General features: G+C 42.0%; 1 protein-coding gene across 1 annotated transcript; it reads left to right on the top strand.

The window, feature by feature from the left end:
- The first annotated feature begins 31,155 nt into the window (after positions 1 to 31,155).
- Positions 31,156 to 44,187, top strand: LOC117490981 (calcium-activated potassium channel subunit beta-2-like). Its single transcript, XM_034140779.1, has 4 exons — positions 31,156 to 31,212; positions 31,793 to 31,954; positions 43,598 to 43,793; positions 43,903 to 44,187. The coding sequence occupies exons 1-4, from the start codon at positions 31,166 to 31,168 to the stop codon at positions 44,185 to 44,187; spliced, it is 690 nt and encodes a 229-aa protein (XP_033996670.1). The 5' UTR covers positions 31,156 to 31,165.
- The last annotated feature ends 27,902 nt before the right edge of the window (positions 44,188 to 72,089 follow it).

Consider the following 72,089-nt stretch of genomic DNA (forward strand, 5'->3'; position numbering starts at 1 on the left):
TTTTGTTAAAGCTTCTTTATTTAAACTCAGCTGGTGAAGGCAGTGCTCTCGCTCCCGCTCCCTGTAACGTATTGCTCTGATTGTTAGCAGCGGCCACTTGGCTAACATCTGGCGTGTTCTGTTGAGCTTCATTGTTTAACTCATCCAGTGAAGGCAGTGTTTTTCGCCCCGCTCCTGGTAGACGTGCTGCTTGATTCTTAGAAGCAGCCGCCTGGCTAAACTGCCCCGTTAAGCTTCTTTATTTAATCCAGCTAGGTGAAGGCAGTGCTCTCGCTCCCGCTCCCTCTGCTAGTAACGTGGGTGTAGGTCATTCACATCCCTCTCTGTGTTCGGCGAGTAGGAGCATTGCTCTACTCTTTCAGTTCAGCAGGTAGCTGGGGAAGGCTGTGTTCTCGCACCCGCTCCCGGCTACGCTGCATCCGGCTACCTACAGAATGGCTCATTCATGTAGCGCCTGTATGGCTTCTCTTGAGCCCGAGGACGGCCATGACCGCTGCCCCCCTCTGCCTTGGCCTCGAGCATTTGAGGGAGGGTCTCACGCAAAGTGCCTGCATGAGCTGTAGCTTCATGCGTCGTGCGCTCCGAGTGGCTAGAGTCGCAGAGGTGGCACCTCTCCTCGTCACAACTTCCTCCAGCTCAGTCTGGCCGTTCCCGGCGACTTGATGGAGTGATGGCTATGGGTTCACCCCCCAGGTAGAGTACTAAAAACAGGCTGTCCTTTAAGGTGGATCGGTTAGTTGCTGTCATGGAGCAGACGAAGTCGCTCCTGTTGGCCCTTCAGCCAGGTGTGGGGGCTACTAGCTTGCCGCCTGGCCCTCCTTCGGTTGCCACACCTCTGCTTGAGGATGCCATGTCGCTAGCGGCTTCGGCTAAACCTCTTCTATGGAGGGGGGGGGGGGACGGGGCCCCGCTCACCCCCGGGGAGGCTTCCCACTCCTCTGCTCAGAGCTCTCTGCAGGGCACGGAGGACGCCTCCATGACGACCATTATTCGTGCGGCCCTGGTACACTTGCAGCTTCAGGTTCCGTAGGCCGACTAGGCTCAGGCTAGCGCCTTCATTGTGAAAAACACAAAACCATTGTACACAATTTAAACCAATCAATGTTGTCTAATTAACAAGGATAATCTGGTGTTTTTGAGTTGATGAGTAGTGCAGATATCACTGTAAAATCAATCGACAGTAAGGAGAATACTTATTTCCGGGTGTAAAATTCTCCGTTATCCAATGGGAATGGACGCTCACATTGCCTTTAACTGACGCCGACATAGAGTGCCACAGTGACGCGTCCTAAAACCCAGAAGTAAGTTAGCATTTGACCACTTCCGGTTCCTTCGACAAAAAAGCAATGCAATTTCTCCATAGGATTTTGGAAAATAGCTCGAAAAAAGGTCTGTGGTTGACACACATTTAACCTGTTAAGCCAGAGAGACCCCGGTACCGGGGCACTGTCGCAGAAAACAGTGTCTGAGGGCATGTTCATTTAATAAACTATGAATGTTTTATATCCATGTAACGGGAAGAAACTCATCTAACTGATCATTTTTATAATTTTTTCAAAAGAAAACCCACAATGCTAACACTGAGCCTCTGAATTAGCAACGAGCGAAAAATGCTAACACCTTACTGCACCGAAAATCACTCACAAAACCTTATTATTTATCTCTTCTCCACATCCATGACATCGATTCACATCGTGAGGTGACACAGAATCGATGGGTACCCACATTATCACTGAATTATACGAATTTGCGATCAAAACAGGTGACGCTAGGTAGCTAAAAATGCTAACATTTTTACCTTGGCTCTGTAGTCTCTCCAAAATGGTCTTCAATGGCATTAAAACGATAAAAACGCTGCTGAAGTTAATCAATAGGTTAATCCAATGTGTCTGTGTCCCTTTGAAATGATTTCTGATAATCCATAAGCAATAAAACTGCTTTTCCGTTTCCAGATGTCAAAGCTAGAGATAGGTTCACTCTGATGCAAAACTGCATGCGCGAAGCCCCCACCTTTTCTTTTCACAATGAGTGTGTGTGGGGGACTCCCCTCTTCGATTCTATTGGCTCTAACGGTCAGAAAGAGGTGTCAACCATCAAAATCGAGCGAGGGGGGCCAGAGATATGGAAAATCCACCCAAATGACCCCAGAAGTGGTTTCTTTTTGCTAAATCTCTTTAAAAAGGTCAAATGTCACTTGTTTTGCATCAATCTTGATACAGGGTACTTATTATATGTTGTACTTTGGATTCCTAAAGCTTTTAGTCTACCTTACCATCATCCAAGGGTAGTTTTCACTATAAGTAAAAAAGAATCTTTGGACGGACACTATAATTTACAGTTTTTTACTATGTAAAATCTGAATTTTCTTTAAAATAAAAACATCTATATTGATTCTGACTTTTCTACATCCAACTCACAGGTTTATCATTACTTTGAGAAAAAAGATTATTAATTTAAAGGACACCTATCATGCTATATTTAAATGATATATTGTAGGGCCATACCTATATAAGGTATATTTATACGTTTCTGTTTTCAAAATACCAAACAGATCATGCATTTTAGCCATGCCTCATTTCGCTCTATGTGCTGTTTGCTGTCTACGGGGCTGATTCTGTGAGCTGCAGCTGACCACGCCCCCCTGCAGGAGAGGGGAGCCGTGCTCTGATCAAGTCAGGAGGGGGAGAAAAAAAGATCTCCGTCCTCCGTGTTTTATTATATTATTATAGGCCTATAGAGTCGTTATTCATTTGTTTTAAAGCTCAATAAATAACAAAGAAGACCTTTGACCGGCACTTTTCTAATTTTGTCCGGAAGATTTAAACTTTAACGGACATCTTGACCGGCGAAAGAAACTGAAACTGAAACTCTGCCGCACGGTCCCCTCGTTCCTTGGAAGAGGCGGAGAGGTGGGTGTTTGTCATCTGCTGGTGGACTAACCGGAGAGAATTACAGTGCTTGCCTCGACGGGGAGGGATTGCATTGAATTAAAGCAGCGGGAGCAAACGCTTGCCTCGGGGAGGGAGAAAAAAAAGCCACAGCGGAGAATAAACAGAAGGGTAACCATGGAAAGTATGGGCGGGAAGTCTTCTTCGCTGCTTTTGTGGCAGACTACAGCGCCACTTACAGGCCTGGCATATGTACTACAGCGTCTCCAGCGCTTTCGAGCGGCAATGGCTGGCTGTGGCCCAACCCCACATTCCCCTGATAGGTGGAGAGTTGGCCCAATAGCCGTAGCGCCACTTTACTGACGTCAGTAAAGTGTTCAAATCTGGATCAGTTTTGATCAGATCCGTTGCAGCCCCTTTTTTAGAGATTTGGGTATGGAGGAAAATCGAGAGGGTTGTGTTTTCTGACACTTGGTGAGTTCCCTGGAACACCGGGGACACATATTCATGTATAAAAGACGTACAAAAGTGCATTTTGCATGATAGGTCCCCTTTAACCCTTTTAGAAGGGAAGATATGGTAATTTGTTCTGGGAATGTCATTTTCGAGCCTGAGACCTGAAAAACAGACTCAGGGCTTAACAGGTTAAGAGACGGATCACGTTTTATTCTACGACATTAAATACATCAGCAGTGACCCCACTGGTGATTTTTGAAGAGTTTACGTGTCTGAAAAACGATGGTTCTTAACAAGTGGCTGAATAGGACTACAGAAGTTGTCGAGGCCGTTTTACGTCATTACACCGAACACGTAAACACTCCGCTAAGTTTGTTTTTCCCCGTGTTCTGCTTGAAAGCAAGTACTTGCCTCCTGCAAACTGTTAAAACAAACGGTTCAACTTGTACAATTTTTAATCTGTAGTTTTGAATATGGATCTTAAGTTCGTTTATAGCATAACGTTAGCATTTTGCTTCTGGTGACTAGATTTATGATTAGAAAATTATAAAAGTAGGGTAAATATGTGGATATTATCCGGCTGAACAAAACGTGATCCGTCTCTTAATTGTGTGCCAACCACAGACCTTATTTCGAGCTATTTTCCAAAATCCTATGGAGAAATTGCATTGCGTTTTTGTCGAAGGAACCGGAAGGAGTTTACTTCCAGGTTTTAGGACGCGTCACTGTGGCACTCTATTGACCGATGCAGTGCTTCCATGAGCGTCAAATACCGCCGCCGATGGGAATACATTGCAATCAGTTGAAAGCTCTTTGCGTCCGTTCATGAAGCTGAAGGAGACTCGGTGCGTCACAACTGCACGCCAAAGGACCCTGACCAAGCATCGCTATTGGACTATCAGGGAGTGAGACTGTGTTGTTTCTGAAGCCTCCAGTCTCCCGCTATTGGCTTATTCTAATGAATGGAGAGGAGAAATAACTCTGGATTCAGCTTTAAGCACATTTTACAACTTTTAGACCCCTAATGATTTAAATAAGGGCTATTGAAGTGTTCGTACTGAGTAGCAGATTTAGTTATCAATAATTAGTAATTATACGCTGTAAATCAATGGGAAAAAGTCTTTCTGGGCCCAAATGACGTCACGGATTAGAGCGTAGTAGTACCACCATTTGGCCACTACAGAGACTTGCTTCAACAGTTTACGGCGTGCATCCTGGGGGCTTGGAATTCCCTCTATTAAATAAAAGTTTCAACTTGAGCCGAAAACTCTTTACAGGTTCAAATCAAATCAAATCAAATCAAGGTTTATTTATAGAGCACATTTAAAAGCGATTTTTGGTCGGGCCAAAGTGCTGTCCATGTAATAACTACAATCACATAAAAACACATTTCTATAATCACAATAAAAGACAATAAATTACAACAGATATTTAAAAAGAAAACACAGGGAAAAGTCAGGAGTCGTGCTCCGCTCTGACTAAAAGGCCAGGGAGAAGAAGTGTGTCTTAAGAGTAGATTTAAAAACCCCTAGGGTCTGGGCCGACCTCACATGGAGGGGTGTTCCAGAGCCTCGGGCCAGCTGCTGCGAAGGCTCGGTGCCCTCGGGTTTTGAGCCTGGTCTTGGGCACTATCAGCAACAGCTGGTCAGCAGACCTTAAAGCTCTGGCTGGGGTGTAGCGCTGGAGGAGTTCAGCTATATAGGCCGGAGCCAGCCCATTTAGTGCTTTAAAAACAAATAAAAGGAGTTTAAAATCAATTCGGAACCGAATTGGAAGCCAGTGCAGTGAGGCCAGAATTGGGGTGATGTGGTCACGCTTTTTGTGGCCAGTGAGTAGACGTGCAGCTGCGTTCTGGACTAGCTGCAGGCGTTTAATTGACGCCTGGTCCATACCCACGTACAGAGCGTTGCAGTAGTCCAACCTCGAGGTAACAAAGGCATTAATAACCCTTTCCAGGTCCTCAAACGATAAAAACGACTTGGTCTTGGCCAATAGTCGTATTTAAAAAAAGCAGGTTTTGACTACGCTGCTGACCTGCTTATCGAATTTAAAAGCGCTATTGAAGGTCACTCCAAGGTTCGTGACAGAGGGGAGGATATTATTTTTGAGGGAGCCCAGAATATCAACCTGGGAGGCTAGAGGTTGGGGTCCAAAAAAGATAACCTCAGTCTTGCTCTCATTGAGGTTGAGGAAATTTTGGCTCAGCCAGGATTTGATCTCTGCTAAGCAGTCCATCAATAGCTGTAATGAGTTAACATTTGAATTGAGTGGCAGATAGATCTGTACATCGTCGGCGTAGCAGTGGAAGGGGATGTTGTGTTTTGTGAGAATTGAACCTAGTGGCAGTATGTACAGTAGAAAAAGGATGGGGCCCAAAATCGAGCCTTGGGGAACCCCACAGGTAAGAGGGGCTATGGCTGAGGAGAAGGCACCTAGCTGCACTGAGAAGCTACGGTCTGTCAGGTAGGACCTGAACCATGCAAGGGCAGAGCCTGTGGTTAGTTATATATAACAGCTACATCAATATGGCTGTCCCAAACAAACTCAGCAATAACACGATGAAATGTTTGTGGCGCAAAGAGTCAGTAGCAGTATCTAGTTTGTGTGTCCAGGGTGATTTTACAGTGAGTTCATTTAGCTGGTGTTACATTTTATCAATCAATCAATGTTTATTTATATAGCCCAATATCACAAATGTTACATTTGTCTCAGTGGACTTCACAGTTTGTACAGAATATCAGTATGACAATATGACTCCCTCTGTCCTTAGACCCTCGCATCGTACAAGGAAAAACTTCCAGAGAAAAACCCACAGTTTAAAGGGGAGAATGGGAGAAACCTCAGGGAGAGCAACAGAGGAGGGATCCCTCTCCCAGGACGGACAGACGTGCAATAGATGCCGTGTGTAAATCGAAGAGATAATACATTTTTCAGCGTAGGTAGACCAAATGTTTGGAAATGCATGTGTCTATAAAAAGAAGATGAATCCACGAGGATGTCAACAATCCTGTGGGAGCCATCAGGGAAGTAGTATGATGAGAGTCAGGCAGGACCACAGTGATAGGTTCAGCCACGACTCAGGATCCCGGCGTAGATATAGACACCAAAAAGAAATTTGGGGGAAGCTGGGTTATACGGAACATGAGAGTACACAGGTACAGACAGAAGGAATAAGTAAGGTGTCCCCCGACAGTCTAAGCCTATAGCAGTTAAACTAACGTGTCTACGTACATGCACTCCCTTAGGATAGGTTGAGGGATAAGGGGTAGCAAGTAAGAAGTAAGGAACAGAGGTGGAGAGGCACAACGTGTCTACGTACATGCACTCCCTTAGGATAGGTTGAGGGGAAAGGGTAGCAAGTAAGAAGTAAGAAACAGAGGTGGAGAGGCAGAACGTGACTACGTACATGCACTCCCTTAGGATAGGGTGAGGGAAAAGAGTAGGAATTAAGATGTATGCGCCACATCTATACCATGAGCGCATTGCTCCTAAAAGGTTTTTTGGCACTGACACCAATCAACAGTTGTGCGTCGACTCGGCAGGGATCAAGGCACGTATATGACTCTCCCTGCTTCCACCGTCTACACACACAACCAAATTACATCTACTGTATACCAACGTGTCTACGTCAATGCACTCTTATTAGATTATTTTATCAACTATAAGCTTTATCAAAAAGGAAGGTCTTAAGCGTACTCTTAAAAACGGATAGGCTGTCAATCGCCTGAACACAAACTGGAAGCTGATTCCACAAAAGTGGAGCTTGATAAGAAAAGGCTCTGGCTCCCATTGTACTTTTAGAGACTCTAGGAACAACCAACAACCCTGCATTCTTGGAACGCAATGCCCTAGTTGGACAGTAGGGTATAATGAGTTCTTTAAGGTAAGATGGCGCCTGCCCATTAAGGGCTTTGTAAGCAAGAAGAAGATTTTTTAATTCTATCCTGTGTTCTATAGGGAGCCAGTGTAAGGCAGCCAAAACAGGAGTAATGTGGTCACTTTTCCGAACTCTAGTTAGTGCACATGTTACAGATCTTTGACTGATTGAACGGCTGGTCACACTCTCACTGTTTGCCCTGCAGTCCATCAGGTGGCAAAAGACAACTGCAGGCTAGAAACACATGCCCTCTAGATAACCTTCCAGAAACAGAACCATGACATCACTGCTGAGACACAGTGTTTGTATGTGTGTGTGTGTGTGGGTGTGTCAGGCATGCATATGAGTCTAACCCTGTCACACAGAGCAGCAGCACCTGTGCCTTCACCATGCCTCCGGACCATCGCGCCTTCCAAGAAATCTGTGAGGTTTATGTGTCAGAGAGACAAAAGTTCTAGTCACTCTAGTGTATAAACTGCTTGATATGAAGCCTGTGTATGTGTGTGTGTGTGTGTGTGTGTGTGTGTGTGTGTGTGTGTGTGTGTGTGTGTGTGTGTGTGTGTGTGTGTGTGTGTGTGTGTGTGTGTGTGTGTGTGTGTGTCAGTGTTGATGTCTGAGTATGCAGTAGGGCACAGTATGTGCGTACGTGTATACGGCAGAGCATGTATGACCACATCTGAAACATTCCTCTTGTGGTTCAAACAGCGCAAGACATGCTGCCCATGACCTTTAAACAGTTGTAAGAAAAGAAAAGAAATAGCTCTAGAGATGTTCCTTTGCCATTTTATAGGTCTTTAATTACACACACAGTAGTTACACATCATGTCAAAGTAATTGTCACTTCTCTGTTAGTTTCTTTCTAAATGCTTGTACAATCACCTTTTATGCTGTTTTTATAACTGTTGGTACAATAAGACATCCCCATAAATGCAGACAAAGCTAATCATTTAGATATCCATCATCCATTGACAGGTCAAAGGCCCTGTGTCTCAGACTTCTGACACCACAGTAGCATGGGGTCGGACGTTAGGTAATGACTGACAATGTAATCTGGATCCTGGCCCATCTACTCAAAAAAGTACAAACGTTTTATGTATCATTCTATTTATAATTAGTAAGTGAGGGTTTGAATACCCATGCGTTCAACATTTCAACATGTACCATCATTTAAAAGTTTTCCTAAAAATAAATACCCAATAATAAATAAACAATATTAAAGAAACAGAAAAAGATAAATCCAAAAAACAGCTGATGAAAAACAGTTGTCATCACATAATATTGTGCATGCCCTCCCCATACTTTTTCATATTTATCATCTGGCAATTGTGCTAATCCCAATCCATTGCCTTTGAATTTGGAATACACCATATTTGGTGACACATGGTCATAAGAATTCCCCCCAAAAAGACACCCTGTCTCCCTACCAAAATATGTTCACATACAATTAAAATGCATTGGAATTAAACATATGTTTTCCTGGTCACAGTTTAAAGATAAGCTTGCAAATTGAAAGAAAACAACATCACTAAATGTCTTGATAAAGATCATGGTTCTGGTCGAATTAAGTATGTTTGTTTGTTTTTTTAAGTTATGGACATACATTTTAAAAGTCAGCAATGACAGGTCATTTCTCAGGTGTCTGTTTGATTTAAATATCCACCGCAACCTCCTAATCGACTTCACTCGACTGAATGGAAAAGTATGTGTGGTACAGAATCTTCTACAAAATATCTTCCCCTTTAAAACGACTTTGCCAATGCGTTTAAGTTGTCTAGGCACTACAGTTTTAGGAAACCAGACTGGACAAACACCGATTCCCATAATGAACTTTATGGCTAAAAAATATAGTTGCTTATGTAGATGTCCTGATGACACACAGCAACATTATTATCCCATGAGAGTTTATTTTCTACATTATGGTTATAATCTTTCCCGTACCTTAAAGGAATAGTTTGGCATTTTGGGCATTTTTCACTTCTTGAAATGAGTTACCTGAGCAGATTATTACCACGGTCATGTCTGAACATTAGGTTTAGGGCTCAAATGTTCTCCTCCCTGCCAACCACACCCCCTTCCACACAGCGGCTCCCTCCCACCTCCTGACAGATGCTAACGAGGCTGACCTGGAGTCAGTGACGCTGCTGTTATAGATACCTCACACAGAGCAGTCAAATACAGAGCCTCAAGGCTTCTTCCAAGACATCCAAGGTTTATTATTTACAAGTTTTCCTTATTTTGCTTTTTGCTCCCAAGTTACTTCGGAATATAACTTTTTTTAATAGATTTTGTCTTTTAAAGTGCACCATTTACTAGATTTCTATCCTCAATAATGAAGGTTAAGCAGCTTGAAGTCTCAGGCAGAAGTCAGAACCAACGTAGTAGCATTACATATAAATAATAGATTGGAGAAGGATGGATCGTCCATGGTGGAGGTGCAGTGGAGTGCAAGGTGCCATGTTAGGGGACAACTGCTCCAACAGTCTGACCGTTGACACCAGTCCGACACCTCCGTCAGAAATCAGGTGAGCTCCATTTCATCATCACTGTGCTCATACAGGAGTAAAGCTGTAACAACAGTTGTAGTACATTTGTTAGATATTTATTTTCTAAACTATACTATTCTATACTGCACAATTCATACAAAGCGTTTGTTATTCATGCATTATGTTGACACTGCTCTGAGGTCAAAGGTGTAAACCAGCATCCACACAGAGCTGAATAATCTGTGGAAAATTATTAATTAAAAATAAATTACAATTAAAATGGCTGTCATTTTCTAGATATTAACCTCCAAACCTGGATTTGTCTATTACACAATCACAAAATTGTTTCTTTAGATAACATAATGCAGTTGCCCTACGATACTAATGGAATACTTGACGTTCATCAATAATATTTAAAGTGGACCTATTATGCTATATTAGAAAAATATATTGTAGGGCCATACCTATACAACACATGTCTGTGAAGTTTTTTGCTTAAAATACCAAACAGATCACCCATTATAGCCATGCCTCATACTGCTCATACCACTCTTTTGCAGCCCTGTTAGAGAAACGCGAATTTTGGGTCCTTATCTTGAAAAAAAGATGAGGCGGAGCTAATGCCTGATCAGAATTCTACCGGAGATAAAGTTCAATTCTGCTGTGATAAAACGCCATCATGTTCTAAACCACATCAAGGATTATTTCTGAAACAGTATGGAGCTCAAATGCTTTTTCTCTTGCGGGTTTATCACAAGGTCAGTTCCTTTTTTTATTTTCATGCTTTTTAAACACATGTGCTCTACACAGTACAGGTTAGCTCTGAGTGTTAGCGAGGCTTGCTAATGTAAACTAAGACGAGATTACGTCCAAAACACGTCAGGCATTGTTTCTGATAGTGTAGATCGTGTTCGTTGTTCCCGAGTCCAGGAGGAAGTTAAAAAGAGACAATGGAGTCTCGGAAAAGTTCAAATGAGCAATTTAATTAAGTAACGTGGTTTTGGAACAAACAAAACAGGTCTTCACAGCATGTGCTGCGTGTGTACATGTGATTCCTGGCTCCTCTTCTCATTGGCTGCTACGTCTTCCTCCCGGCTTCGTTTCTCTGGATTCATTTCGCATAAAATAAGAAGATTTAGACGTTGTGTGTTTAATGTGTAACACCACAAGCCTTTCCTCCTCATATTCTCATTCATTACTTTTTATTCTATACATTCTGACGGCTGTAAACATAGATAACGTGAAGCCGGAAGTGACGTCATGCAAACAACTGGATTTTCCTTTTAAATAAAGCTTTATTTTGAAATAAAACGGTACATTCATTTAATATTCAGCAATAATAACATCTCAGCGTCAATAAGTGTAATGTTAAAGTCGTGTCATTTTCACCTTACATTCACTTTTTCTTAAAAACGTAACATTAACCACATGCTAATGCTAACCGGAAATGACGTATTTTACTGCCGGAAACCGGAAGTCATGTTCTGAACATTCGGTTTTCAGAATATAACAGCTTTAATTAAAACAGTGTATTTAATTTAAATTACACCATATAAACATTGATTTGAATTTCTTACAATAGCAACTTTATGTGGGTCCGCCACCGATTTGACGTCATATCGGCAGCAAATCTGTATCCGCTCGTTGTACCCCCTTTTTTAAAAGATGTGGGTACGGAGGAAAAGAGAAAGAGTTTTATTTTCTTACGCTGTGTGAGTTCCCCGACACACCGGGGACACATATTTATGTATAAAAGACATCAAAAATTGCATTTTGCATGATAGGGCCCCTTTAAATTTGATCATGACATATAAATGTTGTATACCAATGCAGTTTTTGTAATAATGATGACATGATAATAATGTTTCACAATGTTTGGATATTGGACTCACAAATCCAAATGCAGACAGTTAGGCACTCAGCTACTGTAACTCAGTAGTGTTTGTAGAAGTGAGATAAAATACTTTAACGGCCCCGGAAGTGGCTGTCAATACTTTTAGTCTTTTAAGGCTTATATGTTCTTTAGGTTTATTTGGGACAATCTAAAACTCCTTCTATACATTTTTGTTCAAAGAATTAGCTGGCAATCATTTTTTATTGCAGCCGGTATAAAAATAATATTTTCACTTGCTACTAACTACAAAATAGCAACTATTTGAAACTTGCACTATTTCAAATTTCAATATAAAAGCAGTTCAACGTTCAGTCCTTATCTAAGAGAGGAATATAACTTTTGTTCAATACAAAAATGCTCAAATATTACCTTTTAAAACAACCTGTTCTAAATAATTATTTACCAAACTAAGCTATGGATGAAGCAACTGGGTCAAACAACATGTAAAGCTAAGCGAGACGTCAGGCTATTGGCTGGCTCATACGAGGCTGAGGCTCCATCTACTCTAATATGTTTTTCTTCTAAAAAGGTAAATCTTGCTAAATTTATGTCTAACGTCCACTATACTTCAGCCATTTTGGACCCCTTTAACAGTGACTTTTAAAAACGAAGCTAACCCGAAGTTTAAAGTGTCCACAAATGCATTTTCTTCTGTTTAATATCTTGTTGTCAACTTTTGATCCTTTGGGGCACCTTGACCTCCCTGTGGGAACTAATGGAACCAATTCAGGAAAGAGTGTTGATTTAAATCTGAAGTTTTGATTCTTTGCTGTCAATGTTGACATTTCCCACCGCTGATCTTATCACCAGTGTTGATTTCAATGTATTTTTGAGCTAAGAGGGCGCTGCTACTGAAAACCCTGTCTCAAACAACAACCAGCCAGACAGCGTACATATACAGCAGAAGCAAATATTGACTCAGGGCCGGTTCACTTTTATAGACCGAGTTGGCAGTGAAGCGTGCCTCAGTCAATATTTAGTCCTGCCATGTTGGCTGCTCCTGTTTCAGTTGCCAGGTGCCAACGGCTTCCTCATGTTTTGCTCTTCGGTACGTGATCTTGTTCATGTTATTCCCAGACTGACTGCAAGAGATCACATGCATTTCATGTTGTATTAGTACTTTTAATGGCAGAGATTTCTGCTCAGTGTGCAGATTATTTATTGAAATACTTTATGTTGGATGAGTGCCAATGTGTCAAGCTGTGGCTTTATGTCCTTATATAAAAAGTGACTGTGAAGATACAATATTTGTCTGGTTGTTGGATGTCGCTTCAGACTATATTGGCTACTGAGTTAGATAATGTTGCTTATGATTGTTTTTAATGATGTCAATTTTTTTTTTTTTATATTGCTTTTGACTGTCAATGACTCACCTTACGCTCTTGGCAAAATATAAGAAATAAATCATTATTAAGAAATAAAATACTAAAACGCAAGTTTTGCTTCCAAATGAACACAGAAATCATTAAGAAAACATACACCTCTGTAAAGTCAATGACTATCACTTGAACCCTAAACTCTTTTTTTTAAACTTTCACATTAGCAGTGTATACCTGCATGTGTACCCAGTGTTCGAATTACCCATTTGCTTTCGGGGGAGCCCTATTTTTCAGTGCATATCCTGCTACTAAATATGTCACACGCACGCTCTGTTGACTGGCGCAGCAGCGCGGATTCGATCAATTGCTATAAAAACACTCTGCTACTACTACAGACGGTGTCACTACACCGGCGGGTGTGGCCGTTGTTGAAGCCTCTTCAGGCTCCGCATCGGCAGGCCTCTCCCTCGGTTTGGAGTTGTCAAACTCGACCCGCTTACAGCCGGCCAACTAAAAGTTGTTCCGTTCACGTTGTCATTTTAGACTCCTTCGCTTCTTTGCTTGTGAATCCAAAAGCTGCGACGCTTGGCTGTTTTCTTTTTGTCATATTTTTTATTACAAAGCCAGAGTTAAAAAAATATCAATATGAACATTTCAAATACCGCGCCGGCATCGCCATCGTAACCATAGCAACGTAAGTAGCGTAAAGAATGCAGCGCCGCCACGTACAGATGGCAACACCCAGAAATATTCACAAATATAAAACAAATATTCTGAAACTGTAATGAACAATAACTATTATTTATTTCAAGAACTGTTATTTACAGAAACTCAACATTTCTAATCTGTGTGACACAAATATGCACGATTGTTTTGGGCTCCCCCTATTTATCTCAAAGTCGGCCTTCAGGGGAGCTCCCTCCCTCTTCGGGGGAGCCAAGCTCCCCCTGGCTCCCCCCCATTTCGAACAGTGTGTGTACCTGCATGTTTCCCGAACTCACTATGTATTATTACTAGGGTTGTCAGTCGATTAAAATATTTAATCGCGATTAATCGCATGATTGTCCATAGTTAATCGCGATTAATCGCAAATTAATCGCACATTTTTTATCTGTTCTAAATGTACCTTAGAGGGATATATTTCAAGTTTTTAATACTCTTATCAACATATGAGTGGACAAATATGCTTTATATGTTTGTTTATTATCATTTGAACAATGACAAATATACTCATGAATATTAAACACAACAACCTCTGAACATTACAAATATTCGCCTCAATTCAACCTGGAACCTCCCTCATACAATAATACTGTGTGTGTGTGTGTGTGTGTGTGTGTGTGTGTGTGTGTGTGTGTGTGTGTGTGTGTGTGTGTGTGTGTGTGTGTGTGTGTGTGTGTGTGTGTGTGTGTGTGTGTGTGTGTGTGTGTGTGTGTGTGTGTGTGTGTGTGTGTGTGTGTGAATGTGGAGACACTGTGATGGATCGTTGGAGCTATGTGCAGCTCAAGGCATATGCTCGAACGGGAGCTGCCTGGACGCTGCAATCATGTTGCGCGCACTATCCGTGCTGAGTGTGCTGACTTTTCGTACAATGTCCCACTGTCTGGCTACCTGCATAAAGTCAAGTGCTCGGCGCAGTTGTCGGCGAAATGTCGCTCCTCTGTTTTCATTGAAACAGCTCCTTATATCCGTTAGCGCAGCTAGCTAGCACCAGATGCTAACAACAACAACAACACGTAAGGTGTGCCTCGCTCGCACCACACATACACACACCCTCCCGGTCCTCCCGATGGCCAGTCCGGGCCTGCCGGTGAGCGTGGAAGTGTGGTCTGCCACAAGCGGGCGGCAGGAGCGGGGCTGTCAGCATCAGCTTGTAGATGGTATTTTAAACTTGATGCGCTCTGAAACTACGGGGCGGCCGAGGACAAAAAATACACATGCGTTAATCGCGTTAAAATAATTAATTTTTTTTTGCGTTAACGCGTTATTAACTTGACAGCCCTAATTATTACATATATATTATTATTATTATTATTATTATCATTATTATATATGTATATATACAAATATTTTTTTTTTGGGGGGCAGTATAATCCAACAACGCATTGTTGAAGATTCTAGAAGAAGATCCTAAATAGAATCGGAGGGATGAAACCCTCTTTAATGGTCACACATGCAGAGCACACAGCACACACAGTGACATTTGTTCTCTGCTTTTAACCCATCCTCATCCATCATACCCTTGCTTAGGTCTGAGTTGTATGTAGTGCCATCATTATACAGGGTTGTCGCACGCATCTCTGCTTGTCTAGCAGACATCTCTCAGTGGATGTCTGCTCACCACCTCAAGCTCAACCTTGACAAGACTGAACTGCTTTTTCTTCCGGGAAAAGATTCTCCCACTCTTGACCTAACAATCAATCACGGCCCCTCTGTTGTTTCCCCGACTCAGACTGCAAGGAATCTGTGTGTGACCCTGGATAACAAACTGTCCTTCACTGCAAACATCGATGCAACAACCCGCTGCTGCAGATACACTCTTTACAACATCAGGAAGATACGTCCCCTCCTGACCCAGAAAGCGACGCAGCTTTTGGTCCAGGCTCTCGTCATCTCACGCCTATGTAACGGGTCACAACCGTAAGCGACTCGTTATCGATCAGGAAACGGACAGCGAAGCATCTGAATGTGTTTTCTGGCATTTATTCTGAGAACAAACACAAAATGTCCTTTACATCCGCGTTGCACATCCTCAGCAGTGCTCACTTCAGTGTCTGTAGTATATATTTATACATACTAGCTTATTTATACAAATAGAGAAATTATGAAATGACCAAGAAAATCTTATTTTTGACCTGTTAAGCCCGAGAGACCCCGGTACCGGGGCACTGCCGCAACATCTTGCAGGAAACAGTGTCTGAGGGCATGTTCATTTAATAAACTATGAATGTTTTATGTCCATGTAACGGGAAGAAACTCATCTAACTGATCATTTTTATTTATTTTTCAAAAGAAAACCCACAATGCTAACACTGAGCCTCTGAATTAGCAACGAGCGAAAAATGCTAACAGATTACTGCACCGAAAATCACTCACAAAACCTTATTATTTATCTTTTCTCCACATCCATGACATCGATTCACATCGTGAGGTGACACAGAATCGATGGGCACCCTCATTATCACTGAATTATACGGATTTGCGATGTTATAAACAAAAACAGACATCAAAACAGGTGATGCTAGGTAGCTAAAAATGCTAACATTTTTACCTTGGCTCTGTAGTCTCTCCAAAGTGGTCTTCAATGGCATTAAAACGATAAAAACGCTGCTGAAGTTAATCCATAGGTTAATCCAATGTGTCTGTGTCCCTTTGAAATGATTTCTGATAATCCATGATCAATAAAACGGATAATCCATGCTATTCCGTTTCTAGATGTCAGAGCTAGAATGTAGCTTCACTCTAATGCAAAATGACATGTGCAAAGCCCCCACCTTTTTGTTTCACAATGAGTGTGTGTGGGGGACTCCCCCTTCGATTCTATTGGCTCTAACGGTCAGAAAGAGGTGTCAACCATCAAAATCGACCAATGGGTTCCAGAGATATGAAAAAAAAAACATTTACACCCAAATCACCTCAGAGGTGGAGTGTTTTTGGCTAAACCTCTCTAAAAAGGTCAAATGTCACTTGTTTTGCATCAATCTTGATACAGGGTACTTATTATATGTTGTACTTTGGATTCCTACAGCTTTTAGTCTACCTTACCATCATCCAAGGGTAGTTTTCACTATAAGTAAAAAAGAATTTTTGGACGGACACTATAATTTACAGTTTTTTACTATGTAAAATCTGAATTTTCTTTAAAATAAAAAACATCTATATTGATTCTGACTTTTCTACATCCAACTCACAGGTTTATCATTACTTTGAGAAAAAAGATTATTAATTTAACCCTTTTAGAAGGGAAGATATGGTCATTTGTTCTGGGAATGTCATTTTCGAGCCTGAGACCTGAAAAACAGGCTCAGGGCTTAACAGGTTAACCTGTTACGCACCGCCCCCCCGGTACCGGGCGGATAAACGCGTCATTTGCAGGAAACGTCTAAGGAATCTTAATATTTAATAAACTATGAATGTTTTATATCCATATAACGGGAAGAAACTCAGCTAACTGATCTTTTTAAAAAAAAAATCCAAAAAACCCCCCACAATTGCTAACACTCAGCCTCTGAATTTGCCACGAGCGAAAAAATGTAACCTATCTCTGCACCTAAACTCACTCCTAACTCCCTTATTACTTATCCTAGATGCACAGCCAACCCCTCGTTTTGCATCTCCTGGAGACACAGAATCTGGGGGTGCCCACCTCAACACTCAGTGATAAACATTTGCGACGCTATAAACGAAAGCGTACATCATAACATGTGGAGCTAGGTAGCTAGAAACGCTAACATGGCTTACCTTGGTCAAAACTGGTCTTCAATGGCATTAAAACGATAAAAAAAACGATGCTGCAGTTAATCCATAGGTTAATCCAATGTGTCTGTGTCCTCTTTGAAATGATTTCTGATAATCCATAAGCAATAAAACTGCTTTTTCGTTTCCAAATGTCAGAGTGAGAGATCGGTCCACTTTGCTGCAAAATTACATGCGCGAAGCCTCCACCTCTTCTCTTCACAACGTGTGTGTGGGGGCCTCCCCCTTCGATTCTATTGGCTCTAACAGTCAGAAAGAGGTGTCAACCATCCAAATCGACCAAGGGGGGCCAGAGATATGGAAAAAAAACAATTTTCTCCCAAATCACCTCAGAGGTGGGGTGGTTTTGGCTAAACCTCTCTAAAAAGGTCAAATGTCACTTGTTTTGCATCAATCTTGATACAGGGTACTTATTATATGTTGTACTTTGGATTCCTAAAGCTTTTAGTCTACTAACCCATCATCCAAGGGTAGTTTTCACTATCTGTAAAAAATAATATTTGGACGGATACTATAATTTACAGTTTTTTACTATGTAAAATCTGAATTTTCTTTAAAATAAAAAACATCTATATTGATTCTGACACTTCTACATCCAACTCACAGATGTAACCTTGCTTTGATAAAAGAAATTATTCATATAACCCTTTTAGAAGTTAAGTTGTAGTCATTTGTTTTGGGCATGTCATTTTCGAGCCTGAAACATGAAAAACAGGCTTGGTGCTTAACAGGTTAAGTAATCACACAAAATACAAACACAAATATACCTGAGAACAAACACAACATGTCCTTTACATCCGCGTTGCACATCTTTACAAAAGAAAAGAAAGAAAAGTCAGAAAGTGTTGCCATGTAAACAAACAAAATGACGCAGATCGCGTCTATTTCCCGCCAAAACCACACCGTAAATATCACTCAAAATACAATTTCTTACGTGGAAACTTAACAAAAACGGGTTAATAATGTACCCAAATTGACACTTAACAACATACTTTCATCAACTTAAATAGCCGGTTTACCACACAGTTGTAATAAACTGTAACACAATTCCTAGCACAACCTACCCTCAGCAGTGCTCACTTCTGTGTGAGGGGAAAGCGGAAATGACATACAGCAAGTAGAAAATGATGTGCAACGGGAAAGTGTTCCCACTAGAAACATTACTCAAAAATATTAAAGGAAACAATCTCATAAAGATAAAATTCACAACCTATTGTAAATCGTAATTTATAAACTAATAATTATGTATACACATTTTTAACTCCGTTACACCCACCCCCACTGAATTTGACTGAATATGAGCATAGACTACATAAGAGTCACCTGGCATTACACCACATCACAGAATAAACAACACCGTGGGGTTTTACATAAAACAAACCAACATTAAATGTATCCCTTAAGGATGAAGTGGTACTGTATGAGAGCAGCGCTTATCTCTCAACCCAGCAACTGGTAACAGGGTGCCTTATACACCCCCACTAAAACCCCTACACACAGTGTAGTACAGCTCATCACAAAAACATAAATAAAATAAAAATCAGCAGAGTGTAACATCAAAGTCAATATCTCAGAAAAACAAACAAAAATTAAAATAAACACATATTACTGTCCAAGACCCTTAAACAGTAAAAGCTCGAAATGCAGACCTACAAACAGACTTAACATTAAACCTGACCGGAATAGCGTCCTGTCGGGACATGGTCTGTATCAGTCTGTCCACGGGTTTGACCAGCCGGCCAAGTCGTGTTCTAACCTGAGTCTGCACAGTGGAAAGGTCAGAGCGTGCTTGTTAAGTCTGGTCAACGGAATGTAACACATCTGAGTCAGTACCCCGAGTCACGGTGTCAGAGTCCGACAGTCCCACTTGTGATCGAGAGTCCACAGCAGTCACAGGCCCAGAAACACAGGATACAGTGTCATCCGGCAAAACTGAGGTGCCTCGGGGGTTAGAGGACATACTCTGCAGGTCAGAAACATCAACTTCTGACAGACTTGGTGTGGACAGCTCTGTGATCTATGCTATGGTTTTCCTTTCAGAATCCACAGAGTTCGGACCAGTCAACAGGCTCTGACTTTCACCATCAGGCACAGATGAGTTCATGTCATATTCAGCATCAAGACTCCCACCGGCTGCACTAGGAGACACTCCACCACTCTGAGATTTGGACTCTTCATTTACTCTCACGAGGACAGCCTCTGAAGTCGATGAATCTGTAACAGGCTCGGATGAAGCAGGTTCAGATGTTTCACTAACGTCTGATCCGTCTCCTACAGGGAGCAAACTAACCAGCATCAACAGATTCCTGTGGATTACTTTCTCTTGACCACTGACTGTGTCACGGATCCTGAATGTATGTGTCCCTTTGTTCATGTCCATGACAGTGTAGACCAGGGGTATTCAACTAAAATTCAACGAGGTCCAGTTAGAGAAAATCTCCCCATGCAAAGGTCCGGAACATCAAAATGTCTAAGTTGCTTTATGAATTAGTGTGATATATATTGAAGCCTGTAGCTTTATCAACGTCTGCATGTAATCAACAACTGACTGCCAATCAAATAAAGAAAGTACAATTCAAAAACAACAATATTTATTGTCAATTAACATTGAACTATACAGATATACAGTAAAATACTGTGGATATGTGTAATGTTCTTCTCTGGCTGCATTTAAAAATAAAATAGGAGAAAATAAATAAAATAGCTTTTGAAAATATGTGCATCTTAAAAGTACTTAATTTTAGATAAATAAAATAAAGTGTAGCAGCAGCTTGAGTTTCCCTTTTTCTTTGTTAACCGTTTCACATCATGACTTTTCAGTTTCAGCCGATTATAGAACATTATCAGTCTTTACACATCATAACAATTGAACAGTTTTAAAGTTTCTCTTTCTTTCCCTCTTATATTGCAGTCCCTCACTCACTTTTTTTTAATTCAGTGCGAGAATTGAGCTCAAGCTTGTCCTGCCAGTAGTTTAAATCTGGGCTGAAATGGTGTCAGGGCCATTCTCATGCACACATGCACAAATGCAGGTGCTCATTGGTTAGCCTGCCCTGGAACGATATTTAGTTTTAATTTTGATCCTGGTGGACTGATCATATCGGGCTCTGAGACTGCTTATTTTTTGTGACCTCAGTTCTGACTTGAGAGGGAATGTTTGGTCAAACACTTTGTGTTTTGTCTCTTAGTGGCATTTTGGCACTTTTAATGAGCGCCACGGTCTCTGAACAAATGAGACACATTGGCTCTGTGCTCCCAGTGGGCAGGATGAACATGAATGAGTCCACTCAGGGTTAAAAGCTCTGTTCTCACTGTCCACTTTCCTCTTCTTGGAGAGCGCCATGTGTAATTATTTGTCTCTCCCTGTCTGCCGCTAACACGCCTGTTCACTCTCCTCTCCGCTTCTCTCCCTGTATCGCTAATTATTCTCTTTACTCACTTTCCTCTCCGCTTCTCTCTGCCGCTCTCTCATCTCTTCTTCTGTGTTTCTCTCCCTGTCGCTCACTCGTCTCTTTCGCCCCTGTCGGCAGCGGTTAAAATAGAATCGCCCCGTCAAAATTGAAATCCCCTATTAATGTATTGATTATAGATCCGGGTCCGTATAGGTCGGCGTCTGGGTCCGGATCCGGACCGCGGTCCGCCTGTTGCCGACCCCTGGTGTAGACAGTAGAGTCCCATCTGTCAGCAAGCTTCTTCTTGCCTCTGTCTCTCCTGTTGGCCCTTAACACCCTGTCACCAACGTCAATGGTGGAGCCTTTCACTTTCCTGTTGTATGTGCATGTCTGCGCTGCTTCTTTCCAGCATGAGCTTGAGCAACCTCCATTGCCTCCTTCAGGTCATCGGCAAGACAGGCTACGCATTTGTCGTAACTCATCACAGCAGAGTCATGGAAGACTGTACTAAAAAGCAGGTAGGCGAGGGACACGGCCAAACATGAGATAGAAAGGCGCATATCCCGTTGTCTTGTGGGCTGTACAGTTGTACATGAATGTTAGGGTCTGTAACCTTCTTGGCCAGTCACTTTTCTCCTCAGGCGGCAATGCACAAATCATACCACCTAGGGTGCGGTTGAAACGTTCCACACACCCATTCCCCATGGGGTGGTAGAGGGTTGTGTGTGACTTTCTGATGACACTCTGAGAAGCTCACTTATAAGATGACTCTCAAAGTTAGCACCTTGATCACTATGGATCCTCTCGGGAAATCCATACACACAGAAGTACCGATCCCACAGCACTTTCGCGACTTGCTTAGCTGTTTGGTCCCTACAGGGAAATGCCTGAGCCATCTTTGTGAAATGGTCTGTTATTACTAGAACATCGATGGACTTGTTCTTGGAGTCTTCAGCTGACCAAAAGTCTATACAGACTAGTTCCAGCGGCCTTGTAGATGTTATACTCTCCAGAGGGGCTCTCCCATCAGGCTCAGCTGTCTTACTCACTATGCATCTCTGACAATGACGCACATAGTCTCTCACATCTTTGTCCAAACTTGGCCAAAAGAACCTCTGTCGTGTTAAACTAAGAGTTCTGGACTGGGCTTGGTGTCCGGCTCGGTCATGGACCCCTTGCAAAACGATTGTCTTGAGTGAATCAGGAGCAACATACTGGAAACGTTTGGCTTTCGTCTTGTGGTCTCTCGAAACTCTGTACAAAACACCATTATTGACAACGAATTTGTCCCAGTGTTTGAGGCACTTTGTGACAGTAACAGGCTCTCTGAACTTCTCTCTCCTTGAAGGTCTCCGACGCCTCTCCACATAGAACAAGACACGAGAGAGGATTCTATCATCGAGTTGCTTGTCTCGAAGGTCCTTTTCTGTATAGGATGGCAGGGTACCTGAGCAAGGTGGAACAAACTGAGGTAAGTGCTGCAACACCTCAACAGCACGGACTCTCGGACCAGAATCCCATTCAATATGCGACTGCAACACAGCTGCAACATCCTCCATCACAACAGACTGAGCCTGCACCTGAACTGGTGTGCACGTGGACTGAGGACTGCAACTCCCTGGACGGTGTGAATCGTGACCACTAGATGACTTGAATGCATCTTGGACCCAAACACATGATACTTTAGAGACTTCGTTGAGAAGACCATCGTAAGCATCCACAAGTAGTCTGTGACCAACACTCTCTCTGACAAAGGGCACACGGCGAAGAGCATCAGCTACAACATTTTGCGGACCGGGAATATACTTGATGTAAATCATAACTGGCCAGCGTGGCCAGCCAGCGTTGCTCACAACAGTCCAGTTTTGGCTTTGTCAGGATATGAGTCAGCGGGTTATTGTCCGTCCAAACCGTGAACTTGTGGCCCTTTATCCAATGACTAAACTTATCACACATGGACCACTTCAGAGCCAGAAACTCTAACCGGTGCGCTGGATAGTTCTTCTGGGATTGAAAGAGTGACTTGCTGGCAAAAGCAATGGGTCTGGCACGAGTATCACCTTCCTGGACTTGAGACAGAACAGCCCCTAATCCATCCAGAGATGCATCAGTTGACAACAGGAATGGATGGGTGAAGTCAGGGTGAGCCAGGACAGCACTGCAGATTAGTGAAGCCTTCAGGTCGCCAAAAGACTGCTCCTGCTCATGAGTCCAATCAGACTCACACAACCTCCTGCTCGACACTTTGACGTTAGGCTGTTTACTCTTTCTTTTCACACCTTTCAACAGGTCAAACAGCGGCTTGGCAACAGCGGCTTGGCAACAGCAGCGAACCTTGGCACGAAATGCTGATAATAATTTACCATCCCAAGGAAAGATCTTATCCTCTTCTGAGATGGTGTCTTGCCATCCGGCTCCATGAGGTCTGCACTTGTCATGTTCGCGATGCTCTCCACCTTAGATGGATCAGTTGAAACACCATTCTCACCAACGATATGGCCGAGAAACTTCACTGTTCTCCGCAGGAAGAAGCACTTCTTGGGGGACAGCTTCAAGTTGTGACTGCGTAGCCTGCTAAACACAGGAAAACGTTCAGTCTCTGGGTTAACGGTTGGACAAGGACCAGACACAGTCTTCCAATAGGACTCACACAGCTTAGATTGACGCAGAATGTGTTTTTATTACATTTGTTCCTAATATCAACTCATCGTGCTTCCCTGGGACTACAAGTGTGGGAACCAGAATCGTACAGTCATACACTTCAATTTCCACATCAAATGCACATTTAGGCTTAACACTTAGTCCGCCACATCCATTGAGAACCACATCTACATCAATGCGTCTTTGGTCAGTTATTACTCCAGCTTCTCTCAGTCTCACTTCAGCATTTTCACTAATGCTGCAGGCCATCGAACCACTATCCAACATGACACCAATCACAGTGTCATTCATCATAACAGGTGTGTAGAAAAGACTGTCACTATTACCAACCATGTGGATATTCTGATAGACAACAACAGAGCCATCACAAGAGTTTTTTACTGAATTGTTAACAGTCTCAGCATCTGACATATCATCAGTGTGGGAGCTAGTGACATGACCTATACTTCCTCCCTCAGAATACGGGTCAGCTAGTTTCCCTGAGACTGGGAACCTTTTGCGGGGCAGTTTGGTCTTGTGTGGCCAGGAGCAAAACAGCCAAAGCATAGTCTTTCAGACATACAATGTGAAGTGGTTGTGTGGCTAGCATTATTACAGACCTTGCAGGCAGGCCACTTGAGCTGGGGTGAAACCTCCCACCTTGGGTCGGACGGGCTGTATCACGCTGCTGTACTTTGTCCATCATTCCCTGAAAAATGTCCACCATCCTAGAGAGCAGCCTCTCCTCTGACTGTTGGAGATGTTGTGCCAGAGTTGGCACAGGAGCATAACATGCAGCAGAGCGGGGCTCGGACACAGCTGGTACGGGAGATGAGGAAGGGGACGGGGAGTGAAACATATGCGGCTGAGATTGGGGAGAGAAGGACATAGGGCTCGGAGCTTGGCATTGCTCAGGTACTGCTGGGCTTGCCATTAGTGAACTGAGCTGCTCGGAGGTGACAGTGGCAGTGTGACTTTTTAGCTGACCGACATTAGCAGTCCTGCCATTAGCTCTTTTCTCCCTCTGGTAATCATCAATCCTCAGCTGTACACAGGGGTTAAATTGGGCCGGGGCTAAGCCCCGGCACATAGGACGATGCTCTGACGTCATCACCCTCGCACATTTGTATTCAAAAAACGATATGTTAAAACTTTTCTCGTTCTTAATATAGACTATATTTAGGGTCGATATGTTTTGACTTTACTTTAAAATAGCAGATCTCTGAGACCGGATATAGTTTTTCGGCTTAGTGAACGTGTCTCTGCTCCGATCAGGAGCTGCAACCCGCAGCCCCCACCCCCCGGACTCCGCTGCTCCTCCGTGCAGAGTCTGCAGCGGTGCCGCGAAACCCCCGACCCATCCTTTAACACGGAGCCCGTTTCCTAAACCATTCTAAATGTATGTGTGTGTGCATAAAGCTGAGTTATGATCGGTCATAATAACACCAGATTTGGTGATTATTCAATCGTTTACAGTGAAATGTACAGCATACTTTTGGCCATAATCTCGCAGCCCTACAAATGAACTGAGATTTCCACACAAATATTCTTTAGCAAGTGTGAAGAGCAATTTTGATTTAAAATAGCAATTTGAAGGTTGGAAATGTGTATACATTTTTGTGTGTACATTAATAATTTAAGATATAAATTAATTCCAATTTATTTGTAGTACTTTTCATTTGTATTGTGTCATTTGGTGGCATCAATGTGTGCATTTTATACAGATAATGGAGCAGTTCCTTTAGGGCCTCATATACAGTATAGCCCTCAAGGTCTAATAATGAGATCCTCGACCCCCCGCCCCCCTCCACACAGAGCCCCCCCACATATCAAATCCCAATTTAACCCCTGGCTGTACATCACACAAAGTCCATTCGTGAATTGGTTTGCACTTTAAAGCACAGGCAAGTTCTGGATCAGGGCAGTACTTAATCGAGAGGGGAGACTCTAATGATCTGGATGAATCAGGACTCACCCATCTCTAGTTGCCATGTAAACAAACAAAATGACGCAGATCGCGTCTATTTCCCGCCAAAACCACACTGGAAATATCACTCAAAATACAATTTCTTATGGTGGAAACTTAACAAAAACGGGTTAATAATGTACCAAAATTGACACTTAACAACATACATCACTTTCAACTTAAATAGCCGGTTTTCCACACAAAATTGTAATAAACTGTAACACAATTCCTAGCACAACCTACCCTCAGCAGTGCTCACTTCAGTGTGAGGTAGAGATGGGCGAGTCCTGATTCATCCGGATCATTAACCCGGATCCTAGAAATGAGCTGGTCGTGACGAGTCTCCCCTCTCCATTAACCCGAGTCCTTGAGTCCCACACTTGGTGTGACGTACAAATTAAAACTATAAATTGCGTCACTCGCTACTCTCGTTATAACATGTAAAATCACATTACAACGTACCCCAGTCCATCTACCTACCCTTTAGCAAGTATACAGGATAGCTGCCTGCCAGAAGTGATCGTTTGGCTCAGGGGAGGGGAAACTTCCTGCAGACTCGTGGGGACTCAGAGGAGCCGACGGCTCCTAACCGTAATAGCATAGCAGATCCAGAGATCCATACTCGTCATGTGCACGAGCATAGCCCCTCCTCCAGCACCCGGCTCCCGCGCTATCAACAGCAGACTCGCAGACTCGCAGATTCGCAGATTCGCAAATCCTGACTCGCTGCAACACACAGCGGATCAGACTCGTGCGGACTCGGAGCCGTAACCATATAGCAGCAGATCCAGAGATCCAGCAGACTCGTCCTCATGCACGAGTCAACAGCAGACTCAGATTCGCCAAATCGCAAAATAACCCTTTTTTTTGTGATCAACATTTTTTATTAAAGCAAAATACACTGTGTAGCGGAGGTTAATATAACGTCAGTTTAATAGATAGATAGATAGATAGATAGTACTTTATTGATCCCAAATTGGGAAATTGTTGTTACAGCAGCATAAAAGGCATTTTACAATAAAACAAAACTACAAAATATACAAGAATAGAAAGAAAAATAAAATAAAATATAAAATATAAAATATACATGTCGAAATAGAAAATATACATGCAGATATTATATATATATATATATACAAATATATATATATATTCAAAATATATGGAATAATAATATGCTCGTGAAATGCAACAACTTTTCGGTTTCACCGATAGGATTTCTACGGTCTTGGTGATGCTGACTCATATGACTCAAATGACTCGTATGATCCGGATCTCTTCAATGACTGACTCAGAAGACCCTGAGTCCGTAAAAGGATCCGGATTTGCCATCTCTAGTGTGAGGGGAAAGCGGAAATGACATACAGGAAGTAGAAAACGATGTGCAACGGAAAAGTGTTCCCACTAGAAACATTACTCAAAAATATTAAAGGAAACAATCTCATAAAGATAAAATTCACAACCTATAATCGTAATTTATAAACTAATAATTATGTATACACATGTTTAACTCTGTTACACCTAGACTACTACAACTCCCTCCTGGCTGGTCTACCTGCATGTGCCATCCGACCTCTGCAGCTCATCCAGAATGCAGCAGCTCGTCTGGTCTTCAACCTTCCTAAATTCTCCCACACCACACCGCTCCTCCGCTCCCTTCACTGGCTTCCAGTAACTGCTAGAATCCACTTCAAGACACTGGTACTTGCGTACCATGCTGTGAATGGATCTGGCCCTTCCTACATCCAGGACATGGTTAAACCATACACCCCAGCACGTGCACTCCGCTCTGCATCAGCCAAACGGCTCGCTGCACCCGCACTGCGAGGGGGACCCAAGTTCCCATCAGCAAAAACACGTGGGTTTGATATCCTGGCTCCAAAATGGTGGAATGAGCTCCCCATTGACATCAGGACAGCAGAAAGCCTACACATCTTCTGGCGCAGACTGAAAACTCATCTCTTTCGACTCCGCTTCGAGCAATACAATGAAAAACAAAAAACAAAACAAACAAAACAAAAAGCACTTACATACTAACAAAGCACTGGCTTATCTAAAGCCAGTTGAGTAGCACTTAAAATGTTTTGGCTCTATGAAACCTGATGTACTTATATGATTCTGTTTTCTTCAAGTTTGTATCTTCTTGGTCGAATGCACTTATTGTAAGTCGCTTTGGATAAAAGCGTCAGCTAAATGAAATGTAATGTAATTATAAACTAAAAGCTTTGACACAGCAAACACACATCAGAGAACCAGTTGTGTCACATCCGATACGCATTTATTGATCTCATGACGCTTCAAATTTTTCTTGGGGGAACTTAGGAGAAGTTCTATAAATCTTAGTTCAACATTTTAAACGAAACCACTTTTCTCCTTTTTATGTTTTTTGGGTTTAGGTTTTAGAAACAGGTTTATTGACCAGTATGTTTACACATATAAGGAATTTGCTTTGGTGTGTTAGGTGCATGCATAGACACAGTCAGATTAATTAAATAGTAAATGTAGAACTATTATAAAAACTTTTCTAAACACTATTTAGACATAAATTACTACATAAATAAATATATAGAGAAATTAGCTGTGCAGATCTTAAAAGAGGTAGAAGTAGTATGTAGAAGTATAGAAATAAAAGTGACGTGCGGGATTCCCAGCATTAAAAATGAACAAGATTTCCTCACATGATGTTCATTATTGTAATGCATAGTGTTTATGGAGGGGTTAAGATGCAGTGTCGGGGTCCCGGGCTTGTTGATGAGAACAGTAGCTCAAAGTAAAAAAAAATGTAATCACTGCTCCCTCTACAGAAAAATGTAAACGAGAGGGATAAGTTCAAATCCAAATTATGTTTATCCTGATTTAATTTCGAAGCACTATGAGAACTGAATCTCGCTGACTGATGGAGTGATCAGCAGCGCCCTCAGTTGGAGGAGTTGGACACTCCATGGCGAGGTCATGATTTTTGGTCGGAGTTGTTTCCAGTGACAGTGTTGTCTGACCTTCACAACTTCTTTTACGAGAACATGTTTTCCATTTGTGCAAGAGGTCTTAAACTGTAGAGGAATGATAGTTATGTGCTTCAGACAGAAGCAAACTGTGTCCACATACCATTTTGTGTGTGTGTGTGTGTGTGTGTGTGTGTGTGTGTGTGTGTGTGTGTGTGTGACTTTTTCCATTAGTTTACAAAGATAACCCTCTTTAGACAAATATAACAGTCGAAGACACACATGTAGACCTCTGTAGGTATGCAGTCAGTCAACACACTCATAAAAGATAAATCAAACCAACACATGCCCTCCGGAAAGACAAGCGCACACACACACACACACACACACACACACACACACACACACACACACACACACACACACACACACACACACACACACACACACACACACACACACACTTGTTTGCTGTTATTCTCCATACAAGCAGGAGGACAAGCAGACGGCTTTATAGGCTGCCACACTGAATGTGTCTTTCATGTTCATTTAATTCATTTCTTGTTTTAACAGTTACTTGCTACTTATCTTTAATTGTATTATTCTTGTGTGAATCTGTACTGTCCTGATTTTTGCTCTCACTGTGTTGCTGCTTAAACTCCTGGATTTCCCTGCGGATTCATAAAGGTCCATCTTATCTTATCTTATGGAGACAAAAGGTCACTCTGGATTTTAAAGTTAAAGAATACATGTAAGATGAAAAACAGGCATGCGACTTCCAGAATTAAAATAACCTCACCAACCCACAACCGCAAAAACCAAGATGATAACTTAATAACTAAAATTGGAAAATCCTGTAAAATAAATAACTGAAATGAAAATAATGAGCATGAGAATTAGAAATCAAGTTCATATCAAATCAAATCAAATCAAGTTTTATTTATATAGCACATTTTTAAACGATTTTTGGTCGAGCCAAAGTGCTGTACATATAATAAAAATACCCTACAGTAAAGACACTTTACAGCAAATACAGTACAGCACAGTTTGTTCAGAGTATCAGTATAATAATATCTTTGATGATAGATGGGGAAAATGGGTGAGGTATAGAACACAAAACATTACGACCCTCCGCTAAGATGTGACAATTCATTTAATTATGAGAAGAAATAATTTATACGTAATATGTTAACTATATCCTAAAAAAATCTGTTTGTTTTTTTCAGTTTTTATGATTTCTCGATATTTACACATTTAATGTTTCTTAGTTTTTACTGGATTTAATGTTCTTATTTATGCCATGTAAACATAGAATTTCATAAAATGCAAAAAATAAAAAAATTAATGAAATCCAAGATGGCTGCTCTGCCCATCAACAGAAGTTAAAGCTGTAGTCATCCACTGTTTATTGGCACCTCTGTCTTTTTTGTGTGTCTTATTAAATCAGTCAAACACACACTGATGTCCAACTTTGTGCCTCAAGTGTTTGTATTAAAAACAAAACAGAAAATTCAGAATAGATCTTTTAATATTGTATTTCTAACAAATGCTAACCAAGCTAGAACTGGTCTTGCTAACCTAATGACATATTGTTGAACGCAGTCAACATTGGTTGTGATGTCATTCACAATTAGATCTTCCAAGACATTTAAAGTCTATAAGTCAAGCACCAAAAACAGTGGATTCTCATAATGCAGTTCAACTTCTTTCTTTAGACTTTACCTGATCAGGTCCTTGAAACTCGTTGCTCCCAGTAGGGAATGCTAGCATGTGTAGTCTCCAAACCAAATCCAAGATTACCCTAATGACACTATTAATATTATTTTTACCATTATTTAATTTTTTTAGAGGTTAGAAAGCCCCTGGATCATACAGATTCACAGCAGAATCCAGTAAACACCCCTGGAAAAAAGATTTGCATCTGATAATAAACAAGGGTACAAGAGAGGGAAAACTATATCACGCACTTGAATTGATAAACTACATGTAGAGCATACAACACTCACATACAGTATACACACACACACACACACACACACACACACACACACACACACACCACACACACACACACACACACACACACACACACACACACACACACACACACACACACACACACACACACACACACACACACACACACACACACACACACACACACACACACAGCTAACAATACTGTAACCTCAGTGAGTGACTCTTATTGATGCCTGGTGGAAGCGCCCTGTTGAGCCCAGGTTGTAAATAACAATACGGCATGCTGGGCCGGCTCCGTGATGACATATGGATTCACATTTTAAAACCAGCAGGGGTTGTTTTTGCCTCTTTGAAGTTATCTACAGGCCGTGCACTCCAGTACAACTGATATATTAGTTGTGGTAGAAATAAACTTCAACAAACATATTTTTACAACTCATTTTGACAAGATTGTTGTGGTCACTGTTAGTTGAAATCTCTTTGACATGATGAAACCAATCTAATCCATTAAAAATTGTGGAATAAAAGGTCAAAAGTGCTTACATTTTAATGATCATTATTTTTTTTATCTAATCAGTTCATCAGACCATGTTGAAACTCATTTAGTGGAAAAGTACATGTGCTCAACTAATACTTACAAGTACAAATTTGAGGCAAATATTCTACTTCTGAGTCTTTCATTAGTAACAGAGTGTTACTAGATTAGGTTATTGCTACTTTCACTAAGTAAAAAATAAAATAATCCAGGAAAGGTCTGTAGGTTTTCTTGAATAACTGTCTCTTGTATTTTGCAGTTGGGTCAGCTCCTCTGGCAGCAGCGGCGGACTACAGTTCCCACAATCCTCTGAAAGGATGTTTCTGTTTGCAGGAAGTAAAGCAGATGGAAGAAGTGACAGCAGGTATCAAATACTGCTTGATTTGTTTGTTTTTATGTTAATTCCAACATTTGTAGACGCTACATTATTTTAAAGAAATTGAATATGCAAATGAATGAACATTTAAAAAATATATATATATGTGACTTGTTTTCCATTGGAGTATATATTTAGGCTGAATAACTTGAAGTAGGTGAATTGTCTTTTAAGTGTTATTGAATTTAGATTTCGAGAGTACAGTAAGTCCTGTATGTACATTTTCAGTTTTTATTTTAGCATTTATTAGCTGACCTAATATTTACAAACGAAATATTTGAAAGCAGTTGAACTTGATTTGGATTGTACTGTAAGGGATAAAAGTTGCTGAAATATCACAATAATAATCACACATATACAAATAAATGACAATTTCTGTTGATGTTAAAGTGCCAGGGATAATTTAGATGTGTGCACTGTAAATTATTGAACTTCCAGCTGGTATGTAAGTAGGGCATTGGAACGTCAGTTTGAGCTGTCAGTTAATGTTTAAAGACCCTCAGCAGTAAAAACTGAAACATCCAATGTTGACTTCTAAAAATAAATACAGAATACACTTTTTTTTCAGAACCATCCATCGTGAATATGACATCCTGGACAAGAGGAAGCCGGTGACGGCTCTGAGGGCGGGAGAGGACAGGGCCATGCTGCTGGGCCTCAGCATGATGATCTTCTCTGTCATGATGTACTTCGTCCTGGGAATCACCATACTGCGCTCCTACACTGACCGGTAAAAACGAAACGAGGACCGAGGTCACTTATGGCGCATTTCCACTACACGGCCTCGCACGGCCTCGCTCGGTATGGCTAGGCCTCGTTAGGACTGGCTCACTTTATGGCGCACTTCCATTACAGTTTAGGAACTGGGGTAGTATCTATAGTAACGCAGTGTAGGCGGAGCCGTGACGTCATCTTCAATGAGAACCCCAGAAAAACAACACAGCCGTTAGCTGTTAGCACTCAGAGCTCACAGCTCCTCATATCTGTTCAGAAACTAGACAAAAGTTAAACAAGTACAAACCACAGACTGTGTCATGGCGAATACAGTCGCTGCTTTATTTATGTCTGTATAGGCCGTTGTTGTGAGTGTGGACGGTCGGAGCATATACTGCGTTAGCTTAGCCAATCTCCATTTAGAAAACACGCATTTTTTAAAGGTTTTTCGCCTGCCGTCTGTCTGCAGACTTGTCAAAGCATTAATTCATGGTTTTTACTAACCGGTATCAGTATGTTGTTACTTCGGCATCATTTTGAAACGTGTATTACAATTAAATCACGGTCAAATATGTCCATCTTGTTGTAGTTGTAGCCCCCTTGCCAGCGATTCTCTCTCTAGTTTACAGTGGCGTTTCTATGTGTACAAAACTGGGGGGGCAGAGAGAGGTGGGGGGAGAGAGAGAGAGGGGGGGGGGACAGAGAGAGGGGGGGGGGGACAGAGAGAGGGGGGAGGAGAGCGAGAGAGAGAGGGGGAGAGAGAGGGGGGGGGACAGAGAGAGGTGGGGGGGAGAGAGAGAGAGAGAGGGGGAGAGAGAGAGAGAGGGGGGGAGAGGGGGAGTGTCAAATTACATACTGAAGACCACACGGAGCAACACTGTCAGCGCATACATTTACGTACACTGTGTACGTAAATGTACGGTACACAGCGTGGGGATGTCATATTGTAATGCACCTTAATACATAAGTAAAGGGCACCATCACAAAGCAATTCTTAACAACAACAACAACCATAATGCTTTAGCATTAAAACACCATAGACTGTAAATATAAGGAAAACACAGACACTCATCACCGAGGTCACAATATCAATCAATCCAGCAGAGGCAAAACACAGAAGATCAACAAAATATATGACATAAATGAACTTACCAAAGCTGAAGGCTCACTTGAAAAGAAAAGCGGCACGGCGGTCCTTCCTCTGACAGAATGTTTCTATCACTTTGGGGATGAAGTCCTGTAGTTGCTGGATCAACTGGCTTTCAATTGAAAGCATGGCCAATGCGTTAAGTCGCAGCTGTCCCATGGTGTTGCGAGTGAAAGTCTTTATCCTTTTGAGGGTGGAAAAGTTCCTCTCTGACTCGGATGTCGTCATCGGAGTTGTTACTATTATTTTGACCAAAATAACAGTCTCAGCAAACGTATCCTCCAAGTTGTTCTCGTGAATGGATTTCAACAGAGACAGGGCAGTGTTTCCAGTGTGAAGTTCACTGTGGCGGTAGAGCGTGGTCAGCTCAGACTTCAACTTCTCCTTGTTTCCCAAAGCAGGCCACAATTTCACTGCGCAGTCAAGCTCAGGTGTAGGGAATGACAGGACATGCTGTGGGAAGAATGAGCTGTCAACGAGCTTTGCAGCGATCAAATGGTCACTCTGTGAGAACCTCTGTTCCACCTGTGAGATGACTGTGTCACATGCCTCCTTCATTACCGGCGCTGTGCTGCTGACTCGTCGGCCTGGCTCGTCTGTTCCATCATGAGTGGTGGCGGCCAATGCATCAGTTTGCTGCCTCATTTTCTGGACATTTTCCTTGAAGCGGCAGAGCGCGCTGTTGATCCCAGGTGCATCGATGGTTCGTTTTTGCAGAGTGTTGTATAAAACATCCACTTCTGGCATAAGCAACGAAAAAAACTCCAGGAGCTGCATAAATGCTCGGTCCCGCAGTTTCTTTGACAGGCCGTATGCCTCACTTATGGTGACCGCATCCCATCCTGGTTGTGTGCGTATATGGTCCATACACTGAAGAAGTGCTTCTCGGGTCTCCCAAACCGCGTTCACAGTTCTGCTTTTAAAGTTCCATCTCACAGCCGGTGGCCGTGGTATGCGTCTCTGTGTTGCCTCTGCAAGAGCTGCAACACGTTTTGGAGCACCGGAGAAAAAAGTGGAAAAAGCAGTTAGATCTGCAAAAAACACCTTCAGGATGCTCATCCTTGCTGAACACAGTTGCTGCAGGGTCAGGTTCAGTTGGTGGGCGTAGCAGTGAACAAACTGAGCGTTTGGGTACGTCTCCTTCATGACCGTCTGTACCCCGCGCACGTTACCGCTCATGACGGCCGCCCCGTCATAGGTCTGCGCGATTAGCTTTTCTTTCAGCTTCAGGGGTTCAAGAACAGCCTTGATGCTGTTAGAGAGACCTACACCAGTTTTGTCCTTTACTTCCACAAACTCCAAAAAACGCTCTGTAACTGTGAGGTCAGGCATAATGTATCGCAGCACAATCACCATTTGCGATTTACATGAGACATCGGTTGTCTCGTCGGCCTGAACGGCAACAAATGATGTGTTGTCCACTTGCTTGGATATTTCCTCCCTGTACACATCATACATGCAGTCCAAGAGTTCATTCTGTATGGTGCTTGATGTCCCTTTGAAAACGGGCTGAGCTTCGTAGTGCCGTCGAAGCCTGGAATCGCACTCACACATTGTCTCGAAAATTGACCTGAATATCCCTGGATTCAGAGAGTCCGCCGACTCGTCGTGGCCCCGCAGTGCTGTCTCACATTTCCCACACAGTTTAATACAGGTGATGATCCGACCCAACACGTACATGTTTTCTTCCACCTTCCTATTATGATCATCAATGCCGCGTCTGTAGGCGCTGTCAATCAGAGCTGCAACATTCACCCTTCCCAGTAATCCCAATTTTACGGCATTTTCCAAGTGACTGTTGCTGCTCTCATGCTTCATTGTCCTCTCCGAAAGATGCTTTAAGTCCTTGTAACCTGTCCTCGACCAAGTACCTTGATCTTCACCAAAAAGCAGGCATGGAAAGCAAAAGAGGGAATTCTTCTGGATGCTCGCCGTTAGCCATTTCTTTTTAGCAAACCACTCAGCATTAAACCCGCGGTTCACTTTGCCCGCAGTCTGGACCATTTGGAAATCCGGTGGATGGTGGGCACCGAGGCGCTTTACCTCCAGTTTCTCTCCGAGACTAAGTGTCTCAAATGTGTGCTCCAGTAAATGGTCAACTTCATTAATTTTCTTTCAGTTTTTTACTTCTTTTTAATCGCTGGTGATGTTAGCTATATGCTGCTCTCTCGTCTTCTCTTCACACTACACGTGACGTTTTCGCAGCACTGCACACGTGACATATTTACAGCCAATCAGTTCTGAATTATGTGAGATGACGTATGGTGGGGATGGCACCTCTGTGCCCCTTTGTTTTGTTTTTTTTTGCCACACACATTACATTGAAAAATACTCTGAGCATGCGCAGTGTAGTTTTTACAGTCACCGTTCACTTAAACAGTGAGAGGGAGGGGCACGATCAGGTTTTGTCCCACATGGCTCAAAACGGCACTGTAGACACTAATTAGAAGAACACAGACTAAAACAGCAATGTACAGACGAATCAGATGATTAAACATGACCTTAAAATATATTTTATATTTTTTTTTATTTATTTTTTTGCATCTCTTTGCATTTTTTGTAATCATTATGTGTAATACTTTCTGCTGACACTAGGTGGGGCTGTGCCCCACCTGCCCCTAATGACCAGTCGCCACTGCTAGTTTAGCATACTCAGCCCGACTCAGCCTCGTTGTCTCTGGCCCTAGACCCACGATTTTATGAGGCAAGAAAAACTGTGAATTAGGACCCGCCGGCCGGTACTAGGCCAAGTGGAAACGCAACCAAAAACGGGCCGCTGACGTCACAGCCCTCTTAAACCGTGCTCCGCGCTGTAGTGGAAACGCCTCTAAGTTTGGAAAACAGAAATCCATTTCCTCTTTTTGTTTACTAAATTGGGATAAATGTATATTAGTGGTGGAAAGTATAAGTAGTATTGTACTTTTTCTTGAATATTTCAATTTTATGCTACATATACTTATACTCCACTGTGTTTCGGAGGCAGATATTGTACTTTTTACTCCACTGCACTTTTTTTGGGATACATTACTGTAATTTCTAATATACAAAGTATTTTAAAAAAGTAACTTAAATCGGCTCCACATTTGGAAACTCTTGTTTAATAATAATATTATATTACACTGTAAGAAAGAGCCATTTTACATACTGGGTTTTTGATACATAAAAAAAAGAAATTGGGCATTATTTATTTTACTATTCAACCTCTGCCCTGGACTAACTAACCATGAGGCGACAAAACTCCCATTGAATTAAGTCGCAGAGAGGCTACGTTTGGTTCTTTATCCAAATTCGTTCCCAATGAGCAGTCCTTACTGAAGTTCTTGTGTGATAGACAAAGAGGGTGAATTGGTCCCATACCTATTGTAGACCAAATGGTCTTGCTGTAAATGTTTGTTTATTTGCTTTATTAAAGCCCGGCACACAAAAGGTGGATTAAATACCTTAAACCACACCCATGTGACAATTGCAGGAAGTGACGAATTACCACAGTGTGGGGTGTAAACAAATAATAATAACATTTGAAAAAATCACTAATGGCTAAACCTGCATTTTTTCTCCTTCAAACCACTCAAACCATTCAAAGTGTGTTTGCAGCAGTGATGGAAGAAGTACTCAGATCATTTACTTGAGTAAAACTAATTATAAAATGGACAAGTCAAATCAAGCAATCTGATTGGTTCTTAGCCATGATATAATGAGCGTATATCACGGGTAGAATTGTAGTTACTTCACAAGTCAGTATCCCTCCGCGTCTGAGAAAAAGCTACAACCGTTAGAACTGTTACATTACGTCCGTTACGAAACTAACTAACTAACAAAGCTTAAGATGGAAACATTTAAGGTTAACTTCGACCTCCGGGGTGGCCTTACTATGGAGGAGTGGATTGAGCAGTGCCTATCTCCAGAAAAAAAAGCACCTAAACGACGACATGCAGAGCTACGTGAAGAGTAGGTAGACCAACTGGAAAAGTACAACCATTCAAAAGCTTTCTGATGCGGGTCTTGAAACAAAGCAGATAAATGATGACCGTTAGTGGCCACAGGTGCGAAAGCTCTCTCCAGAGCTACAGGAAGCCGAATCTCGGGGACCGGAGAAAGTGGAGCAATATTCTCGCCACGCCAAGCAACAGCCTAGATCAGGGGTACTCAAATACAAATCTTAAAGGTCCTGAAGAAGGTCATTCAAACTTTTAAACAATTGCAACAAGATTCTTAACACGAGGTTGCAAAAACAAAAAGTCTCTGTATGCAGCAGTTTTCATTGTTATTGTGTCTGTGCTTGATCCCTTACGGACCGTCTACACAGCAGCGTTAACAAAAATCTTGAAACGCTGCCCATTCACTTTGAATGGGGTGACGTCACTTTCCCTCACTTTTCGCCGAACTGCATTGTGGGCAGGCGAGCGGAGATTTTCAGGATTTTCAGGATTCAAAGTTGAACAATGTTCAACTTTTGAGGCTGAGGTGGAAGCGTCAGCCAATCAAATCCCGTGTACGCAAATCTGACAGTTCAAGCTCTAGCCAATCAAACGGCGTGTATGCTGGGAGAGACATACCGCAGGTCATTTCCTCATATTCCAAAAAATGGAGGAGAAATTAGCGGTAGGGAATCACCCGGTGCTTTATGACCAGTCCCTATTTACCTACCGGGATATAAACCGGAGGAGCCAGGCATGGAGGGAGGTGGCAGAGACAGTGGTATGTTTTCGCCTGTTTGGGGAGTTTATATCCAGTTTACTTCAAACTTTTTTGCTTCGTATGTCGCGGGCGGGAGATTCATGTGATTGGTTGTTCGCAAAAAATCCCCAAGCTTCAGATACGCCCACCTCCAAGATTTTTTTAACGCTGCTGTGTAGACGGTCCGTCAGAGTCACAGTGTAAGAGCTGCACAGTTATGAATAAAGGCAGCTGCACCCTCTTTCATTCAGCATTCCCATTATTGCTTTATAAATGTCTTGCCCCCTTGTGTGTCCACTGAGGTTCGTCAGGCCCAACACATCTTCAACAAACTCCCCCTTTGCCTCATCATAAAAACTCACAAAAACCAGCAACTGAGCATTGTCAGTGGTGTCAGTGGACTCATCCACAGCTAAGGAAATGCACTGTGCATTTTTTATTCCATCACAAAGCTGATTAATCAAATCACCAGCCAGTATTTATGTTCTTCTGGTTGCTGTGGAATCTGAGAGAGGGATTTGCTTGATTTGACCTGTTATTTCCTCTTTTTGTTTGCCTTCAAACATGGTCTCCATCACTTCAGTCATGCATTCTTTTATACTTCAGTTATTATCCAGTGGAATGTCCTTACCTACTGGCCTAGTTAAATCAAAGTGGTTACTTTTTTTTGGCTGGGCAGTGTAGTTTTACACACCATCTTATTTGACTTTCTCAGGACCTAAAACTGTTTTTTGGGGGCAGACCCCCACAAAGAAAAAAATATATTTACACACGTAAGGTCATCATCTTAACAGTGTTGTATGCTCATCCGTGAGCAGAGCATTAAGTTGACATGCCTATTACAGCTGAATGCGGCGATTACCATTTTGTTCAGCAAAACGCCTCACAAACTTATTAAGATCAACAGCTTTAGTGCGTTTTGATTCAATGCTGAGTACAGCCAAACTGACAGTCTCTTCTCTGTCATTGTAGACCGCAAATACCTCATTCCTTCAGTACTTGGGTCCGAATGCTTCTCGTTTTGCGCCGTCCCGTTCAAATGAAATCTCCGCCAATCATATTTCCACGCTCGCGCCAGGGACGGGGGAGGGGTTACAAGACGTGCAACTTGTGCTGCATTCACGTGCACTCGGACATTAGAGACTTTCTCTCATAAATATCAGATAAGCCACAACTTTTCTTTCAAAACAAAGCTGCCAACTGGGGTGGCAGCTGGGGTGGCAAGGCCTATTTTTAGGGTGGCAGTTGCCACCCCGGTAGGTGAAACTAGGCTACTAGCTACAGTACAGATGCAACTAGATGAGCTGTTAACTCTCGCTCTGACTTTTTTTTTTTTAAACTCTCGCTCTGACTCAGACAGGTTGAAAGAGACACACGCATTTTTCCCACCCGCATTCCGCATTCCTACTGTGCCTCTGATTCGCAGACTGTTGGTGGGGGGGAAAAACGCTGACGGGATGCTGAATGTGATTGGACCAAAGCGTTGACAGACACACACAGACAGCGGAACAGTCTGACATGCAGAGCGCTGTATAGAGTGGCGAAGTCCCTCCCCTTCCGGTGGACCTCCATGGGACCTTATTTCGGAAAAATTATGTATTGAAGTCAATGGAGAGAGAAAGATTATCTTTCGATCCCGTTTGAATTGTGCCACGAATTACACATATGATGTTTGTCAATTTAAAAGATAATTTTGCAAGTAAAAAAAAAAAAAATGTGTCGTAAAACTGTGAAGTAACACATTTGTTTGTGTGAAACGCTCAATGAACTACATCTCTGGTCAACAACACACGTCACCAAGATGGCCGTCACTACTGTCTTGTCAACAAAACGATTGACTATCCTCACTATCACCACAATGAAACACGTCCTGAAGAATGTCATGCAAAGCTGCCTGCCTGCCTTCCTTTGATTCTCTCTGAACTGCCTGGTCGTTTTAATGTTTAATGTCAACCATTTGTGCAGATAGCATGAAGTAGAGAAGATCGCCGATGCTAACGTTAGCGTTAGCATTTCTCCCCGGGGCTTAAATGGTGTATTATAGAATGATCACACCGGTGACAGTACTATTCAAAGGGTTCACGAAATATGACTACTACTCTTACTGTTTAACATTTTGGGTTACTTAATGTTACTTCATGTTAAGGCTAATAAAAATGACAAGGCTGTAATGCTAACTAACGTGCTAGCTACTAGCTAGGTAGCTAACTTGATCAAGCCACTCCTGGTCCTTTCATCAGACGGGAAGCAAAAGAACGAGCAAGACCCATTGCTGGTATAATAACAACCTGGTACTAAGCACACAGGCATCTTGTTAAAGTTATCTTATCTTAGCCAGCGCCATATAGATAGATTATATCTATATTGCGCTGATCTTAGGTATCTGAATGGTGGAGGAAAACAATTGTGACATCACTTACGCGACTCTGGGATTTGTAGTCTTTCTAGTTACGTATTTTTCATAGTCTTATATTTCAACAGTTTTACGACAAACTGTGACTTTTTTTTACATGGAAAGGATTTTTTAAGATTGACAAACATCATATGTGTCATTCATGGCACAATTCAAACGGGATCGAAAGATAAGTTTTCTCTCCCCATTGACTTCAATGCATAATTTTTCCGAAATAAGGTCCCATTACCCGGAAGTAAGTGGGCGTGACTTCGCCACTCTATGCAGCGGACATAGCGGAGAATTTTGACTCGTTGCGTTGTGGCGATGTCTCGCAGATAACACAGATAACACAGATAATACAGATAATACATATGAAAAGTATAATTTGCTCAGAGTCCAGAGACAGTTGTGGTTCGGTCCGGATCCGGACCGGAGTCCGGACTTTGAGGATGCCTGGCCTAGATCAACCTCAACCTATACAAGTAACCACGTAAGCCATTCTACTGATGCTGGACAGTTTTTCAGTGGGTGCACAATAAACGGCAACATACAAATGAATGTAAATAAATAGCCATACAATGGATCAACGCTCTCTGTCTAATATGTTCGCTAGCTGTTAGTGTTGTTGCATAGCAACCACCTCCCACTATGTTTCGTGCAGAAGGCAACAGAGGGACTATTTTATTTTGAACATCATTATTTACTAATAAAAACTATTTAAATTAGAGTGTATTTTTCTTTCATATTGCCACACTTGGTAACCGTTTTATAAAAGCAATAGCTCACTTCAGGGGAAGTGAGCTCCGCTTCGCGTCGGGCCGAACCACGCCCCTTAGCTGTGATATAATGAGCATATGTCACGGCCTGAAGTGAGCTATTGCTTAAAGCTCCCATGTCATGCTTTTCCGGTTATTACCCGTCCCCTTGTGTGTTATGAAGGTTTTTATGCATGTAAACGGTGTGCAGAGTCAAAACCCTCAAAGTACACCCTGTAGCGAGTAAAACTCTAACACAGAAAATACCTCCCCAAAACGCCTCGTTGGAGATACGTCACTGCCCATTTGAGTCTTCCATTTAGTTCCGGGTACCGCCTGATGTCATGCGGTACCCGGAACGAAATGGACCAATCCCGAAGAGCTATGGCCACACCAGCAGCGGCGTGTTCCTCCTCCAGAGGTTCGAAGAACCGGCATTTCACAGACGAAAGCTTCCAAAACATTGCCCAGTTTGAGGCCGGATATGCACAGCTTGTTTGGACCGTTTGGAGCAGGGGAAGATCTGGGTATACAACCTGTAAGTTTGCATTGTTATTTGTGTATTTATCAAACAAGACTGTTTAAATGTGTAAACTGTGTTGGACTGCTAAGCCATTGACACAGTGCTAACTGTGCTAACTAAGTTGCTAGAGTTTCCATATATCAACTCTAATATCAGCAGATGGCCTTGCATACATGTATCTCATAGCAGGAGAATGTCTGCATTCACACACAAAATACCTATTGACAGTATACTGCGGGTGATTTGCCGGTCAGTCGCGAAACGTAATTACATTATAGCTGGCGTAGCGATCTAACACACGGAGCTTGAGCTAGTTTTGGTCAGAAAAACATTTTTGTGATGCTACGTTGCTAGCGTTTAAATATATCAACTACAATGTCAGCAGATGGCCTTACATGTTTGTCATGGCAGGAGAATGTCTGCAGTCACACACGGAATACTCATACAGTATACTCCGGTTTACCGTACATTGTGACCGTACATATACTGCATGTAGCTAACGAGGCTAGCTGTATGCTAGCGCAAAACAATGTATTCATGCAAGTTACATTGTATGGTAGCAGAATACCCGTATACGATTGCAATTATAAACACGTTATTGCTAGCCTAATATGAACCACTAGCTTTTGTTCATAGTAGTTTTATTACACTGCATTATAGTTGCCTTTCCTCCAAGCTAACGTTCATATCGTGTTAGCTACCAAGGTAAACAAAGCTAGGTTAGCATATTAGCAGGCAAGCTGTTCATTACACAACTACTACTAACGAATCTAAAACAACTAAGTTTCTCTAATATTTTGTGATTTGCATTTGATTTCGTCCAGCCAGATCCTGGCGGACAATCCATGACGGGGAAGGGATTCTACTACTACTGAGGGTGCTAAAAGGCACCGCACCGACTGTGCGCAGGCAAGATGCGAGGAGGAGGAATGGATGATATACCGTGTATATATGTATATTTATGTTCATTTTGTACATTTCTAAAAATAAAGTTTAATGGAAATACTTAGTAGGCCTATCCTTTCTTCCCTGAATTCATATATAGCAAACCATGATTTGATTTCTCATCAAACAGTAGTAGTTTATAACGGGTAAAAATAACTTACTCTTTGTTATGAGAGTAGCTCGTAGGCCACAACGGAAAGACAAGGAGACATACACGAGTTTACAAAACCACGGCACATTTATTGTGGTAAATGCAAAGATAGGTGGTTGAGAGGATCGCAGAGTTAGTCTTCCTGCAGCCGCTTTGGAGAGAGACTGGGGCCGTAGTGTCCGGAGGTGTCCGTGATCGCGCTGATTACCCTCTTCAGCTCCACCCCATCGTAAGACAAAGGCCCTGGGGCCGTCACACTCTTCTATAACAACAGTTAAAAATATATATGTATATAAAATATACCGCTGTACCGACGCCATGATAAGACTGATGTTACGCTGAGAGCAGCCGGGAAAAGCACTGACATGGGCGCAGCCTCTCTGGTGGTTGACTAATCAGAACGAGTGGCCGAGCTGACCAATCGGAGCACACTAGGCTCACAGGGAGGGGGGGGCAAGAGCTCCAACGAGTCGTTTAGTGGAGAAAGTGAATACTGCTGAATACACATGCTTGACAGAGATGCTGTATGCGAAACCAATGTGAGTTTGGAAAATTGCACAGTATAAATCTATTTTAGTATACCTCAACAATGTAATTATGATCAGTGGAAATGGCCATGACATGGGCCCTTTAAATATACTATGGTCTTAAAAGGCTCCATTACAAGTAAAAGTCAGTAAAGAGTGAAATTAGAAAAGTATTAACAGTTAAATGTACCTCAATTAAAAGCAATCGTTATGCAGAATGGGTATTTTCACAGTATTCTATTACTTTAGATGTTTTTGTTTTTTTTTACATGTAAGAGCATTTTAGTATTGGAGCAATGTGGACAAAATGTAGATACTTTAAACACTGTTTGAATTAATAGGACTGTACTGCATTATACTGTATGAGCATATCATGTCTTTTTATGTAGTAACTGTGTTAAAATTAATATAGTGGAGTAAAATGTATGACATGTAGTGGAGGAAAGTTGCATTAAATGAGTAAATAAGTAAAATACATATATGTAGAGTACTTAAGTAGGATACATGAGTGAATGTAATTAATTTCTCTATTTATACAGCGTGTGGATCAACGAGACTAGCTGCACCATTGTGAACTCCAGCATCGTGTGTGATGTAAACTGTTCCTACAGTTGTGGAACAGAGTGCTGGAGGCGTTCCCGCTACCCCTGCCTCCAGGTCTATGTGAGCCTCAACTCCTCTGGAAAAGTGGTACGACTGTCGCACAACGAGGAGGCGCAGGAAAGCAACCCAGAGGTCTGGACTGTAAAATGCCACAAACACTTATAATGTTACTAACACCTGGACTACAGCATGTCAGCCAGCTCTACAGACACAAACATATAATATTGTTTCTCTTCTTCAGTGCTTCTACATCCCAAAGTGCCAGAAGGACTATGCAGCCTTACATGCAATGATTCAGAACATTTCTGAGCGTCTCAAGTCCCAGCACACAGTCCAGTGTTTCGTGGACCCTACGGACAGAATGGACAGTGCCATCCTGACGCAGATCTATAGTTTGGTCACAGTCTTATACTCCCTGTTCTGGCCTACCTTCACCTTGATTGGGGGAACCATCATCATAGCTATGGTGAAGCTGACCCAGTCCTTGTCCATCATGTGCGAGCAAACAAGCCGCATTAAGAGGTGAAGGATTGGAATACAATAGGTGCTTTCACACCGGAGTACTTTTCCCAGGAATAGTTCCAATAGTTCCTGGGATTTTGCGTTCACACCAAAAAGATCTGGAACTATAACTTTTTTCGGGAACCTTTTCAACCCTTTTCAGTCCCTGCTAGAGAGGTGGTACTTTCCTGGGGAGGAAAAGGTTCCAATTTCTGATTGGCTGGGTGAACTGCAAACCACGCCCCGTAAAACTCAGAAAGGTTTTGTGAAGCCGCCATTTTATTTGCTCGCATTAGCATTATTAGCATTAGCCCAGCGCACCAACGGAGAGAGACTAACTTATGGTAACACAAAATAAAACGTGGGAGCGGTGGAGTGATGAGGAGGTGTCTGCGCTTCTGGCGATTTACCAGGGACTTCGGGTGGCAGTATACGCTGTGAAGTTGTTTGCGGCCTGCCAGTAAACCCAAAGCAGAAGAAGAAGAAGTGACGTCAGCGGCTTCATTTGCGTAATCCTCCCTCAGGGACTTATTCCGGTGTGAACGCGATCTACTAGATAGTTCCGGAACTAAAGAGTTCCGGGGAACTAAGTTCCGGGAACTATTCCTGGGGAAAGTACTTAAGCGCCTATTAAGTCCAAAATGAAGTTCCTGTTATACAGAAATGGGGACAACGGAAAAAGCTTTGACGGACCTGACAGAAGACTAAAAGCTGAGATGTAGTCTGTCTGTGAAAGTTGGGGTGATATTAAGGCATTCATCAGTGACAATCAAAAGGCTTCTGCAAGGAAATTATTTTTTGTGAAGTGGGGTCGAAATCAACATTTAAAGATAAACTGATGCTGGTTAGCAATTTGACACTAGGTAGACCTACTGGCCTTGAAGCTCAGGTAACACTTTTACAACTATAATTGTATATTTCTATTTATGTATTTCTTTTAGTAGTTATTTTATAATTGATAGTTCAGCATAAGTACACTTATTTGCTTTCTTGGAAGAGATAACAAGATTGATACCCCTCTAGTATCCATCAATCAACTATGGAGCTGTATCCAATGAGCTTAGCACCAAAACTAGCAGGATGGAGGTGAGGCTTGGTGCAACAATTACATAATTGCAGAAGCTCAATAATTAACAAAAAATATTGTGATTGTTTAGTGCAGGGTAACTATTTCCCCCTGCTACATGTCTTTGTGCTAAGCTAACAGGCTACTAGCTGAAGCTTGATATTTAGCATACAGACAGAGTGGTTCCAATCTCCTCAGGTAACTCTGAGTAACAGTGGTGTAACGGGCCCTGATGAAGGCGGACTATTATCATTGCTATGGTAAAGCTGACCCAGTCCCTGTCCATCATGTGCGAGCGTCTAAGCATAACTGACTAATAAATCATCAATTGCTCCGAGACTGTAGGATGAGTGAATTAGTTTGGGTCCTATGTGGAGTTGATTTCAACACCTGCTGATATATTAAAAAGTATAGTGTTGGGGACTCCTTGCAGACTGACGTACCATAACTGTTGGGGACTCCTTGCAGACTAAAGTGAGAAAACATTGTGGTGACTTGCAACACAGTCTCACGGCATTTCGTGTTATAGTCACGAAATTAATCTATTGATTCGTGTTCACCAACACGATTTCCCCATTTTTTTCGTGTCACACAGAACGATTTTAAAAGCAATGTAAATAATAACAAATTAGAAGGAAAAAGAGATTTAAAAAACTTCAGATTTTAGAAGCAATGTATTTATATTGGTAGTACTGTATGTTTCGGGCCTGCACCAAATAATAACAAATTAGAAGGAAAAAAAGATTAAAAAAAATACAGATTTCAGTATTCTGAGGCTCTGAGCCCCATTTCTTTTCCTCGCAGACGGCAAAAAAACTCTGACATTATACTATTTAAAATAAAAGGGTTAGGGTGTTGTTATGAACCACACAGCTTCCGGTCTTCCAAGACCCGACTGGACAAAAAGACGTTGTGCAGGCACGAAACATACCAATAGAAATACATTGCTTTTCAAATCGTTCTGTGTGACACGAAAGAAATGCGGAAATCGTGTTGGTGAACACGAATCAATAGATTAAATTAATTTTGTGACTATAACGAAAAATGCTGTGAGACTGGGTTGTGACTTGATAGTGTCCTGCTGTTGATTTGCATCCACTGAATCTACATTTATGTGAATGACTGTACTATCAATAAACACAATGTGCCTGTTGTCTCTTGATAATGATGTTTAAACCTTTAATGAATATATATGTTGAGATGGCTGTTGTTGATAATTAGTGATCTTCTCGCTCCCAGGAAAGAAACTTAAAATAATGAGACTAATGGAGTCTCTGAAAAGGTTCAAATGGGTACTTTAATTAAGTAACGTGGTTAAAGAACAAGCATAGGTATGATAGAGACAAAGCCGGTGATGTCTTCAGGGAGCTGCAGCGAAGGAAAAGGGACTGAGTTGTCTTCCGTCCTCTCTTTTTATCCACGTCTCGTTGTCTCCCGCTGTGCAGATAGTGGGCCTCCACCTTCTCATCTGCTGGTTCGATATCGCGAGAGAACAGATGATTTCGACATTGGTATTCTCTGCCTACTTCCTTAAGCCCTTTCTCCTCCTTATCTCTGTGATGACTTTCTATTTAATACCTTATAAACAGCTGTAATCGTTAGTTTAGAAGTCCTAAAAACGCCTCTTACGGCACAGTTCTCATTTACGGAAACTCCCTCTGACGTCATAGCTTCTCACGTGTGTGTAAACACTACGATCAACTGTACCTTCATTTAATATTCAGCAGTAATAATATCTCGACGTCTATAGATGTAGTGTTAAAGTCCGTACGTTTTGGTGTGTACCACTCCAAGTCATTTTCACTTTACATTCAGAAAACGTAATATTTAGTCACATGCTAACCGGATAAAGGATTTTCAGAATAAAAGCTTGGCATTGATTTCCTGAGAACTTCCGGGTTTTTCCACAATAAAACAGCTTTAAACTGACGATATGTTTTAGACTGAATTATGCTGTTTAACATTGATTTTAATTTCTAACACTGTGTTTGAAAAAAACAACATTATTTTTAATAATAATAATTCTGACTTCACAAAAAAATTAATCAAAGTTTTAATTTCATGATGAGGGCGTAACGCGCGTAGTCATTTTTGCCGACGCATGTGTGATGATGTAAGGTATGTAGTACTGTGTATAGACATTAAATTAACAACATTAGGGCCGGAGGTTAGTTGTCCCAAAGTGTAGAACAAAGCGGTTGATTGCTGAGCAATAACAGAGTATTAGCGTATTTTCCAGACTATAAGTTAAAAAAATTTGTCCTCAACAGAAAAAAAACATATATAAGTCGCTTTGGTGTATAAGTCGCATTTATCCACTGAAGTCTTCATCCTCTGTGTCGCTGTTAAACAATTCCGCCAACTCCGGTGGAAGTGTTTAACAGCGACACAGAGGTGTGGGTGAAGCAGCATTTCCTGCTCTGGGCCGTTCTCAGACTCTCCATCAGAATCAGCTCCGATTAGACCTATCTGAATCCCGACAGGATGGTGTCGGTGTGGAGTCTATTATTATATAACATTACAAGAGGGATTCTTATTATTACATTATATGCTTATTGTGCTCATGAGATTGCTATGACTATAAAATAAATAGACACAATCACTAATCCCAGGTTCTGATGGGTTAGATACCAACGAAGGGAATAGTCAGAAGAAAGTTTTCAGCTTGCAATACTAATGTAGCAAGGTCAGGTGCAGACACTGGAAGAATACAAAGAGTTATTCATAAACAGGACATCACTCCGGCCTTGAGCCTTCGGTGAGCTCCGCTCCCACACATAGCAGCCTTATGAAGATTCCACTTTTTCTGTAGAAACGTTAGCGAAAACAAATTACGTATGATGGTGCCAGAGTAGGGAGGGACTTCCACAGGCCGGCCGAATGCTGATTGGAGGATCGTGTTGCCAAGAGACTTTTTTCAAAGTCTGCGGACCTACCAAAGAGAACCAAGTCTAAACCATGGTATCTCTTCAGCTAGTCTTGACCAATCATAAATGTACAGGCAACGCCCTGTGTAATAAAAATGTATGCACGCACAAGGTTCGTGTCCGGAAATAGATTTACAGATTACAGCTTTGCTGCCTGTAATTTCTATGACGTGACGGAGTCCTTGGCCAAGTGATATCTTTTGCTCTCTCATAATAAATAGTTAAATAGTTAGAAGTCGTCTGTCTTTCCTGGAATTATGAACACAACATCGGTCGTCACTGAAGCCCATGCTGTGTCGATCCATCCCACAACATCCTGAGTGTTACGTGACGCATCCTCCCGGTTGCCGTGAACTTTTTATACAGTGCTATCTATTGGCCGGAGTTTGAACGCAGTCAGACAAAATACAATATATAAGTCGCTTCGGAGTAAAAGTCGCAGGATCCGCCAGACAGCCAAAAAAAACGCGACTTATAGTCCGGAAAAAACAGTAGTCTTATTTGATCTTACTAGTTATTTTCTATTAGTAAAATTAGTAACTGACTAAGCTCCTCTGCACTTTCTTGTAGAGAGAGTTTTGTGTGTTTTTTTCACCATCTGCTGCTTTTTTGCGTCCATGGCACTGTTGTGCAGCCTTGTTTACACCAGGAAGAAGCTAATCGAGCTGAAGCATGCTAGCATGGTGGTCAGAACAACAGCTATCCCCACTGAAAACTGTAGAAGTGGATGCAGGGTAAACCAATGACACAAAGGAGGAGAGCTAGGTCCAGATTTAAGGGAAAATGTAATAAAAGCTGTGTCTTCCTACTTTCATCATGATGAAAAAGATCACTCGCTAAAGGACATAGACAAACTAACAGCTTTAGCTAGGAGTCAGATGGAATCTCTTGAGTGTAGTTTAATGTGCTTTATAAAAACATGGCAGCACCTTATAGTCTGACTCACACCAGGATATCTGCACACACGTTGCCGTTGATGACTTACAGACTTTTTGGGCTGTCAGGGATTGCACAGAGAGTGGAGCCTGGAACAAAAAAAAAAAATGTCAGTCTGTTTTATTGAGCCTGAGGTGAAGGTAAACTTTACTTTCCCTGCAACTCTCTGTGCCTCCAGACGATGGGTCGAAGGGTGCAAACTTAGCATCATTACACAGCAGTTATGAGTACCGTGTGAGTCAGATGGTAAATTGACAAACGCTTTGGAAGGCACATGCACATCGAGGTTATCTCAGGCTATATCAAGTGTTGGTTTGAGGCAAACCGAATAAACCTGCAAAAACGTTTTACTGTATTCTCCTGATCATTTTTCTCTGCCATCTCAAACGTCTCCTTTTATTCAGAAGTTGATTTAGTTAGCTTCTTGGCCGGTTGTCTGTTTTATTGGCTAATATGCTCAGTTGTTGCATGTCCCATTGCCTGGCAAACATACTTTGTACAATATTTCTGTATTTACTTGCACATTTGTTTAATTAGCATATTTTTTCTGTGTTGTTTTTAATAAGGTTTTTTTGTCTTGTCCGTTGATATTCACTGTAGGATCAATGTACGGATGAGCATAACAAGTCCACATGCAGCTCATTAATAGCAGAATAGCAAGCTGGTCCGTGTTATGATCTGTTTGTTTTCTGTTTTATTTTTTATTTTCACAGTCTGTCGGTTTCCTGTTTTACTTTGAAAGGTGTTCACCCACTGCCTCATGTCTGTATTTGCTTCCTGTCTCTGTGTTTTCCCTCCTGTCTGATTGTGTTCACCTGCTGCCCCTGTGTTTCACCTCCCCTCTCTATGAAGGTTTGTCATTTCTCTAATTTCCCCTCCTCGAGTCCTCGGTCCTCGATTTCAGTGCGCCATGTTGAAGGACATCTAATTTCTCTAAATGCACTTCGAGGTCCGAGGATCGAGCATCGAGGAGGCTCTCTGGAGGAGCTCTAACCGAGGATACACGGAGGAATCCTCCGCGGATGTATTTCCGGCAACAGTGGAGTATAAAAGAGTTGTGACGCACGGCCGGACTTATCTCAGCCAATAGGTGCGTTCACACCGGAGTACTTTGGTGTACTTTTCCCACAATAGTTAATCAGAACTACGATATATTTGCGTTCATACCAAAAAGCCCCAGGAACTAAAGTAGCTCAATTTAGTTCGTCCGACCCGCTTTTCAGTCCCTGCTAGAGAGCAGGGACTGTCGTGGGAGAAAGTAGTTCGTACGTCTGATTGGCTGTGCGGAATGCAAACCACGCCCGTTTGACTCTGAATTTTTTGTTGAAAGCGGCCATTGTATTTGCTCGCTTCGGGCAGCGCACCCGAAGACATTCCTTTTGTGAAAGCAGTTATTATAGCAACACTAAATAAATCAATTGGAGCGGTGGAGTGATGAGGATGTGTCTGCGCTTCTGGCGATTTACTCGGAGGACGCATTCAGAATAGTGATGGGAATTATGGCTCTTTGAAGGGAGCCGGATCTTATGGCTCCGTTCCTTTCAAAGAGCCGTTCAAAAGAGCCGTTCAAAAGAGCCGTTTTTTTAAAAAGGGGGCGGGGTTACTAGGTTTATCTGCGAAATAATCACCAGGATAATGATTGACTGCATTGCCAGACCTAATGTCAATAATCTGCATTGTAAACATGACACAAGGTGGCGCCATATCCATGTCATTCATGTCAGTGAATGTACTTTGAATTTACCCTCTGCATGTGTTAAGTAAATAAAGTTGCCTTGCCTTGAATGAAATTCACGCAACTCTTAATATTAGTAGTGTGTTTTTAAGTGGCGATGGAGATTATTTGTTGACCCTGCTTTAAAGGATATTTTGCCTTTACAAATGGTGCGCTTTATCACTGCCTGGGTTTTGGTTGAAGTGCATCCAAATGCTGCTGCGTTTTCGCGTTTGGCTCATTTTACATCCGAAAAACACGTCGTCTATCTGTCCAGTACCACTTGTTATGACTTCTCTCTCTCGCGTATTCCGTTAAGACCCACCCCACCTAACTCCTCGTGCTGAAACCTACAAATCAGAGTAGGGGCGGGTCTTCACAGAATACGTTTGGGGAACAAAATCAAGCTTTTTAAAAGGCGAGTGAATTTTGGCAGGCAGTGAGTGCGGACCAACTTTGATTGAACGATAAGAAGAACGGCTCTCACCAAGTACGACTCGGTTCCCCTCGTTCGTACCAAAGAGCCGTTCAAAAGAATCGGCTCGTTCGCGACCGACACATCACTAATTCAGAAGCTTCTACTGAATGCAGTTTCCGTGGCTCGATCAGCAAAGTTAGCAGACCTGGCAAAGTAATGTCCCTCCGGGATAAAACGATAATATAACGTTAGCAATTAGCATGCTAGCTGGACATAATGCTACCTCTGTGGCTACACTGAATGCATAGAGGTAAACAATAGATTGTAGTTGCTATAATTTCAAGTAATTTGCAACATTCATTCTACATGTTAATGGTAAAAGCTTAAACAGTTGATTACCTGCATGCCACAAAGACTGATGTTCTAATATTTTTGCACATTTAAGTAGAAATGTAATTGAAATTCTATTTACTGCCTAAACATTGTTCCTTGTCATAGTATTATCCTAAATAGTTTGACCTTGTTTCCTCAGAAGGCTTCTCAGACTACATGGAGGATCCCTCAGAGAAACACAGTTTCCACGTTCAGTTCCCCCCCGCTGAGAGTAGGCAGCTCCACACCCTGCGCCCGGTCAGCGGACACCATCAGGACTACTATCTGATCACAGAGGATCCCATCCTGACCGCTGCTGCCATACTGCAGCAAACAGGAGGGAACGGAGGTGAAAACACACTTTATACATTTAGATATGTGGAGCACAAAGAAAAGTGTTGAGTTTAACTATAAAAATATTAGGTTCAACTAACCTAATACCGTTATATGAACTTTGCTGTGTTTTCAGCGTAGCTTTGTAAAGGTAACATTTAGCAGCTAAACTGTGGATAACAAGTAAACCACATAGGTTTGTTATTCAATATGGCCGCCAAAAGCTTTTTGAATCATTACATGTCACTTGTTAGACGCTTTTATCCAAAGCTTACCTACTCAATACTGTGGGCAATCCCCACAGGAGCACTTTGGGGTGAAGTGTCTCGGGGACACAACGACATGCTGACTGCAGTCTGATCCGAACACCAATGCACTTATCCACTGCGCAACACGCCTCCCTATCATGTCCTGAGAGCCCTCCATCCCCCAATTGCTAGTGCCTTCACCATTTAAAATGTTAATAGTCAAATCAAAGGTGTTCCTCCTGTTGTGTGCCTGCAGAGACAGACTCAGAGGTGGAGATCGCCCACAGTGATGACTCTGACGTGGGGGGCTCTCTGTTATGGGCTGCTCCCCTTCCGGTATTTGGACAATGTTGTGTCGTTGTTGCGATTAAACTGATCTTGTATCTTGCATATTTCACCTTAGGAAAGTGGGCACGCGATGACAGCTTCCTTGACACCATCATGGCGATGGACCGCTGTGCCATGGTCAGCAAGGAGAATGAGGACCTGCGTGCCAAGGAGATGCACGACGAACGGCTGCTGCATTCACACAAGGCCCAGGAATCGAGGTGGAGCAACAAAATACCTTTCAGGCTGGGCTTCTGGCAGTGCTAAGCGAGCTGATTAAATCCAACAGGCCTTCAATACAAAAATTAAGAAAAACTTGTCGTCGTTGATAAACTGTACAATGACTTGTTGGGAGGCGTGTGATGCAGTGGTGTTCGGATCAGGGAAGCACAGGTTCAAACCCCACTGCAGTCAGGATGTCGTTGTGTCCCTGGGCAAGACACTTCACCCCAAATTGCCTACACCTGGGAGAGTTAATTTTGTATTATTGTGATTATATATATATGCCACTGTTATTAATACTGACACCTAACTTTGCACTAAGGTGTGTCTGCTGCTGAGCCTACCTATTGTTATTATATATATATATATATATATTGCCACTGTTATTATATTGTTTTGATACTACTGACACTTATTGATCTGCTGCTGATAAATGTTGGAGCAGAACACCTCTGCTACGCGCCGTTCGTTGGATGAGGCTGGATCTCTATTAAATTAAGAAAGGAATTGAAAACACCGGAATCAAAGTTATAACAAATTATCTGAGTTTACTTTTAGTAGGAAACCAAACACATATACAAGTTATACAGAGTACTCGAGCACTCCGGGCTTTCAGGTTTGTGATGCGATGCAGATAAATGCGACGGGATCAAACCAACTCATCAAACGAGATGAAAGTGACTTCAGGTTTGTGATGCGATGCGGACACAGATATTGGGATCAAACCAACTCACCAAACCAAAAAGCATTTTTACACTCAAAAACATCAGTATTCATATCTATTTTTGGGGCGGAGATTTGTCGACTCTTCCTTCCCATTTTCCTCCCAAGCGAATTAGAGAACCCCTGGGGAGGAGCTGTTTAAACTGCTCACCTCCCCCAAGTGTCCTGATTGGCTGGATTCACTTCTGGTCGAGGTCAATCAGAGTTCCGAACAGAGAGTGAGATCCTACATTTCACCAGGTCAAAAGTCAACGTTATCTCTCCCCCTATCTCCCCTCCCTATCTTTTCCAGGGGAGTTATCTCATAAACTTTTCTTTTTCAAACAATTAAACCTTTAGTGCCCCCATAAAAAGAGACCCAAATCTACCTTAAAAACAACATCTGGTGTGTTGAGGTGAAAGGGACAGGGTGTGTGTATGACCCAGGAGTGTGATTACTTAAAACAGTTCAAACAATACATGTTCACTAAAATACAATTCAAAATAATACATGTTTACTTCAATACAGTGTAGAATCATATCTTTTTACTTCATAAATAAAAGAGAACCTACATGCACGGCACTAGCATCATGACTGTCTTTGTTTAAACCAGCAGCAGTGCAGCGGTACACAGACTAACCTGTGTGTGTAACGTAGTTCTTCAGGTGTGTATGCTTAACATGTATGTATTTATCACAGTAAAGATGATATACAAAAGCTTTTTAAAGAGCTTTCAACCTCATCCCATTGTCTTTAACACACATTTAACATAATAATATACTCATATTAATATACAAATATACAGTATGAGTACTGTTTTGATACTGACATTTAATCTTTGCACTAAGGTGTGTCTGCACTATTGTAATTGTGTCTGTTGACTGTGGTAAATAAAAGAGAGAACTAAATGCACTGTACAAAAGATCAGCTTTATTGTCAATTTACAATTTCCATGCTGTTCAGATGCCTCAAGGGCTGTGCACGTGTCTTGCCCCGCGGCGAATACAGAGGAGTTGAAACGAGCCCTTGGACATTCGGAAATCTTTGATCCACTGGTGTACGTTTGCACCACCTTCTCCCACCAGGCCGCATATCTGGAAACACATACAAAGACACAAATTAGCCCTACATAACTCCATAAATCCTACATTAGATAGTATTAATGTGATTTAATGAACGTACCATTGCTGTTCTTTGGGCGTGATAACGGTCATCATGCTCAGCTGTCCTGGCGAAACATGTCCATAGCGTGTGCTTTTCGTGGTCCAATCCTTTTATTAAGGCTTCTTAACCGCCTTCGCCTCCGACTCAGCATTTCTATTGCATTTGAATGGTCGATCTGTATTTGTATTTGTGGCTGAGTTATTGGCTTAAATAACTCTGTTACGAAGCTGTATAACACGACCACCAAAACGTCAACTCCATACCGTGTCTGAGGTCGGAAGGTAAACAGAAGCATACAGCGGAAGTGGAATTTTTTTTTCTTCTTCTTCTCTCGGTTTTTTGGCGAATTGCAACTTTAAGGTGCATACCGCCACCTACTGTACTCGCCGTGAAGTTGTTTGCGGCCTGCCAGTAAACCCAAAGCAGAAGAAGAAGAAGTGACGTCAGCGGCTCATTTGCCTAATCCACCCCCAGGAACTCATTTTGGTGTGAACGCGATATGCTTTAGTTCATCAGAACTAAAAGAACTCTCATGAACTACTGTGGGAAAAGTACTTGGTGTGAACGCCCCTATTGACAGCTCTGCATGCATCCCCTGGATATTATTTTATTAACTGCTTGAATCGCAACACAATGTTTACAGTGAGAACAGCTGTGAGGTCCGTGCAGAAAGCAGAGCAGTGTGTATAATATATATCACTCAGTATAACAGGCCTACATTACTCTCTTTATTTGTATGCTTTAGACACCAAACCAACTGAGACCTGTCTGTCCGCTGCATCTATGCACACACTGTACCACACACACCTACACCACACACACGCACCTACAGCTCCTAAAGCATAATAATCAGGCTACAGCCGTTGTGTATTTTATTATGTGAAGCACTAAATGGTTTTAGAAAAATATCGACTCTTTGTTTGTAGATATCTACTAAACTAAAGCAAATAAAGAGAGTAGGCCTGTTATACTGAGTGATATATATTATACACACTGCTCTGCTTTCTGCACGGACCTCACAGCTGTTCTCTCTGTAAACATCGCGTCGCGATGAAAGCAGTTAATAAAATAATATCCAGGGGATGCATGCAGAGCTGTCATTGGCTGAGATAAGTCCGGCCGTGCGTCACGACTCTTTGAAACATCTCTGTTCCCGGAAATGCATCCACGGAGGAGCCGTGGAGGACCGTGGAGGACCCATCAGTGTATCCTCGGTTATAGCTCCTCCAGAGAGCCTCCTCGACGCTCGATGCTCGGTCCTCGATGTGCATTTCGAGAAATGAGATGTCCTTCAACATGGCGCGCTAAAATTCATTTCCGGGTCACTACCGGAGGACCGAGGACCGAGAAGTCGAGGAGGGACATTTGATGACATGAGAACGGGCCCCAGAGTGCTGCTGTGCCTCCTGTCATCAGTAATGGACGTCTCTTTAAAATGACCGCTCAGAGAGGATTTCTAATTTCTCTAAACGCCTGCTGCTTCCACTCCTCTCCTCGGTTCCCCTCCCCCACTCCTCCGCTCGCATCTCCTGTTGGCGGGACTAAGACGCAAAGATAGGAGTCGAGGAGGGGAATTAGAGAAATGAGAAACCTTCCCTGTGTGTCTTGTCTTGTGATTACCCCTTGGGTATTTAGTCTAGCTTTCTCTTGTGTCCCTGGGGTATACATATTTTGAATGCTTTTAGCACAACCATGGGCGTCGCAGCCATTATATGAGGGTGGGACAATTCCCCCCCACTTTTTCAAATGATTAGTTTAGACCCCCCCACTTTCACTATGCGGAAAGTCCGTGAATCGGTCTATCCACTCGCCGCACTTTGTAGAGCGCTGTGTCAGTGCTTCACTATCAAATGAAATCCATTCCACTTGCTTATTGAGAGAATGCCCAAATCAATGAAACTCCGTACCATGTTTTCACTGCTACTTTGTACCAAGGCAGATTCTCACATAGCGCACGCATGTTCAAGGAGTGTTGTCATAGTTGGACAGCTCAGATCTGTTGTATGAAGCGATGCCGGTAGCGGAGGTAAGGCACACACACCAAATGTTCAGGAAATGGTTAATACAGCGAAAATCAAACCTGACGATCTCTTGGTTTGATATGTTTTCTCCCCCAGACAACATGGACATAAGAACATTTTTTTCAAAGAAGAGGAAAGTAAGTCATCAGCTGGTAGCAGATCAGTTAACAGTGATGGCGGCGTCTCACTTCTGGAGAGGAGTTTCGTCTTTATGTCATGATAGAGAGATACAAATACTGAATAGTTTAGATGAGAAAAGGCATCGAAATGCCAGGTTACTAGTATTTATCATGTAAACAGGGAACATGAATAACCCAATATCTCTGTGCTCATGTAAACACCATATCCCCAATATGATCATAACCGGGATAATACTCATAAACGGCTTACTGATGTCCATGTAGAGACGCAGTCAGTGTGTTTTACTGGAGCCTCAGTTCGATAAGAGATTATTTTCTGAGTTCTTTAACTTAGGTACTCTCTCAAAATGGTAATGTGCATTATGTTTTAATTATACTTCTTATCATTCAGAAGCTTTTTGTGTGTGTTTATGTTTTACTGAGTGCTTATAGGCTATTTCCATCCCAGTATTCAGTTAACTATTTATTTTCTGTGCACATTACATAGACTAGCTAATATTCTACCAACTGCTTGGGACTTTGAGTCTTCAAAATGTCCAATGTCACAGACTGGGACTTACTTTAGAGTCAGTTGTATTTACATTCAGTATGACTTGTTATGATTCAATGTGAAAGAGTATACTGCTCAATAAATAATTATCACTTCACCACCTCTCTTGACATCTAGGCACTTGAGAGTGAATCAGAGGCAGAATACAGGGACAGTGGAGAGAGGTCCATTGCTGAGGTGAGTGATGAAAGGGAAATGACAGTTGAGAGTAAATTGTGATGTGGACTCTCATCCCAGGATTTTAAGGAAATCAGTGGGGATATTGAACAGGAAACATTTCAGTCAAGGGGCATCATATGACCAATATAGACAGAAGAGCAACATTTATTTGAACATTTAAGTCAATGATACCATTCCTAGGTGAACTTAACATCCGTATGGAGTCAGATCAGTCTCAATATTAATAAATGCTCACAGAAGGATTCACAAATGTATTTTGCGATTTATATATAAATGACTCTCCACAACAATATCTCTCAATGCACTCACAAATATTTATTGTTGTATATAAATGTACAAAAAATGGGCATTTAAACTGCTTTTTATTAATTCAAAGACAGCTCTGAATTAATAATCAAATATGTTTCCTTTCTTTACTACTGGATGAAATTACAAAATGTACCCATCATTTTTCCTCATGCTAGTATAGCCACATAAAAGTATCAAACCACCTGTTAAAATGCACCAGAATACAGGAAATCTATATTTTTTTTCGCCCCCACACCCCCAGTTAAAAATGTCCCCCCCACATTCAGGATGCTTCCTACGCCCATGAGCACAACTACATCCTGCTGAGAAAACTGTTCCTTCTTGTCTTATTAAAAAGCATCATCATTAAAACCCTTTCATGGTCTGTGAGCCTTTTTTCTTTTTATATGGGTACACATTTCCTGAATTTTACATTTCTATCACACAACATTTGAGGAGACACACACTTCTCTGGTCTATAATTGCTTTTAAAAGAGTAGTGTTGAATTGTGTTCTCGCGTCCAGGAGAGAAGTTAAAATAAAGAGACTAATGGGGTCTCTAAAAGGTTCAATTTGGTACTTTAATTAAGTAGCGTGGTAATGAAACAAACAAAGGAGTAGTGGAGACAAACAGCTGTTGTCTCGAAGTGGATCCGGAGGAAAGAGACCGAGAACACGTTGGTTCCACTTGTATTTCTCCTTCGCTCCTCCTCTCTCGGGGCTGTGATGTGGGGGTCCACCCTCCTTTCTCCAATGTCCGATATCGTGCATAACAGAGGATTTAGACGTTGTGTAATCATTGCATAACTCCACACGCCTTTTCTCCTCATGGACTCATTCATGACTTTTTATTTAATGCATTTTAACGGCTGTAATCGTTGTTAACGTGAAACCTGAAGTGACGTCACTGTTGATATCAGGAGACTCCTTCCAGTAAAGCTTTTCAAAATAAACTTTAGCAACAACGTTAGCCACAAGCCAATGCTAACCGGAAATGTTTTCAGAATAAAACAGTTTTAAGCTTACTGTATGTTTAAATCATAGACTGTATATATAAATGGACGTAGGGTCCGTGACGTCACCCATAGGATTCTGCAGAGTTGCCGAGAAGCCCTTAGTAGGCGGAGTCGGCCACTAACGGCTCGACAGTGGCGTCAGAGTTCCACTCCCGCCTGCTCCAGCCTGCTCCAAATAAGGGCAAAGAGGCGGAGCCGAGGCGGGACCTGCTGCCACCGGGCTGGAAGTTCCAGAGCTAGCTGAAGCTACCAAGCTAAGCTAACATGCTCCCCATCTGCACACTGCCGTCGCATTTTACGTTTCTAAGGTAAGCGGACATGAGACTATTCAGCAAAACTATAAATAATAATCTAAGTTGAGTTTTTAGCATAATACTTCAGAATCTTAAAATCCCTTAACGTTTGTATGCAATTGTGCTAAATTAAACACTGGAATCAAGCAAATATTAATATGTTTGCATGACATTAGTTATTTATATTTTGCCATCACTTAATTATACGTTTAATACATTTAAGTTAAGCTAAGGTACATGTGATGATAGCTAGTTAGTGCTCTTACCTGTGAAGTCTCCTCCAAACAGCATTATAACCAGACTGTATCATTAAAACTACAAGTACCAGTTCTAGATCCTTGACTTTAGACAAACAATTCAAAAGACAAAATGTATTTAAAGACCAATCTTTATTTGAAGGTGCCTCTTAACCTGAGATATTAGTTATACAGTAATAGTATTGACAATCTAAAAAAACTGAGCAACTCAACAGTCAACTTTATATTTCTTATTGTCTAAAGCATTTATTATTTTCATTTTTCCCCTCTCATATTCAGTGTGGATGGATTGAGACAGCGTGGTGTCCAGAGAGCTGCAGAGACTTCAGAGAGAAACCTCCGTGTGATGGACGTCCTGTCTGTTGGTTTGGTCGGAGAGGACTGAGGGTCTTTCCTCTGTGAGGAGGACCAGGCCTGATGGAGGAGCCCATGCATAGCTGATACCAACTGCACAGGCCTAGTCTGTCACTTTATTTGACTAAATGTGTTTACTTATACATTTAATAGGTTTACACCTTCTGTCCATATGTGCTTTTTATTTAAAACATGTTTGATTAACTTTTGGTTCACATTTCAATAAATTGAATTTGTATTTGCACTCCTTTTGTCCATTATTCTTACTGAAAATGTTAGATTACACATTCACATCTGACTGAAGATTGGCCCCATTTATTTGCGTTGCAAACTCTGCGGTACAAGACACATGTTGTGAAGCTCATAAAGTGAGGCAAATAGAAATAATCAGCTGATGGAGTGTAGATGTGGAAATAGGTGCATTCGATCAGCTGACTGTGTTTTCACAATAAAAGTAGTTTCTTAGTGAATGTCCTGTACTGGTCTTAACATCTCATAACATCAGCTTTTAATTTTCCTATTGGATGGTTTCTTGACCCTCGGAGAAAGAGGAGATGCTGAGTCGTGTCTTTCAGGCATGTTCTTTCCTAACAAAAATTACAGGAAACATAAAACATATTATTGCAGAACAAGTGTGTTATTTATGAAAGAGGTGTGTTTGTGTTTAGGGGCTGTAGATATAATTATTTTGTAATTGTAATGTTTTTTTTTATTTCAACAGTGAGCTACAAAGACAATCAGATTATGAATGAACAGTATGAAATTCATCAACATTGAAATGTATTTTATCAAAATAATATTTAACTGTTATTAAAACAAGCTTGCTCTGTTGTCTCACTGAAAGAATAACTTTTACCACGTTTTTACAGACAATATTGAGAGATAAATAGCAGTTGTCACTATGCGTTAAATATCTTTGCCTTCAATACATTAAATTAGAAAGCTGACAGTCATATTGCTTGTTAACATCTAAATGTAACCCTTTGCATGGAAAAACCCCTCAACTTCACTGATGTGTAGGTGATCTAGTATTTAGTATTGTTTAATGGAATGTATAGCAGTGTATTAAAGTCAATACTTCATTTATTTAAACCAATATCTTTCTTGATTCTTTGTACAGTATGAAAAAAGAGTATTTGTACCTGTGCTGAAGTTCACTGCTGTGAGGAGTCCAGTTCTGTCTCTCACTCTCTGGTCCAGCCTGTCTGCATCACCTGGACACTTTAAACAAACAGATATATATGTAAAGAACCATGTGTACAAACAATATAACTTATTATCTTCTGTTGAACATGTTGGATTGTGTATTGCCCGAGTCAGGGTCCTTTTTATTTTACTGTAACTTTGGAAGTTGTGTTACCAATACTTACTGTTTATTTGATACCAATTTGGTAATGCAATTAATAAAAACAACAAGGTTTGGGTTCGTTCTTCAGATGACTGTGATGTTAACGTGTAAGCTCAATAATGAACTCCAGCTCAACCAACCATATTGTAATATCTAAGTAATCATCTTGAAATATGACATTAATAATTGTAATATACACACATCTTATTGTGAGGTTGATTTCACATACACTACTTTGACGTTAGCTTGTCTACATACTTGAGCATAGCCAAGTTAAATTAACCTTAGCGATGCATACAGTTCCTACCTACATAATAAAATAAGGATGACCTTATTTTATCAACCTCAAACAGAAGCCTTTTGTTCTACAGTATTATCCCACTTAACGCTTAACACTTGTCTATTTCGTTTTAACCTTTATATATACAGTCTATGGTTTTAAGTTAACTTGGAGGCTAAGATTAGCATCGTTAGCATCGATGTAGCTACCACTCGCTTACACGCTAACCCAAGCCTTAACATTCATTACGTAGCTGATTGAAATCATAAACACATAAATAAAGTACTCGAATTTCACTTACCGCAAAACGGCATTCATGCACCGTCTGTTTTAACCGCAGAGCGAGTCACAATAGTCCCATATATAAGCATGAAGAACAAACAAACACGGCCGGGGTCAAGTTGTGTTCCCTGGATGAACTGAGCAGGCAGAGTCCCTGTAGCTTCACGGAGACGGAGCAGCTAGCAGAGAGACAAGAAGCTAACAGCAGCAGTCACTTGACAGAGCTGTCACTCAATGTGACCACGCCCTAATTTATGCAAAAACTTTAAGACCTAATATAAATAAAAGGGTCATGTTAGAAAACAATTCACTCACAGATTCATAATCATGAAGGTGGAATCTAACTATATACATAATAATATGTATTGCATCCAGCGCTAGAAACGTTTTTTTTCTGCTGTGAAATTGGGCATTTTAACATGGGGGTCTATGGAAATTGCTCCTTTCTGCAGTCATCGCCTATCGGCCAATATATGAACTGCAGTTTGTGGCACTTCCGTATTGGCGTCCCGGCTCTTCCCCAGAGTTTGCCGCTTGGTTTGAACTAAATTACGTCATTAAACATTGATATTCATTTCTTACAGTAGTAATTAATTAAGTGGAAGTATTTCAGATACAATCACCTGCATAACAATGTTCTGCTGCTCAAATGGAAAAATATCCTGACTTTGAAACCCAAATACACAAAGTGATTCCAGAAGGAAACATTTCTCATCTCACTTGAGCATGAACATTGATACAAATGTTTTGCATTCAAGGTCTTCACGCTCATACCTTATTCAGATAACAGCAGTGGTGATACATAATGTGCAACAACAAACTAGTATAATTATGAGGTACTTTTTACTTTGCTTGACGTTTTAATTTTCATGTGTATGCCTTTAAGTAATTTCAGAACCAGAATCACAATACCTTTTTTCGTTCCACAGAGGGGAAATGTACATTTGTTACAGCAAATAAAGAGCCAAAGATAGCTTAATATTAATTAAGGAGCATGCATGAAAATATTAAAGATCAAGGTAGATATTACACAATTTAAAATTGAAACACTCATAAACCCAATCTGGCACGCACCAAAGACACACTCACACCACCTCCGACCCTGACCTGGGGTTGAATCCATCATCTTCAGTACATTTCAAAATGAGCACAGCACCAGCTGATGCAAAGGGGATTGACCTTTGTTCCACACAACTGCTGTACGTTTAAGAATGGGAGGAACTTCATAGGGATCTACACCGATAACACAGACGCCTCAAACTCATAGATCACTTCCACTCCCACAAACAACTTCAATCCAGGCAGTCAATTTAGAGGTGTCTGAGAGTCAGCAAAGCAGCGAAGGGGTACCGGGTGGGGAGCTCCGTCCTCTAGGAGTGGACTGACGGTGGGAGGAAGCGTCCCGGCGGAGAGAGGTGATTTCTCCGGCCAGGACGCGAGGGCGAATCCCGCCTCCTCCCTGGTTACAAAGTTTTCTTTTCAAAATAAAAAAAGATAAAATGTATTCCAGTTTTGAGTGTCTCTTCTTTCCACACACCCACACAGCCACGTAATGTTGATCGTACAGTTTCCCCACTCGCTGCCCAAGTTGTAACTCCAGTTAAGGAGGCAGCTAGTGCGCATGCGCGGGTGAGAGTGATAAACCGCGCTATGCGGGTACAGGGACATTATGGCCGGCGTAGCAGGGTTAGGAAACATTTTACGCCAAGTGTAAAAACTCTGCTTGATGCATTTCACTGTTTGGGTGAGAGCATCATGGCCGCGGCGCGTTCAAGGACCTCAGTAGAGAGTCGGTACTTTCTGTGTTGACCCCCCATGGGCAGAGCTTCCCTTCGCGGGGGGGTTTTTGTGGCGGGACGGGTCACCAGAGAGTACCACAGCTTTATCGCTGGGGCCTCACAGCTGGTCACACATCCCCTATCACAGTGTTATGGGGAATGGAGGCGCAGCTACGTGTTAACGGAGTGGATGAACAGGACGCTGAGACTGAGTTATTTATTCCAGTTTTGCAGCATCCCTCCTCCGTTCGCAGGCATAAGAGAGGCAAAGCTATCATCCCGAGGGAGATAGGTTTTCTCTCAGCAGAGGCTCCAAAACACAGAAAGTATTTGCGTTTTTTGCCTGGGGAGAGCTGTAGGTGGGCGCTGGTCTCTAACAGAGACGTGGCACAGCAACCTCCTAGAGCTATGGGCAGTAGTGTTGGTCCTCCAGCATGTCAGACCCTTAATTCAGGGGAGACATGTAATGGTCAGGAGCGACAACAGCACCACAGTGCATATATCAACAGGCAGGGCGGAGTCCGCTCCGCCGCTTTGTTGACCACAGTGGAGGGAAATGTCCCGGCGGAGAAGAGCTGTTTCTCCAGGACGCGAGGGCGAATCCCGCCTCCTCCCTGTGTGACCCTTTGGTTGCAATGGCATCTTTCTCAAATGAGAAAAGATACATTGTATTCCAGTTTGAGTGTTTCTTCTTTCCACACACCCACACGGCCACGTAATGTTGACAGTACAGTTCCCCACTCGCTGCCCAGGTTGTGACTCCAGTAAAGGAGGCAGCTAGTGCTCATGCGCGGGTGAGAGTGATAAACCGCGCTATGCGGGTATAGGGACATTATGGCCGGCGTAGCGGGGTTGGGAAACAATTAACGCCAAGTGTAAAAACTCCGATTGATGTTTTTTTCACTGTTTGGGTGAAAACATCATGGCGGAGCACGCGCTCCCACGGGAGTGCGCCGCGGTGCGTTAAAGGACCACCGTTGCGTCTCATTCTCCCTCTCCTGGGGAGAGTGAGGCGGGAACGTCTGTCAGTCATCCTGGTAGCACCGGATCGCGTGGGGGCGCCGTGGTACTCAGAGATGACACAGATGAAGGTGGGCCAGCCCTGGGCGCTCCCCCAAGTTGGGGGGCGATCTCTCAGGAGGCAGGTGCAATTGGGGCGTTACCCACTCTGGACCACCCTCTCCAGGCTTGGCTCCTGAGAGGGATAGGCTGAGGCAGGATGGATTGTCTGATAGTGTTATTCAGTCTATCCAGGCAGCTAGAGCGGGATCCACCACAGCCTGCCAGGCCAAAGTGGCTGGGATTCCGGCGATGGTGTGAGGAGCGAAAAATAGAGCCCCTATCTTGTAAATTGGGATCTATTTTTTTTTCATACTTACAGTTGTTGGTGGACAGAGGGCTTGCTCATTCCACGGTGAAAGTGTATGCAGCAGCCATCTCGTCCTGCCATGAGGGATTTGGCAGCTGGTCAGTTTTTGCCCAGCCGCTGATGTCGCGGTTTTTGCGGGGGGTCAGCAGACTGCGCTCAGTGGTGCGCGCCTCTGCCCCGCAGTGGGACCTGCCACTGGTGCTCGAGGCGCTGGTCACAGGACCATTTGAGCCTCTGGAGCTCTCTTCCCTGAAAGCACTGTTATGGAAGACAGCATTGCTACTTGCCTTAACGTCAGCCAAAAGAGAGTTAACCGGTTTATCAGTGCACCCGAGTTGTTGGAACATCCGGGGGGACCAAAGCGGGGCAACACTCAGACCAAACCCCTCCTTTGTGCCCAAGAGCCTAAGGAGTGCGTTTAGGTCGAGGGCTATTGGGGGGTTTTAATCTCCCCCCCCCCCCCATAGTGGGGCGAGGGAGGCTAAATTGCACCTCCTCTGCCCGGTGCGTGTGCTGGCATGTTATGTAGAGCGCACGGCTGCCCTTAGACACACAGAACAGCTGTTTGTGTGTTTCGGCGATGGTGTAACTGGAAAAGCTTTGTCCAAGAAACGCCTGGCAGGTTGGCTTTGCGAATGCATTACACATGCCCACGGACAGGCGGGGAAAGCCTTCCCCACGGGAGTCTGTGCACACTCTACACGAGCCATGGCTGTATCAACAGCCTTATTTAATGACGTAAGTGTGGAGGACATATGCACGGCGGCATCTTGGTCAACACCAGGTCCCTTCATTAAGTTTTATCTCTTGGAGGGAGAGGGGGGCTGTGGGTCAGTGGGCATCTGACACCCTCCCCGGACGTAATGTGCTTACGTTTTCCCGGGCCCCCGGCCCCGGGGGACGTAACGTGCACATGGGCCCATAGGGGCTGGAGGTTTTCTTTCCCCTGCATTAAGACAGGAGGAGGAAATCCTCTACGTTATGGCACACCTGCTAAACAGAACGCCGGTCTGAAACAGGGTGATGGAGCGGTGTTCTCTAGAGACAGCAGAGCGGGTATACATCGGGCTCCGCCCCTGTACCCATAGAGTCCAGTAGAGGGCGGAGCCTGTGAGAGATATAACGTTGGGTTACGTATGGTAACCCTTGTTATATAAGCACAGCGGAGCCCTCTACTCATGGAAGCACTGCTGTCCTATGCTGCTCAGCTGAAGAGAAAGTAAAGGGATAGCAGTGAGCGGGCGAGGCCGCCTCTTATACGGTGGATGCGCGCGCATTCAAGTAGGCCCGCCCAGGGGGCCGGCTACGGGTATGAGTCTCAGTGAAGGAATGCGTGCATAGATAGGATACGGGGGAGTACCCATAGAGTCCAGTAGAGGGCTCCGCTGTGCTTATATAACAAGGGTTACCATACGTAACCCGACATTTCTCCTTGCTCTTCATACTGCAGCAATTATTCTGACTGTCTATTAACTACAAATATAGGTTTAAACTGTAGTTAATAGAAATTCTGGTGCGTCTCATCCTGATGCTAAAGTGGGCCTCAGCACATCGTACGCGAAGGCCATGGACCAAGCATCAGTCATGGATGAGTTGGGAAGTTGTGACCATATGGCTAACTCTGCACTTTTCTAGCAATTAAACATTTTTACTTCACATGTCTGAACATAATTATGTAAATATATCCTCAATTGTGTTTAATCTGAAGTGATTGTTTTTTGACCAATTGGGGCTGTAACAAGAATTTGGCCTTGCACGTGGGCAACATACAGGGCTGGAATGGCCATCTGGCATACCGTACGCTTTCCCGGTGGGCCGACGTGCCTTTTGGGCCGACTCAACTTAATATTAATTTAATTTTTTTTCTGACGGCCCGTTCCGGTACTTGTATACTTTTCAAAATCCTGCTTGTGTCCCCCCCACATTCAAATTTGTTTCTAATTATATTTTAACCGCAAGCCGTCATCGCCACAGAGGAGCACACAGCCTCTGTGTCATTCAAGCTCGGCCCTGTGTGTGTGTGTGTGTGTGTGTGTGTGTGTGTGTGTGTGTGTGTGACGAGCGCATTTTAGCTCAGAGCTAAGTGATATAAGGAGATGTTTCTACAACAAGGTGTCAGACTGAGAGATAACTACAGCTCAGTGAGGTAAAGGACTCTGAGGGTTTACATCTCTTCATTTTGCCCTCAAATCTGGGCCCCTTCATTTTGCCCCAGATTGAAGCATTTAACTTCAACATTAAAAAAAAGATCTTCCCGGTGGAGCATGCCCCTGGACCCCCTTGCAATCATTGTGTAGCCATCATATTCATGAATATAATTTGTAGGTGTAGATTTTAGATCTTCTTTTATGTCTTTTTGGCATAAACAACATTTGTTCCAGTCAGTTTGCCATTGAGATGCAACTGGAACTGAATTTGCCATCTTGTCAGAGTGCCATTTAAGTCCTGTGTGATTGTTGCCAGCCTCAGGCCTAGGGGAGCCTGGTACGCCAGCAGACTCCACCTCTCTATGAGAACACAAAGATGCAGAAAACTTTAGTTTTATGTTGAGCTCCACAAGTCACTCCACAACAAAAGCGAGTTTATAGTGAGTAACCATTGAATTTAGAACTCATATTATTCCTAGCTAACTCCAATACCTAGTCAAAACTACTGTGTTTGTGCCTTTTTTAACATATGTAAACACAATGTTACATATACTATATGCATTAACACTTGACAAATGTCACACAGTAAATTAACATAACACAATAAGCACAAATATATCTAATTAGCATTTCCATCATACTGTGTTAGCTCAATATTAGCATCTGATCGGGTGGATGCTAACCGCTGGTGGCTAGCTGCTAGCATGACAATGCAGTTTTTCATTTACATACATAACGGGAAAAAACACCTGAATTAAACAATGCACTTTATCACAATATAATCGTAACACTGTTATTCCAATTTCCATAGACCCCCATGTTAAAATGCCCAATTTCACAGCAGAAAAAAAACGTTTCTAGCCCTGGATGCAATAAATATTATTATGTATATAGTTAGATTCCACCTTCATGATTATGAATCTGTGAGTGAATTGTTTTCTAACATGACCCTTTTATTTATATTAGGTCTTAAAGTTTTTGCATAAATTAGGGCGTGGTCACATTGAGTGACAGCTCTGTCAAGTGACTGCTGCTGTTAGCTTTTTGTCTCTCTGCTAGCTGCTCCGTCTCCGTGAAGCTACAGCGACTCTGCCTGGTCAGTTCATCCAGGGAACACAACTTGACCCCGGCCGTGTTTGTTTGTTCTTCATGCTTATATATGGGACTATTGTGACTCGCTCTGCGGTTAAAACAGACGGTGCATGAATGCCGTTTTGCTGTAAGTGAAATTCGAGTACTTTATTTATGTGTTTATGATTTCAATCAGCTACGTAATGAATGTTAAGGCTTGGGTTAGCGTGTAGCTACATCGGTGCTAACGATGCTAATCTTAGCCTCCAAGTTAACTTAAAACCATAGACTGTATATATAAAGGTTAAAACGAAATAGACAAGTGTTAAGCGTTAAGTGGGATAATACTGTAGAACAAAAGGCTTCTGTTTGAGGTTGATAAAATAAGGTCATCCTTGTAACTTAGAGAGATATTTTATTATGTAAGTAGGAACTTTATGCATCGCTTAGGTTAATTTAAATTGGCTATGCTCAAGTATGTAGACAAGCTAACGTCGAAGTAGTGTATGTGAAATCAACCTCAAAATAAGATGTGTGTATATTACAATTATTAATGTCATATTTCAAGATGATTACTTAGATATTACAATATGGTTGGTTGAGCTGGAGTTCATTATTGAGCTTACACGTTAACGTCACAGTCATCTGAAGAACGAACCCAAATAAACAGTAAGTATTGGTAACACAACTTCCAAAGTTACAGTAAAATAAAAAGGACCCTGACTCGGGCAATACACAATCCAACATGTTCAACAGAAGATAATAAGTTATATTGTTTGTACACATGGTTCTTTACATATATATCTGTTTGTTTAAAGTGTCCAGGTGATTCGACAGGCTGGACCAGAGAGTGAGAGACAGAACTGGACTCCTCACAGCAGTGAACTTCAGCACAGGTACAAATACTCTTTTTTCATACTGTACAAAGAATCAAGAAAGATATTGGTTTAAATAAATGAAGTATTGACTTGAATACACTGCTATACATTCCATTAAACAATACTAAATACTAGATCACCTACACATCAGTGAAGTTGAGGGTTTTTTCCATGCAAAGGGTTACATTTAGATGTTAACAAGCAATATGACTGTCAGCTTTCTAATTTAAGGTATTGAAGGCAAAGATATTTAACGCATAGTGAGAACTGCTATTTATCTCTCAATATTGTCTGTAAAAACGTGGTAAAAGTTATTCTTTCAGTGAGACAACAGAGCAAGCTTGTTTTAATAACAGTTAAATATTATTTTGATAATAAAATACATTTCAATGTTGATGAATTTCATACTGTTCATTCATAATCTGATTGTCTTTGTAGCTCACTGTTGAAATTAAAAAAAACATTACAATTACAATTACAAAATAATTATATCTACAGCCCCTAAACACAAACATACCTCTTTCATAAATAACACACTTGTTCTGCAATAATATGCTTTATGTTTCCTGTAATTTTTGTTAGGAAAGGACATGCCTTAAAGACACGACTCAGCATCTCCTCTTTCTCCGAGGGTCAAGAAAAACATCCAATAGGAAAATTAAAAGCTGATGTTATGAGATGTTAAGACCAGTACAGGACATTCACTAAGAAACCATTTTTATTGTGAAAACACAGTCAGCTGATCGAATGCACCTATTTCCACATCTACACTCCATCAGCTGATTATTTCTATTTGCCTCACTTCATGAGCTTCACAACATGTACCTTGTACCACAGAGTTTGCAACGCAAATAAATGGGGCCAATCTTCAGTCGGATGTGAATGTGTAATCTAACATTTTCAGTAAGAATAATGGACAAAAGGAGTGCAAATACAAATTCAATGTATTGAAATGTGAACCAAAAGTTAATCAAACATGTTTTAAATAAAAAGCACATATGGACAGAAGGTGTAAACCTATTAAATGTATAAGTAAACACATTTAGTCAAATAAAGTGACAGACTAGGCCTGATCAGGTGGTATCAGCTATGCATGGGCTCCTCCATCAGGCCTGGTCCTCCTCGCTGAGGAAAGACCCTCAGTCTTCTCCAAACCAACAGACAGGACGTCCATCACACGGAGGTTTCTCCCTGAAGTCTCTGCAGCTCTCTGGACACCACGCTGTCTCAATCCGTCCACACTGAATATGAGAGGGGAAAAATGAAAATAATAAATGCTTTAGACAATAAGAAATATAAAGTTGACTGTTGAGTTGCTCAGTTTTTTTAGATTGTCAATACTATTACTGTATAACTAATATCTCAGGTTAAGAGGCACCTTCAAATAAAGATTGGTCTTTAAATACATTTTGTCTTTTGAATTGTTTGTCTAAAGTCAAGGATCTAGAACTGGTACTTGTAGTTTTAATGATACAGTCTGGTTATAATGCTGTTTGGAGGAGGCCTCACAGGTAAGAGCACTAACTAGCTATCATCACATGCACCTTGGCTTAACTTAAATGTATTAAACGTATAATTAAGTGATGGCAAAATATAAATAACTAATGTCATGCAAACATATTAATATTTTGCTTGATTCCAGTGTTTAATTTAGCACATTGCATATAAACGTTAAGGGATTTTAAGATTCTGAAGTATTATGCTAAAAACTCAACTTAGATTATTATTTATAGTTTTGCTGAATAGTCTCATGTCCGCTTACCTTAGAAACGTAAAATGCGACGGCAACTCTGCAGATGGTGAGCATGTTAGCTTAGCTTGGTAGCTTCAGCTAGCTCTGTTACTTCCAGCTCGGAGGCAGAAGGTCCCGCCTCGACTCCGCCTCTTTGCCCTTATTTGGAGCAGGCGGGAGTGGAACTCTGACGCCACTGTCGAGCCGTTAGTGGCCGACTCCGCCTACTAAGGGCTTCTCTGCAACTCTGCAGAATCCTATGGGTGACGTCACGGACCCTACGTCCATTTATATATACAGTCTATGGTTCCACCCAAGCGCTATCGCCCTCTAGTGATCAGTCTGCATATCGCACAACACAGAATGAAATTGGTATTTAAATAACTTAAACACATTAGAATTAAAATAAATATGGGGGGTGACACTTCTTGAACCTTTTCAACATCAACTCTGTTGCGAATCTTTAATAATAAATTTAATTTTTTTTTATTAATCCAGACAATCCAGTTTCTACGTGGTCCAGAAAGTATGATTTGACATCAAGATCATTCATATAGGGCAGGTGAAAGTGAATTTATAGCAAAACAATTATATTTTGAAGCCATCAGCATCTTGAAAAATGGCCGCCATCTTGGATCTTTGAGTGGCTAACGTGTTTTTTCAAAAGAGTAACCTCCATGGAGTATATGTGCCAATTTTAGTGCTTGTAACCACTTGTGAAAGATTGCCCTGATGATATTCAATTATCTGCAGCACTAATGTGAGGTCCACCCCCAAATAAAACAGGTTCACATGGTTAGGATACTAAATAAGTTTGCACACGTATTATATATACAGTATGTTCATATGTTTCTCTTTTGGTAGTAGATTGGTCAATTATTGGGAGTTCAAATTCATTATTTACATTTCATATTGTGTATTCTTTGGAGTCTTAAGTTAAATGACCATAAATAAAAGAAGAAAAAAAAACTGGGTGGAAATCGATTCTCACATTATTTTATTTTGAATCACACAACATTAATTGTGAACATTTTCTACTGCTTCAAATGATTCTCTCCAGTGTTGGCTATCGGCCCCTAAGCAATTCAGAAGGAAGGACAGCTTTTTCTTGGACATATTTTAGTACTGTTCTTTCTGGCCGAATGTATCATTATGGCCAACTTTTTATCACCATAGTCCCTAAATGTTTGTAGAAATGTAGAAAATGTTATTAACAACAAGATCATTTTTCAGAGGACCCCCTAGACCCTGTGTTTTGTGTCCCCCACTTCTCAAACCAAAGTTACACCTTTGTGTGTGTTGGTAGTTTTGTGTGCACTGATAGTAAGCGCTACGGTGTTTTTGTTTCATGGTTGTTGGCCAAAATGCCAGGGCCGATTTTCTGTCCCAGTCCAGCCCTGGCAACATATGTAGTATATTGCTCGTGCATATTGAATCATTAATTATTTACGTAAAGTGCAAGCACTCTACTTTAGCTATCAACTCGAAGTTTATCTTTAATCAAATATATTAA

This window comes from Trematomus bernacchii, unplaced genomic scaffold (assembly GCF_902827165.1).
Source record: "Trematomus bernacchii unplaced genomic scaffold, fTreBer1.1, whole genome shotgun sequence".
NCBI lineage: Eukaryota > Metazoa > Chordata > Actinopteri > Perciformes > Nototheniidae > Trematomus > Trematomus bernacchii.

Coding starts and splice junctions, on each gene's coding strand:
- LOC117490981 (XM_034140779.1), top strand. CDS start 31,166: ATGTTTCTGTTTGCAGGAAGTAAAGCAGATGGAAGAAGTGACAGCAG. Junction 31,213..31,792: donor GATGGAAGAAGTGACAGCAG/GTATCAAATACT, acceptor CTTTTTTTTCAG/AACCATCCATCGTGAATATG. Junction 31,955..43,597: donor CTGCGCTCCTACACTGACCG/GTAAAAACGAAA, acceptor CTATTTATACAG/CGTGTGGATCAACGAGACTA.